This window comes from Zeus faber (assembly GCF_960531495.2).
Source record: "Zeus faber genome assembly, chromosome: 18".
NCBI classification, from domain to species: domain Eukaryota; kingdom Metazoa; phylum Chordata; class Actinopteri; order Zeiformes; family Zeidae; genus Zeus; species Zeus faber.
The window spans coordinates 11,022,643-11,093,965 of record NC_137210.1 but is presented as its reverse complement, the minus strand read 5'-3'; the positions used below and the strand labels follow the sequence as shown (position 1 = coordinate 11,093,965).

The window sequence follows — 71,323 nt, the reverse complement described above, 5'->3', positions numbered from 1 at the left end:
GCCTCCTGCGGCCCTGTCACATGACATGGACCTGAGCTACACTTGACATATGATAAGAATGTCATTACGGGGGTGCCAATGCTTTCTGTACCAACCTGCACTTCCAGTACACTGTCAGTGATGCAACCAGATCAGAGCAGTTAACTTCACAGACCCTCCAGTAACAGGAGGCTGGCTACTGCCCTCTCCCACAAGGCTCAAATGACTTCACCCAAAGAACATCCCCGCGAGCTACGAGTTAAAACAAACCCTCTGACACCTCATGAGACGAGCATTACCTTAGATGTCTTCGCATCAGACGGACGATATCCAAAAACAGACTGGGGACTACGGTACAAGGAGGCCTTCGCCATCAGAGTACCTTACGAGAATGCCCTCCCTGAGGAGCTCCGGCTCAGAAAAGAATGTTTTCTCCTTTGTAGAAAATCATTCTTAAATGGTCTTAATATATGTGCGATGTTTCATGGTTTGAGCACATTTATTTGAAAGTTTGTTTGTATATTAGTTTGCTGGCATGACCTTCTTTGGAACCAAATACTGTAGATTTTGTATCCTGGGTTTCTCATCCTACCCCCCAGCCTTACTGTTTGGCAATGAATTTGTTTTTGTCTCTATTTACTTCATAAACCACTTGTTTTCATAGCAGGCTATACAAACAAAGCTATTATTATTGGCAGTAGCTAATATAATTCATATAAGCTCATGTCATATTGTCCTATGCAATGTATTGAACAGTTTCCTTTAGTGGCCAGGATAAATTAGACCTATTTTTGATGCTGTTGACCACTGGGTGACTTTGTCTAAGTTCTATGGTGACTACGATAACTTTGATGTTAAATGATAACTTTGTGGTCACTCATTCAACCATTAACGGTACACAGGCTGCAAGGTTAAATGCAGCCCCATCTATTCAACCCATCTACTTTATCACCTAATTGAATTAATGAGTGGCATTCTAGGCTTACTCTAAGCGACACACTGTAAACCCTCTCTAAGATGCCAGAGTGTACATTAAGGGGTTGGCTAACCGGCCACACAAGATATACCGGCCCAAGGCCCCTATGGACAGGACGAACTCAAAGCTCTTTCCAAAAAGAGAGATCGCTTCAAAGAAACGTAGTGTTGTGTCGATGGAACACTGACTGGTCACACCACTGGGAGGCCTGGCGTGGCAGTTTGTGACAGTTTGGTGTGACAAGTGACCAGTTCGGAGGACAGTAGTCTATGCCTGGATGTTATAGACACTCTAACAGTTTTGCAGATTCTTCTAAATTCTGCTCTTCCCATTACTGAAAAGCAGTGACGATGGAGCCATTCACCCATCTACTGTGAGTAGTTTGCTTTCTGCACAGAAGCAAATTAGATTCTGTAATTGGTTGCAGGGCAATTCACATTTGGGGCAATAAATCTTTACTCAAACAAACAAGGGAATATACATCTAAATACGCTCAGCACGTACCTACATGCGTGCACATCAACACAAAAACATGCATACATATTGAGTTCTAACAAACTGTTAACTGCCAAATGTATTATACTGCCAGGTAAATATTATCCCACACAAGGCAAACAGAAAGTGTCAGACGACGAAAAAAGCCATTATTAGACCTTTATTCTGGAACGTGTGCAGCACGCTAAAAGTTTGGTGCGTAGAGAGATTAATTTAACCATCTCATGTTTAACCACACGTTCAACTCTGTCTGTTGTTTCGATACGCCGGAAATTGAATGTTCCTCTGTTCTCTCAGTTACGATGCATTACTAAAAATACAGTCCCTCTGAGCCGGAACGTTACATCCAATCTCGGCATCCGTTGCTCGGGCCGAGCCGGCACCGTGTTGGAAACGCTTCCCTCTGTCTCACCCTCAACTGATGAGAGGGCCACACAGCGCCAGCTGTGCCTCACTACTACACACACACAACACAACAATCACTTTGTTAAATTGTCCCAAGAACAGTGCGGTTAAATCTGCTACAAGTGATATTCATTTAATATATTGATATAACATATAAAAATTATTTTGTGTAACCCGTTGATCTAGTCTGGCTCTTTTGGCCTACTTCCTATCCTAAAAAAATATGCTGCTTCAGCAAAAAATCCTGATGATGCAAAAATCTGCAGTTCAAGACGTGGTCTATTCCTATGATGAACATCCAATGTTTTGCCTCTGGCAGTGATTCTGTCTGCACGGCATTGGGTCTGTCCCTGGAGCAACTGGGGAAAGTTGGTCGCTGCCGCACAAAAATCTTTATCCTGAGCAGCAGGATTGGTCACTACTTTACTCATTGTTTATTGTCAAGCGAGAAAAAGCGTGCATTGGCATCCTCACATCACGGCGGCGCCCTGACAGATCCCAAGCGCCGTAGATAACGTGTTTTCATCTGTTCTTTCTTGCCGTATCAGCATGGAAACTAGCTCCAGTGTGATGATCTACTATACTGCAGTGGCAATATCCAAGAAAGAAACGCTACATCAACTTCAAACATGTAACACGAGCAACAGTCATCCAGGGCTGCATGCTGGACATGCTGCGTGCTTATCATTATTATCATTATCCTCATAAATATTATTATTATTGTTTTTATTAATTATTATTATTATTATTATTATTCATTCAACAGCTATTTGAAATAAACATTGTTTGCTTACTGCAAGTGGAAATACAGTGAGTAGTTTACAAGCTCTTATTTGTTATCTATAAGCTTGTAAACTAGTCAATGTCAGTGATATCCTGAATTGCATCAAAAATACCACAATCTAAATTACACTGAAGTGGGCATTTGTATCAGTGCAACAGTCTAAATAATTCCTCAATGCATCAATTCTTTGATATCAGGCCCTGTTGTATCGGCAAAGTGAACCTAAAACCCTGCTGCTTCGGGTATACGCATGATGAACGTGGTCTTGTTATGGCATATTTAGAGCGAGACATGAAAGAATAGACTGCCTCTTGCAGCTGGCTCGCTGGGAAACATAGCAGCCTGTCTCACAGAGAAGTGTTGCAGAGGGGGGGGATGCTGCTGCTGCAGTGAAGCCCGGTTGCAAACCTGGTTATAGGGGGTTTGGCACGTTTGGCAGACAGATCACTCCATGAGCCTCGTCCCTCTCGCCACTGGAGGTATTCAAATCACCATCCAGCCATCCATTTAAAAAGTTGGGGATGTAGCCTCTTTTTGGCCATCACAGATAGTAGCTGCACGGGAGAAGTTGTCCCCCCCTCTTCCCTCCCTCCCTCCCTCCCTCCCCACCGCCTCTGCATCCACACGCTGCATAAATATGATTGCAGATCTATCACCATTACAACAAAACAAACCAATAACACTGATCCCGAGACCGAAATTGTGAGTTACGCATGCATTGAGGGATGAGGGTGATCTTACCACTTGGATTCTTGTTTTTCTTAAGACTCTTGCCACAAAGACACTGCAGCATATGCGTTCCTTTGCTGAAAATGTTCCAAAGAAACCACATTGATTTGGGCGAAGAGCAATCCAGTGGCTTAAACACCCAGATGTAGATGAGATCCTTGCGGTTGCATAATAACAAGAACAACACCACAATTGGATCAGTTCTCCAGGACAGGGCTGCCAAGTGTATCATAGAAAGGAAAAAAAAAAAAATAGGTATATATAAATAGCAAGTCCTACCCAAAAAAAAAAATAGTCACTAGATCTGTCGGACTTGGCAATCAAGGTGTTTTTTTTCTTCTTCTTTTGGAGTATAAAGGAGGACAGCTCAACTACTGGAGAATAGAAAATATACTCTGTCAATTGCATGTGTGGAGGAGCAGACGCGCAGCCCGGTAAACAAACGGAACTACCGCGGAAACAGTGAGACACGGCGGGTTTCCGAGGAGAAAAGCATTGCCCGTGAGTTGATCGGCGCGAGGAGAGAGGAGGAGGAGGAGGAGGGTGGATCTGCTCGGCATCCAGAGCCAGGGGAGGATGCTGCAATGAGAGACCCGGCAAGACCCGCACCACATCCACGGAGCGGGATCCGCGACTCCACTTGCTTTCTGTCGTGGGGGCTGGGGGGGGGGGGGGGGGGGTGGTGGGGTGGGGGTGGGGTGGGGAGGGGGGAGATAGGAAGAAAAAAAAAAAACAACCCAAAAAAAACAAAAAACCGGTTAGATCCCCACGAGCTCAGTTCTCATCTCCTCCTCCCTCCCCCCCCTCAACCTGGTTTAGGGTTCTTGGTTTCTGGTCTGGTGGTGGTGGCGGTGTGTGAGATGATGTGGTGTGTGTGCGTGTGTGTGTGTGTGTGTGTGTGTGTGTGTGTGTGTGTGTGTAGGGGGGTGGGGGTGTCGGGGCGGGGAGGAGGAGGAGGAGGGGTTGGGGGGTCTCTCGCCGTGGTGCGCTCGTTTAAAAAAATATATTTTGCGTGGATCTTCTCCGCTCCGCATCGGACCTCTGTTAGAAATAAGAGTGTGGTGGAGGAGGAGGGCTTACATTGGAAGATTGGGGCTTTTCATTACGTAAACACGTGGTTTGTGCGCCGTCATATCACTGATGCGGCCAGAAATGATGATGATCTCATTTGAGACTGTGTTATGTGTCTATAAAGCCCATTCCACAGGATGTTTCACGAGTATGAAGCGCTGAGGTCTATACTTTTATATGTATTTGTATATATGTTCATTAACGTTATTGTTATTATTTTATTACATTTTTCATTTATGCCCTTTAATTTTTTTTATTATTTATTTATTTAACTTTAAATAAATAATTCTCCTCCGGCCAAAATATCTAGTCTGTAGACGTTAGGTTCCTGATCGAGACGCACATTGTACACTGTGTTCTCTTTTTGTTAAAAATAAATAAATAAAAATAGGTACGATACCTTGTCAAAACACCTTCTGTAACAACTGTGCTTCATTATTTGACTTGACCATTTTTCTTCCTGTCTTGAGACTTTCCGCTGTTTCTCATCAACACACATATGAAGTGATTTTGTCAATTTCAACACAAGAAGTCACAGGTTCTCCACCCTTCACGCGTGTGATCGGTGGATGCAGTGTCAGTGGTCTAAGTACAGTAGAATGAAGGAAATAAGTATATGATATATATAATATATATATATACTGTATATATACATACATACATACATACATACACACACATATATACATACATACATACATACACACACACACACACACACACACACACACACACACATATATATATATATATAAAAACAGTATATACACGGCAAAAAATGAGAACTTCACATTACATACAATATTACCCGCACTTTGACCTCAAGCCCATTTGGCAGCATCATTTCTTCTACTCTAAACAGGCACTTATAGCATGGCGACCATGAGTTGATGGTGTGTGTGTGTGTGTGTGTGTGTGTGTGAGTGTGTAGCCTGGCTTTAGTCATTGCCTGCCCTTTTGGAACAAATCAATGTGATGTGGTCAATTAATTACATAGAGGGAGGTCCTTACAGTATGTCGTCCCAGCACCACATATTCCTGTCAACTTACGCGACTACCAATTCAATTCTACAGTAGGCCTATAGTCGAAATGTGAAATGGCTTAGCCAGGGAATGGATAAAATTCAAGCATTGTTATTCAAGCGATATACTTTATATCCTGTATCACCAACCTCAGCACTGCTTTGGAGCATCATCTCAGGGGAGTGGAGGCCAGTCAGTGTGTTGCTCATGGCGACTGTTCCGCTGGAAGAAAACGTTTCTCTGAGGATTTGATGTTTTTTCCATCACAGACTAATGAAGAAGTAAACAGTTTTATTTTTGTTATGTCTCACTTGTGTAGTGGTAGTGTGTGTGTGTGTGTGTGTGTGTGTGTGGGGGGGGGGGGGGGGGGTTGTTCATACATAAACGTTCTTACGTCAAACTTATATTACATCATCTCCCAAGCAGAAAGTATTAACTGTGTGTTTCCCAACCAGACTAATGGCAAAATAATCTGAATTAGTCTGAGTGTCTCTTATTACATTCATTCATGGCAAGCCATTCTTCAAATCTGAGAAGATTAATCCCATGCCTGTCAGACTGTGTGGAACTCACCAGACGAGACTTTCTTAGGCCACAAATGGCAGATGCCAGCGCTGCTGTCAGCATCTGAGGATGACGTTCGATCAATAGTTTGGTACGGAGCTTCATTTCCGTGTGCTGCGCTACAGTGCACAGAAAATGGCCAAAGATGAGGTCAAAACTAGCTTGAGCAGAGTTGATTTTCCGTAATTTAGCATTCAGTCCCGAGTAATGTTTCCCTATGAATGTACTGTTTCTCTTTATCAGCCATTTATAGCGATGAAGCAGTACAGTCTCCCCTATTAGGAAACAGACCCTGATCAACTCTCAGCGATCTGTAGCTTGGGAAATGTCACCGAAAATAAGATTGGGGATCATTCATCACTATGCACAGAATGCCATACATTTGAATTCATATTGACAACACGTTAGTAACCTCAGAAGCTCTCCCTGCTTGCGTATAATTGATGACTTAACGTCCTTGATATCGTTATGTAATCCCCCCCCTCTGGCATAATCTAAGATGCGCTCTAATCTAACGGAACACTACAATGTACTTGAAACCGCCATCACAACTCTTAATTGAAGACCGATCACCGCGGCCCGCGCACGTGATGTAATGCGGGGCGAGGCCGAGGTGAAGACGATTCCGAAGTCCGATTTAAACAAATATTATCCACAGAGCGGAAGGCGTGATGAGAGACGGAAGGGGTTCATTAGCTGGGGTGGTGTTGTGTGTTCCTCCTTTCCAAATAATGGAATAATGTGCATTAATCCATTTTAACGACCTCGTTTTTGTCGGTTGTCTGTCATAAGCGGCTTCCTCGGGGGACGTGGGCCACTTAGAAACAAAATGTTTCCCACGTTGAATTTCTTTACACAGCGTAATTATTAACACTGTGTCACCGTTTAAAGGCTTACTGTAAATGCATTGTTATTGATGTGGGGGGGGGGGTAAGGACAATTCCTAAATTATTGATGAGCGGATATAACGGAAAGACACACACACACACAAACACATACACACACACAAGCACTGTCCTATGAGTTCGGAATGAATTGGACTGGCTGGGGGATCGGCTCAGACGCTGCGGAGGTTTTCCCCGCAGACTCCCCGGCGTTCCCTCCCCGCGCACAGGCCTCAGGTGTCAACCTCCCCATCGATCCGTCGACTAAAATGTAAAGTATCATTGCACCCCGGAGGATATCGGCTGACAATTTTGTCAGGCGTCATTAGAATACCTCATTTTGATTGGCCGGGGGCCGCTCCGGGGCGGACGGAGGATCCCCGGCGAGTTTTAACGGCCTCCTTTTTTTTCCCCCCCTGTTGGTTTGAGGAGGATGGAGATGGACACAGGCAAATGCGTGGATCTGTAGTTTGACCGTACAATCATCAAATGCTCACGTGCGGAGTATATGGTCCCGAACGTCTTTCAGTGCAGAAGATTTTTGTTTTTCGGACTGTCCCAGAACCTGAAGCAAAGTATGAAAATGTATGATGTATGAAAGATGTATGGAAGCACCAATTAAGCACTTATGTAATTTACATACAAAGCGTGGGAAACTAAAAACCTGAGTGTTAAGAGCTTAGTGTTTAGCAAAAACACAGCTGCTTTGAGGATGTGTTGAGGTGATGAAGGCTGAAGAGCAGTTGCTGAGAGGATTCTCATTGAAATATATTCACTATTTAGTGAATCGATTCAAACAAGACGTCACCCAAACTGTGGTGAATTAAGGTGGGTTTTGTTTCACATTTATGTCACTTTTGTGAATTTGTGCGGCGGCTTGAGGTGTGCGCAGCGTCACATCCTCCCAACTGGGCTCAAGGACTTTCTCCAATGATCACGATGTTCTAACACATATACATGTACATAGAACATGGGTTTACTTCTAACTTGAGCATCTCCCCAAGCCGAGAGCGTGAGAACCATGGCAAAATCATCACAATTGCTCTGAGCGGAACGCTTTACTGGGCCCGTGTCCATGTCAGTGTCCGCTGGCTGTGTTCTACGGTAGCATCCGCTCCTCTCCACCCAACGACTTAGACAGAACGCCTGTGGCCAAGCTCTCCACCAATCAGAGGAGGAGAACGCCCCGTGTTTGGCAACACCGAGAGAAAGGGCGGACTGGTAAATAGACAGCTGCTCTAGATCAAATTCAGTCATGGGCAAGATATACACACACACACACACACATACAGGAAAACTATCTTCTTGAACAAGTTTTAATAAACTTATTTTCCAAGCGACAGGACTCTTGCCTACTTTAAGTCCATGTGCAGACTAGAGAGCCTCAGAACACTTTGCACTTTAAGCCCAAACTGGCGAAACAATGATACACTTTTTATACTGATAATAGTTTGTTGAAAGGACTGGCTGAGCAGTCAGTACATTCAGTCTATATTACCGTCGGCCATTGAGTTATTGTTAGAGTCACTCGCTAGGTATTGGCTGAATTGTATGATATGCGGCGTTCGGAGAAGAGAGTTCCAACCTCTCCAGTGCACCCACATTGTGACTAATATGGCCAAAGATCAATTAAAACAAATTGACGAATCCCACACACATAATTTGCAGCCTCTCTTTAAAATCCATTTTGATTACCAATTTTCCAATAGTCCTAATTTCAGAGCGATAGGGGAAATGACGCCACCTAATCTGTGTAGAGTGGTCGTCATATAGTTAAGGCAGATTTGTTGTGTGGCTCTGTGGTGTGCCATATTTTAAAAAAATGACCGTAGGCCCAGTTTTACTAACCTAGCACCACCCAATAATTATAGGTATACTGAGATTCTATTCTGAAGTTATGCGACGTATGGTTTGTAAAGTCATTCTACCGTTTGTTGAAGCAATGTTCATTTATGCGAGATTTCCCACGGCGTAATTATTTGTTCAGTCCTTAGCCTTCCCCTCCCGACTTCGAGGTCCATTTCCCGGGCACTCGATACCACCGATGGAGCCTCAGAAATATAATGAGCACTTGAACATGTAACTAACTTTCCATTGATTTCGTGTTTGAATGAGTGCCCGGGTTCATCTTTGCCACACGGGGATTTGCACCTGCGCTCTCTCCTCTGCTCCGAAGAGGAAGAGTTTCTGTTTGAAACCTGATGGATGCACACGTAAATTACCGAAGAATGGTCCTCATTTTGGTTTGGAGAGGGACAGGGGAGAGTCGTCAGCCCTTGCCGACGGCTTTGAGAGGAGGAGAGGGGCGTCAGACGGAACAGTGAGTGGGCAGATGTCTATGAATGCTACAGTGGTCACTGGGATGTCAAACATCTTCGGGCGCTGGCATCGCCCTTCCGTCTATGGACTCCCAAAACCACCCCAAAACACTGGCCTCTTTGACCCAACCCTCCTATTAAAAATGTCTTTAAATGTAAACACAGACACACACACACAGACACACACAGACACACACACACACACACACACACAGACACACACACACACACACACACACACACACACACACACACACACACACACACACACACACACACACACACTATCTTAATGATGCACTGGGACCAAAATAAGGCCTTCTCTAATGACGCTCTTTCATAATGATCTCTGAGGGAGTTTGTGTCCGGTCAGTATCGTCAGAGCCGGTATGTTCTTTTCCTCATCACGAGAACACTTTCCATTTTTAGACTTGACCTGAACTGTGTTCTGCCCTTTTGTGGGCCTTGTGACAGCCCTGGTCAGTTGAGATACAATGAAATCCCGAAATGCTCCGCGGATCTAATGTGGGTTCATGAATGGCCGACCAGAGGCGTTTGACTGTATTAAGGCAGTTGCACAGTGGTACGGTCACAGGACCATGTACCGTCATCTGATTGATCTGTTCCTGCTCTGCCAGCAAATAATCAATACTCCAGCGATGTCCCCCTTTCTGTGGCGACTGATCTTCCATGTGGCCAACTGTTTGCAGCTCATGCCCTCTACCAGGGCCGCTTTCCGAACAGCGTATTTTTTCCTGCGCCCAACAAGGACAAATATCATCTCATAACATAGGTGTTCTCTAATGGCCAAATGATTTCCAGGGGAACAGGGGCCGGTGTGATTACGCTGTCCGCCGGAGGAAGTTTGATTTAGAGGAGCTGAGGATTCTTTTGTTGGAGAGTACAGGTTTATTGGACTGGATGCTACTGGCTGAGGAATACAAACCGTTTACATAGAAATAGTGAATGTAATTCCGTGGGGCTAACAGGGTGCTGCTCTCCTGGAGGCCGGCCAGGTCCAGGAGACATAAAGATATCAGTAGGTGCTAACGATTGACTTTAGTCGTATAAGTGAGGTCACAGCTCTCTGAGGATATGTTAAATAACATAATAATTACTTAATAAGTAATCGCTACGCACAAATGCAATCTCTGACTCTGTTGCACACACACACACACACACACACACATACACACACACACACGCACGCACGCACGCACGCACGCACGCACGCACACACACCACCCAAGGAGAAAGCAGTCACCGAAATGGAGTATTATCACAAATATTTTCCCAAAAAAACACACTGGTACACATACACGTACAGCACAGCACACCTGCCACAATCCAACGAAAAATTGTTCACAGAATTGTTAACTGGGGCGGGGGGGGGGGGGGGGGTGAAAAGAAAAACACTCTCCAAAAGCATGATCGCCTGTTTCTTACATGTTTAAGTGGAAACACGTGAGCAGCACAGTAAATGTGTCACCACCTGGCCAATGTTGGTGTCAGGGGAAGAGGCTGCTGTACCCTACTGAACCACTTTTCCTCCACGCTGGAGGGCAGGACGGCATTTTTACACAACCTTCATTGCGAGGGCCACTGTGCACGGTCGGCTGTCCGTGGCATTTTATATGCTAATTCAAATTCAAGGACTGTTTTGTCCTAATAATAATGATAATAATAGAAATAAAAATGAATAAATTAAATTCAATGAATAAATACAACATATTAATAAATAAATGAATGAATAAAGAAATAAAGAAATGAATACATTATTAATTTATTAATTCATTAAAATATGAATAAATAATAACAATAAATTATTTTTACAATGCTTTTCATTTTGTTAAAGTGCTACAGGGGAGAAATGTTGAGCCACAGACCTTTAGTCTCAAAGGCACACACTTATAAGTGTCTCATGTGAATAGGTATGTAGGCGCGTCCGCTGTTTCTCGTTACTTCAGCCGACTTTCTACATTTGTGCTCCCACACTGCAGTTGATAGATTCAGTATGTTTCTTTACCTGGCCCCATCCCTGCTAGTTTATTATCCTCTTCACTCATACCCCGGTTATGTAACCGCCCTAGACTAAGTGTTTCATCATGCTTTGCAATAGGAATGCGACTCCCGATCATAAGGACTGCACGTTTCATTATTGATGCCCTCGCTGAGTACAAATATATCACAGATATGACCTTCTATGGATGGAGTATTAAAAGGGGGCGAACTTCCTGCATCCAGGGGGAAGTGCAGTGGGTGCCTTACTGTCATCTAAAGAGACGCTTTTAGATGAAAAAAGTCTGTTTCCGAGTCAAAGCCTCCGTCCCAACGTGCCGTAGCTCGGCCGCTCTTTGGAAGCAGCGAGACTGGAGGCGTAGTGCCTCGGTGTCTCCCAGTCCTCTTCAGGTCCATTAGTCGGAAATTGTTGTTGCCTTTTAAATTGCATACGTCAAATTTTGTGTATGATGGAATGCTTTTTCTGTTTTAATGTTGACTCTCTCCTATCAATGTGAAAACAATGTAAATTAAAAGGGCAAAACACCTGAATACCTGTAAAGCTATTTTGAAAGTATTTATAAGTCATTTACAAATAATTTATCTAAATTGATTAATAATTCCTAATTTAGTCTCTTGATTACAAATGTGTGTTCGTGTGTGTGTGTATCCGTGTGTGTGTGTGTGTGTGTGTGTACGCGTGCGCGTGTGTGTGTGTGTTAGAGAGAAAGAAAATTGTATACTTACTCTTACTTATAATTAGGTATGACCTGATGCTATGATCAGTGTCTCTAATTTGTAGAAGGCCAGGACAGGAGTATGGTTTATGCTTTAACACCGGGCTCATTAACCAGTTGGGAAGAAGTCAATAACTCCTGATAAATAATCTTGTGCTCTATCTCTCCCTCTCTCTCTCTCTCTTTCTATAAATGCATATATGGATATGACATCGAGGGTATATATAGATACTGAGATGGATAAAGTCATCCATCCACCCATTGGAAGGAACAGTGTAATGGCAGCCATCTGGCTGGAGATTCCAGCAGGCACTCGGTGTCCGGGCCAGGATGCAGGATGCAGGATGTGGTGCGGGCCAGCCACCTCTTAACGGGATCCTCCCCAGAGACCTGTTACCCTAGTCACTTTCCATCACACACACCGAAAAAAAACACCCCTCCTAACCTTGGGGGATCGACAGCCATCCTCCCGCTGAGGCCTCTGTCAGAGATGGCCACGGGCAGCGCCGCCGCGGCAGCCCGCCCGGAACTCTTGGTGTTTGTCTCCATCAGGGAGGGGAGTGAGGCTTAACGCCGGGCTTAGTGCTTTTGGTGCCCCGTGGTGGGATAAACAGACGAGCGGTTTCGGTAGATGCACAGATGCAACCGCACTCCACACTTTTCCCCGTGAATTATTTAGGCCTTTTTGGTCACTTGAAGTCAGGGTGAACGTGTTTAAAACGGCTCTTCTATTTCAAAAACACCATCATCATCCCTCACCCAAAATTCATCACTCACCTGGAAGAAAAGACGATGCTGCAGTGATGATAGTATAGCCAAATTAGTCTATGAAATGACAAAAATGAAACGCACACACACTAAACCTTACTGCATAACTCTTGAGTTGTAAACCGCGTATCTGACCTTAATGTACTTTGTCGCACTCTGTGCCTCTTATTGCTTATTCCTGAGAGGATGCAACAGAATATCCAGTGATGACATGAAAACACACATCATCGTCACCTTAGATATAAGTAACACAGCCGCCCCTCCCTTTTCACCGGAGGACTCTCTCACAAGGTATATGGAAATCTTTTTCCATATGTATGAAACTCCAAATGAACACAGCATAGTATTTATTATATATGTATTTGTGCCCTTGGCTGGATTCCCCTCTGCCCGCATAAAATGCCCATTGTAGTGTTTGTAACGTTGGTAATGAGACATATGGATGGAGGAAATTCATAAATTAAAATAAAGTGAGAGAGAAAGCAAGAGAGAGAGAGAGAGAGAGAGAGAGAGAGAGAGAGAGAGAGAGAGAGAAGTACCTAACTCCCCATTTCTATTTTATCACTCTGATATTTTCCGTCTGTCCAATCAACACCTGTCTCGCCTTGTAAAACTACGTAACAAATTAGACTGGAAATTTTTTACTGCCCATAATTCATTCATGAGGGCTCTTCCAACACAGTGAGATGTGCGGTGGGGGGGATAATTAACTGGCCTCGGAGGAGGAGGAGGTGGAGGAGGAGGAGGAGGGGATGAGGTGGTGGTGGTGGTGGTGGTGGAGGGGATGAGGTGGTGGTGGTGGTGGTGGTGGAGAAAAGGAGAATCAGCCCTTGCCAGGACAGACGCATCCCTGCAAAACCACACTGTTGTACAATATGACTGTGTTGGTATCTGATGCATCCAGTCCAAGCAGCAGGACTGTTAACGGTTCCAAGACTAAAGATTTTTTTTTTCTCCTGGAATGGCCACTTTAATGCAATTTAAAGTACTTATTTTCATTTTGCAGATTATTTTATATGCATATGCCATCGAGCACCATTTCCGATTTTTAGTGTGAATTTTTTTGATACGGTTTATAGTTTATTGTAAAAATACGTACATTGTCAATTTTTTATTTTTATATGATCTATACATCAATATTTTCAGGGGCCCATCTTTTTTTTATATAAATATTGCAACATAGCAATCTAGGATGCTAAAATGTAATTTGTTACATTTTATTACATGTTGGGTTTGTTTTTTTTTAATGTTTTTTTCGATGTTTGATGGAAAAACTGAAAGAAAGGAGATTGTGCAAATACAAGAAATAAGGGTAATCCCTCATTCGTTACTGTCTCATTCTTTAATTTTGAAGAAAATTAGCAGCTGGATATGGCACTATACGTTGCTCCATTGGCGTGTGGTTATTTTACATTGTCTCGAAGTTTATAATATCAGCCCAATATTCATGGTCAGAATAATGAACTGGAACAATTTAAGTGAGACATCGTTGGGTTTTTTTACCAATAGGGGGCAGTATTGTAAAGAAAATGTCCATTCATGAAGAACGGCATCAACGGGATTCATTCAACAGGCCCTGAATACTGCAGAATGCCTGCACAGCTCTTAAAGTGTATTTCATAAATAAAATGATGAAAACTTAATGGAGTTCAAATATCTTAATGTAAATCTTGGTACAAAAAAAACACTGGATTTCATATATAATCAAAAGTTTAAATACTGTGCTTTATGACAGTAGGATTAAGACAGGATTGCAAGATTAAGCTGTATCTATAATAACTGAATGTCAATATTTTTTTATTAAAATATTCATTAAAATATTATTAAATATTTATTTGTTTGTTTCCTTGTTTCTTTCTTATTTTTCACCAAATTTTCGCTCGGGCCCCAATCCGGCCCGCAGGCCATATGCTTGACACCCTGCCTGGATTTTCAAACTTTCCGCTTCCACGACGATTGAAACCCTGTATGATGGAGCAGTGCAGCTTGTTTGGCCATCAATTATCTCCACGCCAGTATGCAGAACTAGTTCAACAAGCAGACTGTTTGCAACTATTCATTCGTCTCACCTCGCGCCCGCTGCTGTCATGGCAACCTGTCCGTGGCTGGCAGAAAACAGGCCGCAGCACCGTCGCTGCATGCAGCCCGACTGGACCAGGGGATAATCTAGGAGTGCAACAGACGACAAGGTAAATCACAGGGACCTGGCGATCGATTACAAGTGATGCAATGCAATTAACTAAATCACTCACATCTTCAACTCTAAGTAATCTGGGGGCAAATGACCGATCATTGTCTTTTTCGAGACAACATACTAAGTAGGCCTATGTTTCTTATTTCCTGTTAAACTACTACTTAAAATAATATACAATACACTGCTCTTATAATTAATATCTTCTAATCATGTTCTATTACATTTTTTAGATATGCTGTAAATTACAGTCTTAGACGGTGTGACATGCAGGTAGGGCACACTTGCTTGCGCCCAAGAAAGCCGGTGTTGAGTTGACACAACAGCGGTTTCAGAAAGAATTGCACTCGGTGCTGATAGAGCTGGATGCTGATCGGAATGTGAAGTTTACTGCTTAATCTCTTGGGAATATGTTGCCGCAGGACTGGTTTAATGCACTGGCAAAGCTTTCAAATGAAAAACATCTCATTTGGGATGCACTGTAATAAGTAAGGGATCCAGACAATTGAAAGACAAAGTTTCTTTACTAGTAGCGGACTGAGAAATAGAAGAGGGACTTGCACACACTGGTGTTTACTGAGTGTGCTGAAATTAAACTGGATACATGCTGTAATTTAGGAAAAAACCACACACTATCTTGGCTGAGTCCGAATGTTCTGGTTGGTTTTGAGGCCATACGTCTGTCACCCGTGTCTAATTTTAAGAGACATCAAGGGTTTTGGTGCATTTATTTCTTGTGTGTTTTAGATTGTCATCATTTGTATTATCTCTGTTGATTGCAAAGTTACTGTTTTGGTATAATTAAGTCATAACTTGACTGGCTTAGTTTGGACTGGCTTCCATTTCAAGAGAGTAATACTACTACTACTACTACTACTACTACTACTACTACTACTACTACTACTACTACTACTACTTCTACTAACTAATAATAATGATAATAATAATAAATATAGCTGCAGTCAGCCATACACGGGGTCCACTTTATTCCTTGTAGGTACATATTACAGTTTTTGGGTTTCTGTGAAATGCATCCCAAGTTACAAAAGTTACAAAAATTGTTGAATTACGTCTGGACCAATCAACACGGGCTTACGTCTGCATGTTTCTCTTCAGGTGTTCAGTTAAAATACTCCTGAACAACTGTGTTTTTCAGAATTATGATCATTCCTGGCTGACACAGTGCGCCAGGACACAGCGCGCGACACTGCGTAACCCAGGAATTGTAGTGGTCACTTGTTTCCTTGAATTACATTTTCAATAAGTTACGTTTCCATGAAATACGAAAAATATTGTCGTATTTCTGTGAGTATTTACGATATCACAGCTTCTATTTTTCTGACAGCTCGCTGGATCTGAAGGCAACATTTATGGAACTTTAACCTTAATTAGAGTATTAGAATCATTATGGATGAACTTGTCAATAATGAACACTTTCTGCCTTTTCATTTTAGTTTGCTATCTTTAGTTTTTGGAACTGTATATACGTTACGTTTCTTTAAAACAACCGTTGAATTTTTACTTTCAACCAAACCTTGTCATTGTTATAACTTACCTTGTGTGTAAGTACATGTGCAGTCTCAGTGACGGCAGGTGACGTTGGGTTTCGTGCGCATCAATTATGACGTGTTTACGCAGGTTCACATAGTTCGAGTTTTACGATAGCAGTCGAACTTATGTCATTTTAGTGGTGACTTCTTTCCTTGATTTCAATTTCAATAAGTTACATTTCCATGAAAAACGTTGTGGTACTTCTGAGACTGTTTACGGTATTACAGCTTCTATTTTTCTAACACCTCGCTGGATTTGGAACGCATCACTCACTTGTGCATTCGAGTGGACATGACATGGTCACGAGTGTTTGGACTACTGGTTTTCATATTTTTAATTAACCCGGCAAAGTAATGGAAACCAAAGATATAAAATATCAATCGAACGGATCTACAGACATCTACCAGGTAAGAAGGTACATAAACACATGCCTAGTTTGTAATCTCTAACAATTACAGGGCAAGGGAGTCTATACTGCAAACTTGACATGGTGCAAATGTACATTCTGAATCAGAGCCTGCACATTTATATTAAATAGTATTATGGCATCATAAAGCATCTTACTGTAAATCTCATGAACTTATGAACAGTGGCATGTCGGTCAAGCACAACCAACTGGATACCTGGGGTCAACTTTGATCGTTTTTTTGCTAAGTTCTGCTCCATATGTGGATTGATTTGGATGAAATTGAAACCACGAGATGTTTGTGACATACCAGTTCAAATAACACCTCAACCGTGTTCGTAGCTTATGTCATTGTTGTGTTCCAGATAGTTTTAGCCCTGTTGCAAATATTTTGGTGTTCGATGAATTAGAAACTGTCTGTGATTTGGATAAAATTTGGCGGTTTTTTAAGAAATTTCTGTTCCATATGTGGATCGATTTGGATGAATATTAAACCATGAGATGTGTGGCAGATTCGAAACCACAGGCCACCCAAGTGGCATGTTCAGGGACCTCCGGCACAGAGACACAGACGACGGATGGTTTTGAACACCAGTTTATTGTAGAGCTGAGGCTAGGTGGAATTAGCCAGGAGCAGATGGAACATGCCGTGACACAGGGCTCCCCTCTTGACTCTTAGAAAACTCAACCAAATACAGTTGGTGGATAAGAAGAATGAGGAGAAGAAGGCCAACAAAGCAGGCAATGTTCTTCTTGTCACCCATGATGTATATTTAATACAACACAGACAATTAACCTATTATATAATTATAGAACCCAGAACCGCGATTGTGGCGCCGCCCCTTGCGGCCGCCTGCGCGAGCACCGCGTGCCGATTACGCACATTTGAGTATTCTTCGAGCGTATAGAGCTTGTGCGTAATCACCGGGTGTCATGACAATTCACTGCATATATGTACGACCGTATGTGTATGTATGTGACAAATAATCTCTTGAACTTGAACTTGAACTTGACTGAGTGTGTGGACGGGGTTTTAAAAAAACCTGATGCTCATTAGCCCAGCCAACGAGCATCATGTGTGGCTATTTAAACCACCCCATCCACCACAGATGTTTGTGATATACCGATTCTAATGAGACATAACCGTCTTTGTAGCTTCTGCCGTTCTTCTCTTTCAAATTGTTTTAGCTTTAAAAATGTTCAGCCCTGGGGGCTGGACCTGGAGCTTCACATGGAACGCAGTGTGGACGTTCTGCCAATTGTTTCTTTATTGTCTTAGACTTTCGACTTCTCTTTGGCATCTGGAACATGAAAACACACAAGCAATACACAACAAATAATACAATTACTTCTAAACTCAGAAAAACATATCTTGAAATAAATAAAAAAATCTGGTGGAAAACAACACAAATAACAGTTATTCATTGAGAGTTCCATTGAATGCAGCATTACTTCCGAGTTTTCAGAGTTCCATGTTGCATGCTCTCTTGGACAGCTAAAAAAATAAAAAAATATTTATTTATTATAATTATTTTTCACTCATCATGTTTCAGGCAGTCTTTTGCGATGTGTTTTTCCCACATGTTCATATCGAGATGACGATTAAAATACAATTGATCGTGCAGCCCTACACCGCGGACCTTGCCAGGTGTGAATGATCATCCAGAGATGAAACCTGGACATATATGACAAATTGGATGATGATGTCACAAAGTACGCGCTCCAAAATGAATCAATGTATGCCAAAGTTCTGGTAGTTTCAGTAAATTTCCACCGTTTTTTTTACTAATTCCTGCTCCAAATGTAGATCGATATGGATCAAACTTGAACCATAATATGTCTGACAAGTCCTAGTTCTAATGAAACCATGTCAACCATGTCTGTCTGTGGGTTCAGCGATTGTCGTGTTACAGACACTTTTATCCTGAAAAATACCAAGGATCCAAGTAATAAAATCCCAGCAATAACAGCCCTGCGGGCTGGATCAATAATAGTAATAACAATAATAATAATAATAATGATAATTATTTTAAATATAGCTGCAGGATGCAATGCACAGGGTCCAGTTTAGTCGCAGCAATAAATTCTCTTCATAAAAGGTACACAGTATAATCAGATTAATTATCAGTAATTGAATACACCCTTATGTTATAATGGCAACACATGCAAATCTTGCATGAAGCAACCACTACACACCAATGGAGTATATACCGCGCAACTCCCCCCATGTAAATGCCTCCCCAGAGACACATCCTGCATATAGAACAAATTGGATGATGATGACCACGCTTCCCGCTCCACAAACGAATCGCATTATGCCAATGTTCTGTGACTTCCGGTAATTTTGCAACGGTTTTTCACTCATTTCTGCTCCAAATATACAAACATAGATGAATGTGGATCAAACTTGAACTACAAGATATCTCAAACGCCCCTGTTCCAACGAGACCTCAACCATGTCTGTTGGTTTGGCGGTTGCTGTGCACCAGACACTTTTAGCCCGAAATATGCCAAGGAGAATAATAATAAAATTCTGAACAAAAACAATAATTAAAAAAATTATAGTTAAAAAAAAAAGAATTAATAAACCAAAGGCAATTACAGTGGCAATAATAAAAACATGAATGCCGTATACTATACTGTATGAAATAAATAATAAAACACATTTATAAAGTAGAATGATCTGTAGTAACTACTAGTGTCACGTTGTTGTAATTATTTTGTGGATCTGTCGTCATGGAAACACAACAACATATTTAGGGAACTCCCAATTAGCATGTGATGTCTTTGTGACATAACAACTCTGCCCCTATAAAGTTCAAGTGTTGGAGTGCATGAGCTCCAGCTGAGTGTCCTCAACAAGAGTGTGTGGGCCATAAAACACACACCCACACTCAAACACACACGCTCACACACACACACACACACATGCTCACACACGGTCACACGCAGACACACACAGAAACATAAACACACATTTGCACACACTCGCACACGCTCACATACACACACACACACACACACACACACACGATCAAAATGCAGAAGCAGTGGGAAGAGCTAAAGGAAAGGAGGAGGGCGACGATGGAACTATACAACCTGCAAACCGAACAACAAGGCAAGCCATTAGAAGGAGAAGGAGGAGCAGCAGAAGGAGGGAAAGAAGGGGAAGAAGGAGAAGGGAAACCAGAAGGAGGGGAACAAGGAGAACAAGAAGGTGAGGAAAAACAAGAAGATGTGGAAGAAGAAGATGAAGAAGAAGATGAAGAACAAGAGGAAGAAGATGAAGAACAAGAAGAAGAAGAAGATGAAGAACACGAACAAGATGAAGAAGAAGAAGAGGAAGAACAAGAACAAGACGAGGAAGAAGAACTAGAACAAGAAGAACAAGAAGACACCAGTGGTGGAAGAAGTACTCCGACCTTTTACTTAAGTAAAAGTGCAAATACCCTGACACAATTACTCTTGTAAAAGTCAAAATGTGCCAATGTGGTCATTGCCATTTCTACTTAAGTAAAAGCAAACAAGTACTTGCTCTTAAATCTACTTAAAGCAAGTAAAAGTACCCTGTTAGTACCCTAACAGACTATAATACTTCATGAAGTGCATCGACTACTGTACCTGTTATTCTGATGAGAACCCATGCATATCCTGCTTACAATTCCCAATAAAATAGTGGAGGTGGTGTCATAGTCATTTACAAGGAGATGGACCTGCTCAATGATGAGCTGTTTTGTAGAACCCAGTCCCCGATCTATCCTCTTGCTTTGGTATATAAATATTAATGATTGAATGATTATTTTTGTAATAATTAAACTAACACAACAGTTAGCAATGTCGTAAACTACAAAGTATAGATATTTCCGTCTAAATGTGTTGGAGTAAGAGTTAAAAGCCAAAGCCAAAGCCAAAATTCAATATACTTACAGTGTAAGTGCAGATATTTGAAGAAAGTATTTAATCACAGATAAGTAACAAAGTACTTGTACTTTGTCACGTTCCACCACTGGAAGGCATGTACATACACATAGACGCAAGTACACTCACACAGGGCCACACTTTTATAATATCACCAGACATTGTTGAATTATTAGAAAAGCTGCCGGAACGTCATACAATGGGAACTCTTGACGGGTTAAGACCACTTGTAACCTTTCCCAAACCCTGCTGAAGATTGGAGTAGTTACCTAGGTTAGCGAAGCTGAAAAAATACTCTATTCTACTCCTTAACATAGGACCAAATTCGTGTCACTTCGATTTTTTAGTCAGTTCGCACTGACTAAAAACACTTGATAAAATGGGCACTGGTTATTATCTCAGGTGTAATGCAGAGGACTGGAGGAGAGGGGGGAGTAGAGGAGAGTGACGGGGAAGCAGAGGAGCCTGGAGAGCCTTCCTCCACTCTACAAGAGGTAAAATATATATTCTATCATATGCTAAGCACATGCTTTAAAATTGGCATTTATGGACAGTGGAAAGATGCGAAATCTCCCGTACCCACTCCTTTGCATGGGATGAAAAAAGTATCTCTATCTATCCATCCATCTATCCATCCATCCATCCATCCATCCACCCATCTACCTAATACCACAGTTTAAAAATTAAAATGGTCAAAACTATACCTCATTATGTGGTCCATAGAACCAATTCCTACAGAGCGATCGGGCAGTTTGAGAGGCTGTGACCTAGTACAGATGTACTTTTTGGCCACGCCCCCTAGAGAGCCTCCTGGAGATGAATGGACAATCACAACTCATGAAGATAAAATTTCAGCTTGTTTGAGCCTTTCCAGGCAAATGAGCTGCATCCGACACAATTCTTATGTATTTTACAACATAAAATATAATCAAATGCTATCATTAACCATCTAGATTTACTGACCAAGCGACTTTTTGTCCTTGCTTCACCTGTCATCCATTACTCATCCATTGAAAGGTGATGGAGGCCCTACCTTGTGAGGCGTCCATCACCTTCCATCACCACACTGTGATATACACCAATCAGTCACAACATTAAAACCACTAATAACCACTAATCCTTCCTTGGACCACTTTTGGTAGGTACTAACCACTGCATACCAGGAACACATCAACTTCAACAACTTATTGTTCACTTGCTGCCTAATATATCCCACCCATTGAAAGGTGCCATTGGCACAAAATGAGCAGTGTTATTCACTTCACCTGTCAATGGTTTAAATGTTGTGGCTGATTGGTGTATACGGCCTGAATTGGAGTTCCATCTTCCCTGGCTCAGTTCACTGGTCTTTCTTTACAAACGTCACACACATTTCGATACAGAGAAGTGTAGGAATTGGTTCTATGGGGCAGCTCGGGGGGTATAGTTTTGGCCATTTTAATGCTGACTATTGATAATATTCACTTTTAACCCATTTGGCATTTCCCAGGCTGCAATCTAGTTTCTCAAGCTACCAAGTGATAGATGGTGCTGTCAATGCCCTAGCGGGAGTATGTCATTTCAAATGCAAAATTTGCCTAAAATGTTTCATATGTCTGTCCTCAACGGTGGTTCACTGTAGAAGTCTGAGCGAGAGGAGCCATGCTCAGCAACGAACCAGCAGGCATCCCATTCCAGCATTGTCCAGAGGGAAGCTGCCAGCCCGTCTGAATTCTCAAGTCAGTCACAAACGCACTCTGCTGTGGACACTTTACAGACCGGGGCTTAACTTTGTTCTCCCGTTACACTCAAAGACCAGACTTGGTACAGGACTTGATACAATATTTATCACTCCTGTGTACTAATGAATTAACATTTGCAAAGTATGTTTGCCATCGACAGCAGCATGCAAAACCTGAAATATCTTGACACAATAACACATTGTAAAGCAGTTGCTAACACATACAAGGTAAAAGAGACAAGATAAGTGTGATTGTGATGATGCTTCCCAAGTCGTTGACTTGTTTTGTTTTTGTTTGAAGCCATGGTGCAATGGGCATACCATCCACTGCACCCTATGGGGAACAACTACCTCCAGCAGAAATGGGATAAAGCTTCGTATGATCGTCACAGAGCCCAGGTGAGACAGAAAATGTGTGTTATTGTAAAGACACCACCGTTCAAAATGACCTTTACAGTTAAACTGGTAATCAGGAAGATTATTTTGTGAAACAATCCAATTCCTGTTTACTTTATCTAAAGATGAGAAATACTATAAGAAATACATTCAATGTATTTTTGTTAGGCATGTGCTCGTCTGTATCCTGTTTTCACTGTGGCGGACCCCACCATGACCAAAAACAATGCAGTTTCTTTGTTTTCAATGCAGTTGTTTTGTAGTGTTGCACCCAACACAGACAATCTCATCGATTACTTTTTTACCAAAGTAATCAAGTTACAAAGGGATTTATAGTTTTACCCAAGCTGTGGTGGTTTTGAGAGTGCTGTTTTAATGTTGTTGTTTTTTTTGCCAAGGTGGTATCGGCCAAACCAACAATAAACATAACTCCACCTAGAATTTATCATCATCTGGCTCCTGAGACCAAGCGGCAGAAGGTGCTTAATATTGCAGCTCGAGTTCGAGATATTCCGCATTAAGGTCCACAAGTTAGGGTGACTGAGTAAAAATTCAAGGATGAAAATAACACGCCATGGATTGTCTCTTCTCTTTGTAAATGTACTGTATATACCACTTTCAAAGCAAGAGCAGAGGATTATGCAGATTGAGAAGGAAAACAATATGCTTGACGCGAGAATAGCACACATAATGAAGACGCCTGGACAGACTGACCACCAGAATGACTATAAAAAGAAGAGGTGAGTTATGAGGCTTATGGTTTCCAACTTGAAACCACATCAAAACAAGTGATGACTGCCATTCACAGTGTGACTCTGTCATTTACAAATAATAATAATTTTTTAAAAATGCTCTGCGAAACTCAACACCCGCTGCCGGAATGGACGCCCTTCCCTCCCTTCCCAAAGTCTTAACAGTGAGAAGCGAAGGCAGGAGCTGCTTCGTATTGACAGGGAAAACGAGGCCAACCTGTACCGCCTGGGTCAGTGCAAGAGCCATTACAGTGTGAAGACCTTCCATAAGGAATGGCTCAATAATCTCAAAATGATGGACAGAATCAGGCGCTTTCCCTACGCGACTGCGAGCGAGAAGAAGGTGAGGGGGCGTCACCCATGCTGATGTTTACTTCTACCTTTCAGAGTACATTCGTTGTGCTTGACACGACCCGGCATTCCATGAAGGTAACAATCGTTGTGCCGTCCGCAGGAACGCAAATGTACCGGTCGCAGGCCCTGCGGATGCGAACCCCAGGACCCGTCTTGTGCTGATGCTTGTGCCTCACCAGAGCCTGTGGAGGAGGAGATGGAAAAATAAACAAACAAATGCCAAGGGACAAGGCCCGCGGTGTCGTGCCATGTTTTGTTTCATTTTTGGAGGGGGGTGACAATGAATGTTGACAATGAAACTCGCAAAACAACACAGAGCCTAAAATAACAGCGTTATCAGACTCACCATACTAGGAAAACAGTCGTGGTGGTGTTGGGGGTCTTTTTACACAGGCAGACACTGTCCCGGCCGTGGCAGGATGCTTGGAAATGATATGTGTTGGGATTCTACAGTCATTGAGGGAGACAGGACTTGCCATAATTGTGCAATCAACTACTGTCACTTTTTTTCAAGTTAAAAACATTTATTACTTCACAATATTCATCAAAATAAAAACACTGATTTGGCTATTGCGGACGTGAAGCTCACGTCACATTGCTGGAGCGAGCCGCCATCTTCGAGGGATCGCTCGCACTGCCTGCGGATGTCGGTCGGGCATTTTTGAGTGAGGAAAAAAAAGTCTTGTTCAGGTGAAGAACTGCCGCGGGAACTCTTGCAGCCATCTTTGTGCGAAACCCCCACCTTTCTTTTTCCTCCCTCCCTTTCTCCGTTTTTGTACAGCTCTTGTATTCGGGCTGTTTCGCCTTGCAATTGAATGGAAGCCATCGACCAACAATGGAGTCCATAGCAACCGTCAAAAATTCCCTATTCGTGAAATATTCTTTTTAAAGCTGTCCGATTAAAGATGAAGTGAACTGGTCCTAACAATATGATGTCTTATATTAAAAAAGGGCAGGATAGTATTAAGTCAGTAACTCTAATGACCAATTACAAAGAGTGTTAAATTAATGAGGTGGTATAATATGAATTGGGCAACCTGTTTAATACAGGTAAATATAATAAAAACAAATACATAAAATAATAATGAAAAAAAAAAAACATATATTCAACTTCATTACCTTACACCGAAATGTGACAGAGTGTATACTGTATAGGAGCTTCCACCAACCCGAGTGTGCGGGTAAAAATCCGTTGGTCCGTTGTTACCAGGCGGATTTTAAAGAAAACAACTCAAAATCTCTTGCATATTCGCTTCCCCTGGATCTGGTACGCTACGCACGAAGGCTACATTATCTAGTATGAATAAAGGTTGACTAGCACTGCAGACGATTCGAATTTGAAGTGAAATACGTACTTTGAAGAGAGAAATACATGGAGACGTCTTCATTCATTCATTCAAACCAGTGAATTGTTTGGCTGGAGCCGCCTCGTCAACCTGCCGTTTGTCACTACGTGGATATCTTTTTTTTGTCGTTTTTTGTTGGTTGTTTTTTTTTTACAGTAAACTTGAGAGTCAACCTAAAGTTGTGGTGTCCGTGTCCATCTGTTGGGTGGTGGTGTGGAATCAGTTACCTGTTGTAAACTGTATTTAGTGACCAACTCCTTCACCGCGGAACCATCTCTTCGGTCCGCGTTTCCCTCCGTCACAATTGAGTGGAGCACCCGTCGCAGAAAGAAGCCGCCGATTTGATTCACCGCTGCTAGTCAGTTAGCAGCAGCGTACGCAGTGGATGAGACGGGTTAAATAACCCAAACGGCACTCGTCGAAGACAAAATGAACGTCGAGAAACTTCGAATTCGTGTACGACAGTACATCGATCAAGTAAGAGAAAACAATGTCCTCCTTGTTTCCTGTGCGGTTAGCTGAGGCTAGCTAACTGGCACTGAACACTGATTCAGACAGCGACCCAGTGGGAGACTTTCCTCTGCTAACTAACCCGTCAAGGGTTCTCAGGTTGATTTCTGTGAAAGATCGAGTGCTTGTTTGCGTGAGCATGTCTTGTCTCTGTCTTTCCAGCAACAGTATCAAAGTGCTCTGTTTTGGGCCGACAAGGTAGCATCACTGTCCCACGGTGAGTAAACTGTTCTTTCCCTGGCCAGTGTTACAGACATACTGTAGTTGATGGAGGTAGGTTATAGGATAAGATACTTTGATCGATAGAATTAAAAAAAAAAAAAATAGCACAGTAATCTACAGCCATATGTACAATAGGGTGCAACGGTACTATTAACGTTAATAGTGCATGCATATTTACAAGTTATACATTGAATATATAGGTTTGTTTTCCCTTTGATTTGTCACTAGCCTTACAGTTCCGTTAAAAAAATACAAACCTTGGGATCGCTGCTGACGACACCATTATTGTTATTGTTATTTTAACCGCTGCCTGCGGTTGTGTTTGAAACGGCCCTCTTCCTCTTTGTGTATACAGAGGATCCACAGGACATCTACTGGCTAGCTCAGTGCCTTTATCTGACTTCTCAGTACCACAGAGCCTCTCACGCCCTCCGCTCACGAAAACTTGACAAGGTAACAACTTGCTTTGGATAACTGGGGTTGTTTGCAACGTAGCAATATATATTATTGTGGTGCGTTCATTTTACTAAAATGTGTTGCTTTCTCACAAACAGCTATATGGCGCTTGTCAATATCTGGCTGCTAGGTGCCATGTAAGTCAACTAATTTTTACTCCAGGAAAAATACAGAATTGTGCTTTTCAAATATTTACCATTTCGCATTTTCACCATTAAATTTTCTTTGTTTCCAGTATGCTGCCAAAGAGTTCCAGCAGGCATTGGATATCCTCGATATGGAGGAGCCGGCCATGAAAAAGCTTCTTGACAGGAGTGGGAAGGAGGACAAAGGCACTCCAGAGCCTGCCAAGGACTGGGGCATGTCCCCCGCCTCAGTAAGTAGGGAAAGAGCGGAAAGATCCCAACATTGTGTTATGTCTGAATTTAGATCTTGCATACTCCATCTGCTCTGAATGGAAATTTTATTCAGTATCATTTATTATTTTTATTATTATTATTATTGTCGTCTTTTCCACTCTGTGTTAATTCCTTGTCAGTAGCACATGGAGCTATCAGGGTTGTTGGAAAATATTGATGCAGTCTAGAGTTGTTTCATTATTTCTCTTTACTGTATCAATTTTCAATTAATATCAGTAGTTAAGGGATTATAATCATAGTGGGTAAAGTTGTCTTGTTTTTTTTTTTCTAGTGTTCAACCCCTCCCGACTGCTAGTTGTAATACTGTACTGTAGCAGTGGCATAGGAGTTAGACCAGGTCGTCGTAATCAGAAGATTGCCGGTTCCATCCCTGGCTCCTCCTGGTAGCATGCTGAAGTGTCCTTGAGCTAGGCACTTAACCCACCAACTGCATGCTGGGTGCCATTATATGACAGCCCACTGCTCTTACTAAATACGTCAGTTACTAGGATGGGTAAAATGCAGAGAAATGCATTTTGTTGCCCCAGTTCTACAATTAGTAGAATCTAATCTAATATAATACTCTAATGTAATAGAACACTTCCTACTATTAAGCTTATTACACAAACTTGGCGACTATAGGCGGACGCACTAAAGTAATATTGTAACGATTTTATTTGATCTGTCCATCCATCTGCTCACTCTGCCGTCCTCTTTAGATCAGCAGCTCCATCTGCCTCCTGCGGGGTAAGATCTATGATGCCATGGACAACCGGCCACTGGCCACCTCCAGCTACAAAGAGGCCTTGAAACTGGATGTGTACTGCTTTGAAGCCTTTGACCTTTTAACGTCCCATCACATGCTAACTGCGCATGAGGGTGAGGCAGAATTGTATTTGATTTTTAATTTTGTTATGTTAAAGTATCTGCACAGATACTTTGTTTGTTTTTATTTTGGGCAGTTTTTATGATGGCCACGGTTGATGTCTCAGAACGATGTTCTGTGTCCCTGTAGAAAAAGACTTCCTGGATTCCCTTCCTCTGGGTCAACAATGCACTGAGGAAGAAGAGGAGTTGCTGCACTTCCTGTTTGAGATGAAGTTAAAAAAGGTACAGGATTTTTATTTATTTATTTCTGTAGCAGACAACATCGTTCCCACGGTGAAAGTTCGTTTATTTCTGATCCAGAAAACATGGGTCGATAAATCCATCCGCGGCACTCTGAATTCTCACGGCCGCATACAACGACAGTCTTGTATCCAGCAACACTGACAATTTCAAGGTGGCGTTGTACAAACTGCGGTCCAGCTCCAACACCATCATCCAAGTTTGCTGACGACACCGTTGTGGTGGGACTGATCAACAACAACGACGAGAAGGCCTACCGTGAGGAGCTGGCACACCTGTCACTCTGGTGCAGGGACAACAGCCTCCTCCTGAATGTCAGAAAAACGAAGGAGCTGATTGTGGACTTTAGGAGAGGATTACCACCGAGGACGCATGCGCCGCTGGTAATAAATGGGACTTCTTGTGGACAGGATGAGCAGCTTCAAATACCTGGGAGTCCACATCACGGAGGACTGAACATGGACTATACACACACTCTGGTGAGAAAGTTAGCATCTTTACCACCTCAGGCAGTTGAAGAAATTCAGGGTCTCGATGAGGATCCTCAAGTCCTTCTACTCTGGAGCAGTGGAGAGCATCCTGACAGGCAACATCACGGCCTGGTTTGAGAACTGTACTGCTCAGGACAGGCGGGCCCTGCAGAGGGTGGTGCATTCAGCCGAACGTACCACTGGAACTACCTGTAGGACTTATACACTAGGAGGTGTAATACCAGAGCCCGCAGAATCATGAAGGATCCTCCCACCTCAACAACATCAGTATCCTCATCCTCCTGGACCTCTCCGCTGCTTTTGACACGGTTTTCCACACAATCCTCCTCAAACGCCTATACGACCTCCTTGGCATCACCGGTACAGCTCTCTCATGGTTTCAATCATATCAATCAAACAGAACTCAATTTGTCAACATCAACGGCTCCTCCTCCCCTCATGCCCCAGTCAACCATGGCGTCCCTCAAGGCTCTGTTCTTGGTCCAACACTCTTTATCATCTACCTGCTCCCCCTTGGCCAGATCATTCGTCACCATGGTCTCAACTTCCACTGCTACGCTGATGAAACACAGCTTTATCTCAGCACCTCACCATCCACTCTGTTCCCCCCACAGTCTCTGGTCAACTGTCTCCATGCCATAAAAACCTGGATGACAACTAACCTACTCAAACTCAACAGCAAAATGTCAGAGCTCATGGTTGTAGCCCCAAAGCCGCTGCTCCGGAAGGTTGGAGATCTCCTCCTCGTCAACGGCTGTTCGATCAAAACATCTCCCGAGGTCCGCAACCTGGGTGTTATCCTGGACTCTACCCTCTCCTTTCAGTCTCACATCAGATCCATCACCAAGTCCGCCTTCTATCACTTCAAAAACATCTCCTGTCTCCGTCCCTCACTCTCAGACTCAGTGGCAGAAATCCTCACCTCCCGGTTGGACTACTGTAACGGAGTCCTGTCCGGAGTTTCCAGCAAAGCCCTGGAAAGGCTCCAGTATGTGCAGAACTCAGCTGCCAGGGTTCTCACTCGCACCAAGCCATGGCAGCGCATCACCCCCACCCTCATCTACCTCCACTGGCTCCCGGTCAAGTTCCGCATCTCCTAAAAACTCTTCCTCCTCACATACAAATCCCCACGCACTCGCCCCTCAATACCTGTCCGACCTCCTCCACCGGCATACTCCATCCCGGAACTTGCGGTCCTCAGACATGGGTCTGCTGTTCATCCCCCGTACCAGACTACTAACTAACTTTCGGGGACAGAGCTTTCAGCGTGGCAGCCCCCACTCTCTGGAACTCTCTCCTTCCCGTAATCCGTAACGCCCCGACCCCGGACCCTTTCAAAACAATCCTCAAGACCCACCTTTTCACCATGGCCTTTGCCCATTCGTTAGTTTTAGTTAGTTTAGCTATCCCTTTGTTTTGTTGTGTTCCTGCACCTCGCTCCCTTAATATGCCCCCCCCCCCCGTAAAGTGACGTTGGGTTTTTTGAAAGGCACTATACAAATTTAAGTTGTCATCATTATTATTATTATTATAATTATTGTTAACAACGAACTGTTCCAGCTGCTAAGGTCGGGGAAGCGCCTTAGCAGTCACACAGTGAGAACGGAGGGACAGAGTCTTTTCCCGCAGCCATAAGGACTGTCAATGCTGCATACTGTATCACTGCACTGGGTTGCTGCATACTGCGCTGTATTGCTGTTCTGTTCGGTATTACTGTATTGCTGTGCCTTACTGTTGTATACTGCACTGTATATTCACATCCCACTTTACTGCGCATATCTGTATATACAAAATAGCCTATTCCATATACATAAGTCTATTCCCCTTATTTATATTTTGTACCCCCACTCAGTATATTACGTTTTGACTCTTATTTTATTTATATTCTATTTACTAACTGCATTATGTTTTAGGAATCAGTTAGTTTAGTTAGGTAGTGATTGGGTTAGCTGTTGTGTTAAGTTTAGTGCATATTGTGCGTAATCTCTGGGTGTGGTGAATCTTGAAAAAGATGTTCAGATGTTACCTGACATATTTCATAATTGTGCCAAATTAAAGTCAGTAGCTATGGCAGCATAGGTTCTCTGACTTTACAGGTATTCACCATTTGGTTGTTTTTTCACTCCTTCTTTTTGACCCTCTTCATCCCTTTCTCCTGCTTCTCCCAGTATAACAAGCCTAAAGACTTGGTGGTGCCAGAGATGGTCTATGGGCTCCAGGACAACTTGGATGTGGTGGTCTCCCTCGCAGAGAGGCATTATTACAACTGTGACTTCAAGATGTGCTACAAACTTACATCTATGTAGGTGGTTTATTTCTCTTTGCCATAGCATTTGCGGGTGACATCTCCAATTTGAACTGTTCTACACTCATACTAAGATGAAACCACATTTATATAGCGAATCAAAATCATTGGCCAGACTCAACAACAAATATAAGAAACAACAAATATAAGTGATTTCTTTATTGTTTTTTTGTTTATTTTAGGGTGATGGTGGACGACCCATTCCATGCCAACTGTTTACCTGTGCACATTGGAACGTTGGTGGAGCTAAGCAAAGCAAATGGTAAAGAATTCTGTTATATGTAATAGATTGATGCATCAGTGAAGTGTAGCCTTTTGCCGGTTTAATTAAATACATTTCTATACTACTGAAATATTTTTTAATCACTTAATCTATTGATTGACCCATATGATTACTTTTCACCCAAAATTTGAACATTGAGAATTTAACATCAGTCTTATTTTGAGTAACCATAACTGTTGCTTGTTCATTTCAGAATAAAAATATTGTACATAATTGAGAGCCATATTAACAAAAGGCAACTGTCATTAACCTCACTTTATGGAAGGCAATACGGTAGTACCTCGACTTACAGTTGTAAGTCAACTGGTCACTTGGCACTCACGCCGGGTGGGGCGCCTGGTCGGCTGCGGTGCGGGGGGTGGGGGGTCTTGCCGGCCCGCCCATGGGGCGGGTTGCTCAGGCAGGGTGTCGGTCTGTCACCGTGGGGCCGTGATCCGGGCCCGCGGTCCGTGCCTTGCGCCCGTGGCCCGGGTTCTGTGCCGGCGGCTGCATCTTGTGCCTGCGCCCCTGGGGCGCAGGGTCTCCTCATGCTCCTCGGGCGGGGAGTGGGAGTTGCGCCACGGCCCTCTGGCTTCTCTGGGGGCCCGGGGGTCTTATGTGGCCGCAGGCCGGGGTACCCGGGGATCTCCTGCAGCTGGGGGTTGTCCGCGGGGCTGTGGAGTTCGGGGGGCTTCGGGGCCCATTGCACTGCTTGGAGGCGCTGCGACATAATACCGACCTTCTACACCAGTACCAATGGGTATAAGTCATGTACACTCACCAGTGGACATCCTACGCACGCACGCACGCACGCACGCACGGACGCACACCTGCTTGGAGTGCACCCCAGCAGCCTGGGGTGCTTTCCTCTCTTTTCCTCCCTCATTTACTGCCATAACTTTGACAGAAAGAGGCCACGTGACCAGTTGTAGTTCCAGTTTTCCTGGACCTAATTCAGTTTTTCAATACATGTTGTCATCCAATGTTCATGTTTTTGTGTAAATGTTGTTTGTTTCTATGTTTATTTGTCTCACCGTGGTGATTCTCCCCCTCTTGGAGTAGTGATCAGTTGTTTATAGACCCAAACATGATAAATAAATAGTTCTCCAAAGAGGGGGGTTGGTGGTGGCTCTCCATAACCAAAACTGTGCTCGTCATTCTACAGCTCGTCCACAGGACAGAGTTATTGCAGCAGTTCTTGATGATTTAAGAATTAATAACGAGTTGCATTGACATACATTGCATTGTATTTCGAAGCAATTTTTCCCATATTAATTATGAAATCATGAAGGGTGAAAATAAACAAAATGTCCATACACGACAAACTACGTGCACACACGATGTAGGTCACCCGCTGACTGACTGCTGACTGACTGCTGACTGGCCGCCAACGCACTAACTGCAAATGTCCACGGTCCTAACTTGGAGCAGTCGGTCGCAAGTCGATTCAAATTTTTGCGACTATCGCTACTCGTATCTTGGATTAGTCGTAAGTAGATGCAGTCGTAAGTCGAGGTACCACTTTATAGCCAATCAGGGGGCAAATCAAATATGATCAATAGAATAAAATCCATACTATGTTACACACACTGCCATATCAAAACGAACACACCCACTCACAAGAATAAGCACAGAATAACAACTCGATGAAGTTAATACATTTACAGACACGCTTTCTGGCTTTGCTCATACATATTCCAAATAAGCAACGTCTGGCAGCCTATTGGTGAGAATTACGACAAGGCGGCACTTTGCCCTTAATAGGGCGGCTAAAGAGCGAGAGTTTGTTGTTTATTCCAGTTACATTTTGAGACAGTCCTTCAAATAAATGTTCCTGAATCACATATAGCTGTAGCGTGCAATACCATGGAATCCTTTATGTAGTCGAGTCTTGGAAAGCTGAGCAAAAAACCAAGTGTATTGGTAAAGCAGCAGTGCTCCGTACCCTGGAGTCGCTGGCAAATGTGCATCTGTGAAATGCTATTGGAAGTCCTCACAGAGAACAGAACACTTTGTTTAGTTTGACATTTCTCAACACTTCGGCCAATGGCGGACTCAAATTTCTCCACTGAACTTTTGCCGTAAGGCTGTAGCATCTGCTGTGGGCAGCTGCTGTGATCTTTCAGAACAATATCACACGTGCACAGAGGATCATCACAGCAACGATTTCTGAGTGCAGAGATCTTAGTATTATATAAAATAAAATATTATGATGCTGTCTCCAAAAATATTTTTTTTTTTACTTTTTTCTTCACACATTCAAATTTTTTTTTTTTTTTTTTTTTTTCTTTCACAGAGCTTTTTTACCTCTCGCACAAGCTCGTAGACTTGTATCCCAACAATCCAGTAAGTATAACTTCTACATTGCGTTCAAGTGTTTACACCAATCTCACTCTTTTGCTAACCAATGAAAAAAAAAAAAAAAAAAAAAACTTACCCAGGTGTCTTGGTTTGCTGTCGGATGCTACTACCTCATGGTTGGCCACAAGAACGAACATGCCCGGCGATACCTTAGGTATGTGTTCACACTCATCGCTAGAAACATTTCCTGTGTCAAAACACCTGTCACACACACATTTTTTCTTTTTTTATACAGTTTGCGTGTTGTGCTCATCACTTCTTGGTGTTTCTCCTGCAGCAAAGCAACCACACTAGAGAGGACATATGGGCCGGCATGGATTGCATATGGTCATTCGTTTGCTGTAGAGAGTGAGCACGACCAAGCCATGGCTGCCTACTTCACTGCTGCCCAGCTGATGAAAGGGTATTGTGTTTTAAAAAATAAATAAATAAATAGTTACACTTTATTTTGCGACCGACCACCCCTTTGATTATAGACCCTGCCTTCATGGAGCTGTTCTCTCTGCTACAGGTGTCACCTGCCCATGCTCTACATCGGCCTCGAGTACGGTCTGACCAACAACTCTAAGCTTGCCGAGCGTTTCTTCAGCCAGGCCCTCAGTATTGCACCAGAGGACCCTTTTGTCATGCATGAAGTTGCTGTAGTTGCCTTTCAAAATGGAGAGTGAGTCTTACACACACGCGCACACACACACACGTGCATAGCTAAACTGGCAAGGTATGCAAGTATATGGATAAACGCGTCAACATGTAAATCATAGCTTGATTAACACAAATCATCAGACAGAAGGATGGTCTTGTACAGAACTGAGAAATTCAGACCATTGGTGTGATTATTTACTCTTATCAAAATAGCAATTTCACTGTCATAAGGCTATGTAATTGCAAAAAAAAAGTCTTAAACTAAAACCTTGTCTTGACTTCCGGTAACACCAAATGAGCGATGGCAGCTTTCTAGGTGAGCTCTGTTCCATGACTGTAAATTTGTCTCTATTTAATAGCTTTCTGAACCCAAGAGTAAAAAAAAATGTTTTATTTATTTTTTAATTAAAACAAAAATAATAATACAATTTTTAAAAAAAGGACTTGTCATGACTAGCAGAAAACAGAAACAAAAATTTGAATGCAAAATGAACACTGGAAGAAGCAGGGCGAACGCAGACGAAGCCTTTCATCATGCTCTGATGTTGATGAGAGGCCGCCATATTGCAGTAACATGTCTGGAAAAGCCAGCCCTGAGCCTAACATGATACTTGAGGTTATTTCCCAAGTTTCAGGAAGAAGTGAACAAGTTACTCGGAAAGATGTCCAACTCTATTGATGAGATTACACAAAAAAATGTCAGGGCTTGACAAACGCATGGCTGAGGCGGAAGGCAGAATCAACAAAACAGAAAACAGCCGCCCATAATGGCAGGCTACGAGGGTACATGCTGCAAAGGGGAAAGCAACTGGAAGAGCGGTGCCAAATGCTGGAATCCTTTTTTTAAAAAGAATAACTTCAGAATCTATTACATACCTAAGGACTCAAGAGAACGGGCGGGCCATGAAATTTTTCACTGAATTTCTAAAGCAACTCTGCCATCTGATGTCAACCTGCAACTTGATAGAGCGCACGGTCACTGAAACCTGACCCGCGCGCCCCAGCTAGATCGCTCGTAGTGAAATTCCTTCACTATCAAACCAAGCAAATGGTGCTGTCTTCTGCCTGGCACAAGAGAGACCTGTGCTACCGGGGGGAAGAGCATCTTGCTTGAAAGGAACACACCGACATACAGAGACGATTGAAAGAGAAAGAAAGTAAAAGTTTCAACCTCCCTACCCGGCCATGCTGCGGGTACACCTGGAGGATGGAGTGAAAACCTTTCATGTCGCCGTTGGAGGCAACAGAAGGACTGAAATCCACTGGTATCAAGATCACCCTGTTTGAGTGGGGAAACGCTGAACCGAAAGAAGCACCGCGCCATGGTACACCACGGGCAGAATGGAGCCGCAGAGAGAGAGCGAGAGAGAGAGACGCACTGTACTATTAGACGCAGCCCAGCTCCTTGCTTAACCGAGAGACAGCTAGCAACGATGAGTCTGCCTATTGGGTGAGAATTACTTCATACCTCGAATGAAGCTGGATTTCTAGCCTAATGTTACAGGGTTCAGAAGTAAAGACTATAAATGTTTGGACTGTGCTGCAGTCACTATTTTGAACCTTGTTTGACAGCTACAGCAACGCGACTGCATAGACTGCATTTCTTTTTGTGACTATATTCTGTTAATAGTGCATAGTCGAACTGATAAGCAAAGCAAGAGACGACGATCGGTTGGGGTACAATTGTTTTGGAGATGCAGTGAGCACGCATAAAGCCTTTACTTGTACGGTTTACAAAGGCTGCTTATTGTCGTTTTCCTTTTCTTTTCCCAAACCAACAAAGGCTCATGCATCCTGTAGCTTAGCCTGGCAGCACTTTTTTTTCTTACCTCTCAAACACAGTTTAGTTAGAAAGAACTGTCGGCAGAGGGAGACCTGCTCAATGTGTTGGTGCATTCGCAAGACTGTTGTTTCGTCTGATCGTTTTTTCTTTTGTTTGTTTTGTTTTTCCTTGCTCTGTGTTTTTTTTTTTTGTTTTGTTTTTGTTTTTTTTTCTACACTGCCCTCCCCTCTCCCTTGGTCACTGGACACTTCTAATTGCTATGGAGTACTGCAATGGACTTTCAGCCTCTTTGTCTACACCTAAGATTATAAGCTATATAGCAAAAGTGTTGAATAGACCTGTTAAGAGGAAGACTTGTTTAATACAGTTTAAGCACCTACATTGCCAAGTGAACTTCTTTTGGGAAACACACTTATCAGATGCAGAACATGCCAAGCTGGTCATGTAATAACCAAGTGTTTTTCTCCTCCCATCGCACACGTAAAAAATGTGGGGGGGCTACCTTGATACATAGAGCTCTTCAGTTTTATCTTACATTACAGTACAAGGATTAGGATGGGAGGTATATTTTGATCAACAGCTCCATAGCACGGACAAATATTTCCTTACTCAATGCTCAAGTTGACGGTAAACCATAATTCATTAAAACAATTTTTTTAATGAAAATGTAGACACAACAGGGATCTGATGGATGTCACATTCCCTCGACAAGCTCCCCAAGAGCAATACTAGGCTTTCCAAAATGAGCAAAGCACTCTGAAGCAGAGGCACTATAACCACGTCTATAGAATAAGTGTGTGTGAAATACTACCCGTTAAACTATCTGCCCACATCCCGGTAACCCCTCAATGGGGAATTGGTGGAAATCAAACATCAAAAAGATGGCAACTGAACACTGGATTGCTTAACAATAGGGAGTTTCGTAACATTTTCTGAGTCAGAGATTGAGTTGTACCTTGACACCAATGTTTCCCCTGAAATATCACCTGTGACCCTGTGGGAGTGCGCCATCGCTTACTTGAAAGGTTGAATAATTGCATTTGCTTCTGTAAAAAAGACAAGGTGTGAGAAGAGCAGAATTTCCCCTGAGCTAAAATAAGCGTACTAGAACAACAGTAGTATTCTCAGGACGTCCGGAGGGGACTTAAACCGGCAAGGTGTGATCATAATAAGTTGATCTCAGAAAAGATAGAGCGCAATCTGGGATTCTTGAAACAAAAATGTAAGGAACATGGGAATAAGACGGGTCATCTGTTGACATACCAGCTGAGAAAGCAACAGGCGTCATCCACTGTACGGAAAATTAAACAGACCTGCTGCAAGACCTAAGCATATTTGTGAAGCATTTGTTGGCTTCTGCAAAACCCTTTATGAGAAGGGTGAATGCAACGACACAGATCAGATTAAGGACTTTGAGCGTATCAACCTACCCTTCGCAGACGTAGATGCACCTGTTGGAAAGATAGAAATTAGGGAAGTGAAAAATACTAAACTTGAAAAACAATAAGAAACCAGCACCAGATGGATTCTACTATCCCCTCTGTTATTAGATTAGTTATGCTCGTTCTTTTGACATTGCCCACCACGCGGGGTGATTCATCGCGCATGGTTATCCACAACGAAGGCAAAGATCGCACAGAGTGTGGCGCTTATAGCCCCATATCAATCTTTAATTACATCCTAGCTAGCATACTGTCTCGCAGACTGAATAGAGTCGTAGGCTTCATCATACACCCAGGCCAGACAGGATTTATGGGAGGGTGTTACTCAGAGAACAATATAAGACATCTCTGTGTAATGGCACACTCCCAGAGGGGCAGGCCAACAAGCCATGGTCTTGTCCTCAGACACTGAAAAGGCCTTTGACAGTGTCCTGGGAATATCTGCCTTAGACTCTGGCTGTGTTTGGCTTTGGGCCTAATTTTTTTTCAAATTGGATAAGCATACTGTACTTAAACCCGAGGGCAGCCGTTAAGGCAAATGGTATTATATCTGATTCCTTCACCCTAGAACGTGGTACCAGGCAGGTAACAGGAAAGGCTACTATTCAATCTGTGCATCAAAATAATGGCACAGATGATAAGAGTGGACAAACGACAATTGTTGGAGAGGAACATAAGCTGTCTCTGTATGCTAACGATGTTCTACTGTTCCTAAGCCCTGGACATCGGTCGACCATTTCAAATGACCTGTAGTAGTGTCAAGCTTATCCTCCGTTGCTCACCTTCGGGGTTTACTCTCCACTTTTGTTGTAAGAGATGGGCTAATTATGTGTTTTATGTATACCACCTTCTCAAAGATGACAAGCCTACGTCATTCCAGGAGTTGGAAGAGGAATTTGGAATTCCAAGGACTAATCCGCATCGATTTTTATAAGGAACTTTCTAATGAAACCCAAAGCCTGGAATGCCATTCGAGCACCCAGAGCTATGGAAGAATTGTTTTTGAACAATAAACGGTCACCAACAGCATTTCTTACCTTGTTGGAATGCAGGATAATTACTCTCTTTACTTGAAAAGTGAATGGGAGTCCGAGACTATCACAGAGCAAGAATGGAGTGGGCTTAGTGAAAGGCATGACGTAACCAATTCCAATTCTTGGAGAGAATTCAAATGGAAAATTGTAGATTCTTTAAAACACCTGAGCTGACTGCTAAAGCTGGCACCACAGCGACCAGTGCATGCTGGCGACAATGCTGTGCCCAAGTAGCTGACCATCACCACATACAGTATTCTGGAAATGTCCAAAACTAAAAAGCTTTTGGGACTTAATATTTAGTGATTTTTGTAAAACGTTTGAGCGAGTGATCCCACAAGATTTTAAGGCCGCTGTGTTGGGTATTGTGCGCATAGACGTCATTGGGTGCAAAAGCATGTACTTACTGCAAATATTGTTAACTGTGGCCCTGGAAAACAGAACTTTGAATTGGCTCCAACCTAACTCTCCAACACATGATCAGTTGGTATCCAACTTAAAAGAAATACACAAAATTGAGAGAATCACTCATCTATGTAGACTACAACATATTACATTAATAGACAAATGGTACCAATTATAATTTACTTCTCTGATCCAGCGCAGTGACCCTCCAAGCCCTTTCCCTGAGCCTGCCTCCTCACTCTGTTACTTCTCATTTTTACTTTACTTGTTTTATTTTTGTTGAAACCAGGCTTCCGTTGTATCATTTATTATGTAAAGTGTGTCTTGTGATAATAAAAAAATAAAAATAAAATACATTATACACAAATACACATTTGTGATATACATATAGTAACTGCTGTCCAAATCTGAATTTCCTTATGTCCGTCCAACAATAAAATAAAAAAAAAAAAAAATAAGTATGAAATATTTGTCAGACTACTCGGAGTTAGTATGTTGAAAGAAAAAAAGAAAGATTGCTTTACATTAAGTTGCAGTAGACTAACAGATGCAATACTGTATTACTGCATTGCAATTTAGTTTTAGAGCGCCGAATACAGCTTAGTCTTATACAATTTACCAAATTAACTTTTATTTGTCTTTCGTCATGCGTAAAGGTAGTATTCATACTGAATCGATAGTGTTGGAAATTGCGTGTTTGATATATATATATATTTTTTTTTATTGTGTTTCAGCTGGAAAACAGCAGAGAAGTTGTTTCTTGACGCAATGGAAAAGATCAAAGCCATTGGAAATGAGGTAGCTGGATTTTGCTTTACAAGGAGTTGCCTGAAGCCCCCAATTACCTTAAGCAAGTTTTAACACCAGCTTCCCCTCTTGTTTTATTTATCCAATTTTATTTAATTTTTTTAATTTTTTATTTTTTTTCTCCCCTCCAGGTTACAGTAGACAAATGGGAGCCTTTGTTGAACAACCTTGGTCATGTTTGTCGAAAACTGAAGTAAGTGATTTCCTTACGGGACTGGGCGGCCATAGCAGCCACACGAGCCTCGTGTTGTTGTTTTTTTGTATTGTTTTTCAGATTTTTGTTTTCTACATTAACGTTGGTAGTTAGGCCCTCTCTCTCAGGTAACAGGGCACTACCAAAAGATACGTTTATCCTGAGTGGGTGCTTGGAGAGCAAGGTGTGGAGAGCACTCTCTCTCCTCATTTGTCCCTCCTTTACCTTTTCCGTCCTTCCTGCCTGCTTGCACTAGATCATATTCAGTGACGTACACACTTGGGCTGCCCCGGTCATCCTGCATAAGTAGGGCCCTCATTGAGAATTCATGCAAAGATCCTTTAATGAATTATGCATCGCCTCTTGGCACATGTAAGAGGGGCTTGCAGAATGTGCATTATACAAGAGGCTGATTTGAAACGTTTGGCAAATTTTATGCACAATGGCTTCAGGATATTGTCCAAACAAGGTGGATTTGTCACTGTTGTCGTAGGGTCTAATCAGGGGCTTCTGGGTTTGTTTTCTGGTACAGTTTGGATGGGTGGCGGCTTTCTTGTGTAAACCGCGGGACAAAAACGGGAAGTTAATGACTGTTTAAGGCCCTTTTTAAACTAGCTTTGTTTGGTCTGAGAAGTCCTGACACTGCCGGCCAACCCACGTCTTACACTTTCTGTTGGAGTAAGCTGAGTGTTTTCTTGCGCTTGCCCCGGCAGGAAGTACGACCAGGCTCTGGAGTACCACCGTCAGGCCCTGGTGCTGATCCCCCAGCACGCCTCCACCTACGCTGCCATAGGATACGTACACAGCCTCATGGGCGACTTTGAGAGTGCAATCGACTACTTTCATACGGTAAGCCGTGTTTCTATGCATGGAAGTATTGTATACGTTCACACGACCGAGCTCTTAATGTTGTCGTTTGGCTTATGTTGCACCTCCTATACAGTTTTCCAACAAGATGTCGTGGCGGTTGCTTTGCTGGTTCTGGGGTAATTGTTATCGAAACGAAGACTTCCGCTCGCATTAGTCAATCGCTAATTGATGGAGCTGGATCTCTCCTTTCCTATCCATGTCCAGCTGCACTAGAAAAAGAATGTATTAGAGATTTCACCTGTTGGTTTCTGGGGGGACAATTTGAAGTTGTGAGTTTATACTCAAACAGAGCCAGACCATTTTAAATCTGGGCAGAAGGAAACTGGATGTGCTTAGGTGTGTCTTTTAGCTTTTTAGCTCATCTTTAGTTGTCTCACACAGTTCAGCGGCCCACACACACACACACTTGGTATTAAGGTTTGTTAATCTGTTGCTTGAGTTTGATTTGATCCCTCTCTTTCTTACAGGCGCTTGGACTTAAAAGGGATGACACTTTTTCTGTAACGATGCTTGGCCACTGTATCGAGATGTACATCGGTGACACTGATGCCTACATCGGTAAGAAAGGGAAAAAGATGAAAGAATAGTTCAGCGTTGTCTTTGTATTCCACCACTGACTTGACTTTCTTAGCTTTTTCACCAAATTTAAAATGAAAGTTTATTTGTTTTGCCCCCCTATGCAGGCACAGACCTCAAAGACAAGGTGCGAGGGAACATGAACGCACCGGCGCTTATCAAGGTTCTCAATACCTCGTCATCAGACCCGGCAGAGCCGCGACCCAACTCCCAGTTGGCGGACGACAACAACATGGCCTTGGAGACGCAAAGTCAGGACAAAGCACCGTTTGAGACCCCGCTGCGGCGCTCACTAGAGTGGGATATGTATGAAAGTGACATGATGCTAGAGACCTCCATGTCAGACACCAGCACGTGATTTCCACCTCCCGAGGGGCGGAACTGACACAACAACGGATGTCGGATACTCGCGCCCAAACCCCAGGGACCCAATCCCAAACCCAAACTTCTATCCTCGCGTTGGTCCTCTAACGGAGGTTATTTGTGAAGACCCCCTTGTGCATCTGATATTATTGCGCAGCTGGACTTAATAAAGAGCGTGTCATTGTGAACATTAACCAACGCATTACAAGTCGTGATACAGAAACGATTCATCTGATTTATTGTCAGTAATGTTGTTTTTACAGGGGGAGACTTGTGCCTTAGGGTTGAGGGCTGGGTTTGTTGTTATTGGACCTAGGGAAAGTGGGAAAGTGTTCCACTGAATGGTTGATGCAGCACTTCTCAAACCACTCACGAAAGACTAGTCACCTATTGCTGCCCATGGCAGAATCCTTTGTTTTGCTTATATTGGTGATCCTTGCAATAAACCATGTCTTTATCTTTTTAAAGTACTTTTGGGATCTGTGTGTGACGTGAACATATATTGGTTTATGTAAATACTCGATTTTTTTTATTTTTTATTCCAAAAGATAGCTTATCACAGTGTGAGCACATTTTGTACGACACACACATATTTTTTTTTTTCATAGTATCCTCTGCTACATGCTTGATTATATTTGCATCCAATTCTAACTTGATTGTTCAATAGTGCCATCCCATTTGGTTTGCGGTGCTGATATGGTCAATTCACCCAAAAAAATAAACCTGCTTTAATTTAATGTTAGTCCAACTTCCTATACCCGTTTAATTATGTAATCCTCATCCCTCCCCAACCAGGGAGCACACATCCCACCCACACACATATGAGAGCAGACAGCCCCCTCGCCCTCCTCCAGTCCAGGAAAGGGTGAGAAGCAGCCTCATCTCATGACCAGAGATGGGTTGCACTCCATCCCATTCCGCAGTCACCTACACCCAGGACAGGGTGCACCGGGACCTGGACACCTGCTCCACCTTCGTCCCCAGCCCAAAGAGTGCCGTTTCCACCCCAGACAGACCCTCACCGCGGAGGCTCTGTGTGTTGGAGAGCAGTGGCCAGCAGACCTTCCTCAGCGGTAAGTCAATGTGCTGTATAGCCTATTTATAAAACCATTATGTTTGCTTGACACCGTTACAATGTTGAGTTCTTTGTGTTCCCAGTCCCTTGCCGAGATATCTACGGGCAATCAGTGAGTCAGCCCCAAAGCCCCGATGCGTGGAGCGCCTCAGCAAGTCTTTTAGCCTTAAAAAGTCGGAAGTCCAACTGCATGGACGGTGTGGGAGACAAAGAGACTCCTGAGCCAAGTCCAGTCTCTGGCAAGAGGTGACATCTGCGCGTTTTTTTTTTTCAGGATTTCCGCATGAACTGTCTTGGAATTATTCATCGGTCAAACCAAAGACTCATTTCACATTTTGAGTACCGTCCAATAGCATCCCTGAAAACTATTGAGACTCAATATATTTGCTGAGCTTAGCTGAATCTGTTAAATTTGTTTGAAAATACATTTTTATTCTCTTGCATATACAAGCAATTGACCCACCTCATCTAGTGTTAAGTTTATTATATACCCATCGCCTATCTGATGGCACTTTGTACATATTCTGTTTTTAATATGTGTATGTGTGGCTTGCCTTTTGGAAGAAGCCATGTTTCTTTTTTTAATCTAGTTTCTTTCTATTTTCAGTTTGTCTCTTTTGCCCTCTGTAAATAACTTTAGGGCCCAAGTTATTTTCTTCTTTCTTTAAAGTGCTTTATAAATTACGTTTATTTTTAAAGTCGATTTATTTTATTCTTCCTGTGTACAGGGTGATATATATATATATATATATACATACATACATACAATGTCGTTGTTACTGTCGGATTAATTTGTCTATTACAAATCTTGCATTTTATTTTCATTCTTAATGTAAACTGTAAATACCATCAATTTCGAATATTATGCAACGAGTCTGTAACCTCAATTGTCGATTAAAATTAATTAATATAGCAACTTGAATTCCCTGTCTGGCAACCTGTTTTTGTTTGTTTGTTAGTTAGTTAGTTTGTTTGTTTGTTCGTTTTATGTGATCTCCGATGCATTTCGTGTGTGATGTTGTCTGCCTTGGACAGCCTGGCCACACGCCCTCCGCGCCAGCGTGCGTCGTTGGGTTGGTACCTTTAGATTAGATAAGCGCGCCGTCCGCTCTCGCGAGAAGGGCGGCCGCGGCGCCCGAGCGGGAGGACAGCGCGGGCCCGGGCTCTCGCGAGAGCGACGACGGAGCGGCCGCCAGCCTGCGGGGAGGGAGATGTGGGCGACATGCGGTCTGAGAAGGAGCAAATGACCGCAGGCAGGGAGAAAGGCGTCGTCGAAATACAGTTCAGAGACATCCAGCGCGACCCGGAGGGCAACCTCGGCAGCTCGAAGCAGAAGGACGAGAAGAAAGAGGTCTTCTCGAAGGTGGGTGCGTTGTTTACGCCGTGCGGACATGGAGGCGGTGGGGACCGTTTTCAGCACCGCGGACAGCGACGGCAGGAGCACGTAGGCGGGGGGAGGGCTTCCATTCATCTCACCTGTTATTTTACGAATTACCCACGTTTCAAGCAATTCCGATAACTTTATTCCATGCGGTGGATTATCTCGTTATGTGAACACGCCTAGGCACATAACTCATGGGCTAAATCACTGGTGCTCAACATGGGGTCCGGGGACCTGCCAGTGGTCCTTGAAGAGGTTCCGGGGGTCCCAGCAAAATGAGTAATAGTTCACCGTCACCATTAGAGAATATGTGATGGCGACTGTTTTGAACCCCATCCGACCCTGACCCTAACTATGATATTAATGATGACGATAATAATAATAGGGGCTAGCACCTTTTATACAGGAAATGCAGGCCAAAGTGCTTCACGTTAAAAAAAAAAAAAGGATTAAAGGAAAAAGAACAGATGAGGGCAAATGCATTCAAAGGGGGGCATCTTAAATGTGCTCCAAATTTCAATAGTGACCAGAAAACCTAAGCCATAAAAAAGGGCAAGATAATGCAAATAAAGAATATATTAAATAAAAATATTGCTTATTCTATGCAAGGTTTAATAAATATGTTTTCATCTGTCGTCTAAATACGTCCGTTGAGCCAGCCTCTCTAGTATCTATTCATACTGGTCTATGTAGTAGAGTCTTGGAGTAGAGATATAAAGCAGTATTAGTAATATAGTATTATAGTATAAATGCTTCTGACTCAGCCTTGCAGAGATGACCACTCAGGATAATACGTGTTTGGTTACAGGTGGTAATTCGAAGGCTTCCACCTAACCTTTCAAAGGATCAGCTAGAAGAGCAGCTCAGCCCGCTTCCACCGTACGACTATTTTGAGTTCTTCCCAGCGGACCAGAGGTAATAATGATCTATAGTAAATTATCTGATACCCTAAAAGGCTCAACGTTTTTTATTTATTTGATGCTTTGAATCAAAGCCTGATGTTGATGTCAGTGCCTTAATGTGTTCTTTTCCGCCCCCCCCCCCCCCCCACCACCCCCTCTCTCTCTTTAGCTTACATCCCCATTTATTCTCCAGAGCATATATCAATTTCAAAAACAATGAGGATATCCTCCTCTTCAGGGACCGTTTTGATGGATATGTCTTTATTGACAACAAAGGTAAGTCCTGCTGATGAATGCCTTAAAGGTCATAAAGGTTAACGAAATACAGTAGTGGCATTTCATTTATATGCTTTCAATTTCAAAATCACAGTAATCTCCATAAGTAGTTACTGTATGAGTCTTATACTCACTTGGGAAGAATATGAAATTATATTTTGCTACACACAACACTGATCCCTGACAAGGGTGAAGATGAAGTAATCTATGATGAGTTTTATATCTCTAGATCTAGGTTATACCGCCTTGCACTTTAACAGATTGCATCCAAGTAGGGCTCTTTGCGTGCGTGTGTCCGTGCATTTACCTGTATGTTTTTATCTAGCTAAATTGTATTTACACAGGCCGCTCTTGTAAACATAGAGATATAGTGTCAGCTTTTGTTACCATGGTGAGTATTTGATTGCGTGACTGTTGGTTGATTGCCTCCAATTCCTTCCAATATTTGCACAGGCCAGGAGTACCCGGCGGTGGTAGAGTTCGCCCCCTTCCAGAAGATCTCCAAAAAGAAGCTGAAAAAGAAAGATGCCAAAGCAGGAAGCATTGAAGAAGGTGCTGGACCATCACTGTGGATCTATAGAAATATCATAATGAAGTGGTTGTTTTTTTTTCCAATCCTAGCATATTATTCTATATTACAACACCTGTCATTCACAAATTTGTATTTATCCTGAATCTACAACTCCCTTTAGACCCAGAGTACAAGCGGTTCTTGGAGAACTATTCCTGCGATGAGGAGAAGTCTATGGCCAACCCCGAGACCCTGCTGGGAGAGATCGAGGCCAAGACCAGAGAGCTCATAGGTACAGTTTGACACTCCACATAGTATAGGTTATCTCCCCTATTTGGGGGGGATAAAAATGGAAGAGCTGTACACATAACAATAACTAAATAATAACTTTATTTACAAACCACTTTTCAAAACAGAGTTATCAAATAAAAACAAACGTAATTAGTTAATTTAAAGGGAAATGGTACAAATATGATGTTTTAATATGTAAAAAATTTTTTCCGTACTTTGACTCCCTTCAGCCAAAAGAACGACACCACTGCTGGAATACATCAAGAATAAGAAGCTAGAGAAACAGGTTGGCGAAAATTTAGGAGGAAAAAAAACGTGAAAAAATAATTTCCCACAAATGTGAAGTAGCTTTGGTAACGGGTCGTTTTCTACCCCTCGCAGAGGATGAGAGAGGAAAAGCGAGAGGAGCGGAGGCGCCGGGAGCTAGAAAAGAAACGACAGCGGGAGGAGGAGAAGAGGAAGCGCAGAGAGGAAGAGAGGCGTAAGCGCAAGGAGGCCGAAAAGCAGAAGAAGTTGTCTGAGAAAGAAGTCAAAATCAAGGTGTCCCTCTATTTTAACGAAATCCCTTTGAAACCCCTATGTTTAATCCAACTCTCTAACGCTATCTGGTTCCTTGTGGTTTGCCACTGGCTCAGCGTACAGGCGTCAAACAGCTCTAATTCTACTTTGTGCGTTTTCTGCTCACGTAAGCTCTTGAAAAAGAGCGACAGGGAAGATGATGTGGACTCGGACCGGCTGAAGGACAAAGGCGACCTCGGGGAGACAGAAAGGTGCAAATGGGAGAAAACCGGCGGACAGATTAAGTCTAAGGAAGCCAAGGAAAGGTAAGGAGCAGTGAAACAAATAGCTGGGGAATGCGGAATGTTTCACCAGGAGTCCAAAAGAAAGCAGCTGTAGTTGTGGATGTACAGTACGTATCTGTTGAAACCACCTGGTGTCCGTGCATCGTCTGCGGCGGCCGCTAGGGGGCAGACTGAGAGTGACAAGGAGCAGAGGGAGCTGCACGGCCGGCGGCAGCGAGAGAAGGAGCACCGTGGGAAGGACGAGGAGAGGAAGCGCCAGCGGCACCACTACGACTTCGACAAATTCATGCGGCGCAAAGACGAGACCAAGTGGGGCAAGGGCTACTGCCAGGACCGAGCCAAGAAGGAGGGCCACCACCACGGCTACTCGTACTGCCCCGACAGCGGGGACAAGTTGGGGAAGGAGGACAGGGAAGACCCGAGTAGCCGGAAGGAGCGCCTCCGAAACAAGGTGAGCGAGAAGGTGAGCATGAGGCGGAGAATATTACAAACGACTCTTTTCCTATTTTTCTTGTACCATATCTCTCTACCATTCCATTTACAGATCATACCCGTAACTCATAACATCAGTTTAGAGCTAGTGTGCTTCAGAGGTAGCAGTGGTTCTCAACTGGTGGGTCCCGATCCAGAACCGGATCGCGGGTCCATTTCGAGTGGACCGCGGTGTATGCTTCCACCTTGTCATCGTATAGCAGTTATTATCCTGACTTTCCTGTTATCATTAGGCCTTTTTGCATTTTTTATAACAATATTTTGGATTTCATTGTTTATTCAAAGTAAAGTAGATAAAGTAGATTGGTTCAAATCTGGAATCATATTTGGGACCGATCTGGATCCCGAGAACCCCTGTCCTAATCATCAACCCATTGGTCACAAGTCCACACAGCCTCCCCAATTTTTCACAGATCGCGTGTCACCCGAATACACGGGATCCGGTCAGCCCGATCCGACCCGATCCGATGTGTTCCTGGGGGTCTGCGTGTCACCGTCACCTCTATCCCGTCATGGTTTACTGGAGCGGTAGCATCCTCTCTCCCATGTCTCCGCTCTTCTTGTCTTCCCTGCAGGACCGCCCGGCCATGCAGCTCTACCAGCCCGGCGCGCGCAACCGCAAGCGCATGAGCTCAACGGGCAAAGGCTACGACTGCGGCCCCGTCGGCCGCTCACCCGAGCCCGGGGCGGATCACTGCTACGAAGTTGTCGCTACGGGTGCGGTGCTGGAGAAGAGTATCGACGAGTGAACCACGATCGATGCTTACGAGCCCAGTCGGCGAGCTTTTCAAGCAGCTTGCCGCGTAGCCAGTGAAAAAGTGACTCCACCCGAAAAACAAACAGTTTCCTTCACTGAAAGGAATATTCACCAGCACTTGTACTAGCAGTGATATATTTGTATGTTGGGAAGGGATTTTATTTTTATTTTTTGCTTTGTTTTCATGCTCCAACAGTTGTAATTGATCCCCAAAATGGTTTTGACTCCTCACGCGGTTCTCCCTTGTTGTTTTTAACCTCATTTTTAAAAGTGAATAATTGTAAGAGACAACTACTCGGCTGCATCGAGATAAGATCACCTCATTTCCTATTAGACATCCTTTTTCTCAGACATCGAAAGATTCTATTAAGCTTGGATGTTGTTTAATTAAGATAATTATTTATCATAGAAAACTCATATTATACATAAAGTATAACACTTATAAGACAGAGACCCAAAATATTTAAAGAAAAAGAACATTTGGGTGGGTGAGAAGTTATTGAGGACACAATTTGAGGTGTCAGTGCTCATTAAAATGTATTTTACCACCATTTGTCCATTGTCTTGTCATAAATTGGAAATAAAAAGCGTTCCATTTCTATCATGAAAGCTGTACAGACTCGGAGGAACGCAGCTCTTAATGTTCTAATGTCGCTGTAACTTGCCTTAGATCATTTTTGCACATGGCTCCCATTTGTTCCTCATACCTTCTGTGTCGTTTGGCTCCTTTTGTTCTTTAATATGTGAAAATATGTAATAAAACTATTCAGCCACTATTCACTCCGCATCATTTGTGTGTGTGTGTGTGTCAGCTCCGTAGACAAGTCACCGTTTTGGCGAGGTGCGACACCGAAGTACAGATTTTCTAAATGACAGGTGTGAATCATTTGTGACGTTAAATTTTCCACATGAGAAGGCTAAGGTGTCTCATTTTGAGTGGGCGCTGGTGTTAGCGGTAGGGGTGTGATGTGATTTCCCCGTCCTGGATTTTGTCAGCAACAGAGAAGACACGCTACAGTGAGATGGTTCACAAGTAACGCCCATAGTTTCAGCTATGTTATGGTAGAACACAGTACATTTACATTTATTTACCTTTATTCATTCAGCACATGCTTTTGTCCAAAGCGACTTACATGAGAGGATAGAAACAATCAAAGTGTGTGAGCCTCCTGTTTCTAAATTCAACCAGATAAAAGTGCAAGATGCTGTAGGGAATCAGAATAAAGTAAAAGTAAGTGTTGTTAGTAAGATTTATATGTTTTTATTTTATTATTTTTGTTTTGTTTATATTAGAACAATATGATAGTACTCATGCTGTTGATGCATTAAAATAACAATTTATAATATGGTCATCATCATCAACAACTCACATCAACAACTCATCAACAACAGCTTAAAACTAGTCGACGTCAACAAAATCAAGAAGTCACAGCTAGAATCAGGTTTTCGGGGGGTTCCCGAAAGAAAAAAAAGTATATTGCAGTTCTTCACTCTAATTGAGATGAAGTAACGTGTGAAAGTGTGTCGTGTATTGTGCTGTGCTGCACGTGGTGATGTCACACACCGTTAAAGCAGAACTCCACAGGAACAACAGGAAGGCAACGGCGTACGCAGACATCTCGTGCTTCTCGCGGGCATCACCAGATACCGGGGCTCGGGGCTCACACTGCACATGAGGGCAGGGAAGGTCTATTGACTAATAACCATAGACCCCTACATCCACCTCCTCCACCTTTCTATTACAATGTCACTCTCCCTCCTTTGTCCGGGCCTTTGATGAGACATGATCTCCATGGCGTGTCTTGGTTTGTAAGGTGAGAATTCCATGCAAAAAGTTCTTATTCAGACAGCTACTAATTGGTCCCACCAACACCGCTCTCCATCTGTGTTGCTTTCAAGGGTGTTGAAATATGTCACTACGGTTTGATCCCACCGAGACCAAAGGACGCTCAGGAAATGCATCCGCTGGGTTGGACGCTGCAGTCGATTGGATGAAGACACACGCATGACTTACTTCCTTCTTCTCAGCCTCGCCGTAATGTAACGTCCCCAAACCCACTTTCCTCAGTCGTGAGCTTATCTCTGCATCCATTATTAACTGTCTCTCACATGTGTGTCAGGCCCCGCACCTCCTCGGTCGCTCAAAGGTTTCTCAAAGGTAAGAGCGAATTTTACTTGGGGTCCCCCGGGAAAAGGAATATAATATATTCCTTTTCCAGGGGGACCACAAGTAAACTTATGAAATTGAGTTAATACATATATTAAATACAAGTTAAATACATACACTATATATGTACATGTATATCCTTTATTTATTGGTTTATTGATTTATTAATTCATTTATTTATTTATGTATTTATTTATTTTCCCAAAATGTGTGTGATAAATTTCATATTAGTGCAAATGTCATTATAATCATTTTCCATATGTAAAGCCATATGTAAAACTCTTTTATCATTTGTTCAGTGATGTAACTGTTGTCTCAGTTTAGTTTGTGGTCATTTTGGCACAAGTTAAAAGTGATTGCATTCACCACATGCAGGGGAAACTGGTCTTGTTAGTGAGGTAAAGCCAAGATTATAAGGAAGTTGGTTTTAATTCCACAATTTCATTTTGCGTCAATGATTAAATACGCTAAATAATTTTACTAGCACTTTTATTTTTACACTATCTTTACACACATTATACTTAAGTGTTGAATTATACTTTTATTTTTAACAACAATCACAAAGGACAGGGTACAGTAAGTGCAGCCATGTGGAGCAAGACAGAGTGGCAGTTGGTTAGACTTACCGCAAGTCAAGCCCAACCTTTTCCTGTGTGGATTCTATAACTGACAGGTTTCAGACTCAGCGCACACAACTTTAACCAGTTGACAACATTTCCCAAAAACATTCTGAGATGAGATCCAGGCACATACCAATCTCAATCAGTTATAGCATACAGCAAAAACATCTTTCATTGGTGTAGCTTTTGCCCTCATCATGTCAACATGGAACTGTTCAATTATCTATGTTTAGTCCAATGCAAATATTTAAGTGCCTTAGTGTCACCTATGATAAAAACTCAACTGACCCCAATCCTCACTGAAGCTGTTGTTTCTGATTTTTCCCAACACAGGTACACAGGAAGTAAGGCGCCATGGCGTGGAGTTCCAACAGCACCAAACTGGACAATGCCACCCTGTCGCTATTTCAGAACAGGAGCACCAGCTTCATCACCTCTGTTATCTACATCATCATCACCGCCGCCAATCTGGCAGGAAACGGCCTCTCCTTGTGGCTGCTGATCTTCCGCACTGCCCCCAAGACTACCACCATCATCTTCATGATCAACCTGACTCTCACAGACCTGGCCTTGGGCACTGCCCTGCCCTTCCAGATTGTATATCAGCTCCAGGGGTACAACTGGACCCTCGGGCCGAGCATGTGCGGGTATGTCCCGTTTAAAGGTTGAATATGAGAAATTACTGAGCTGAACAGACCTCCGCAGACGTTGAGGATAATGATAACCGACTAAAGTCCACCTCACGCAAAAAGAAAGTCTTTGGGGTGTCGAGACTGAGGCCAAACTTATGTAAGGTTGTGCGTCCAACTTAAGGTCAATCAGGCGGAAACTTTAACAAATACTAACTAACTAAATACTAACACCACAACAGCACAAGGTAAAATGAACAAGTCACACAGGAGGTCTTTGTACAACCTGGCAAACTTACATTTTTATTTTTGATTTCAGAGACAAAAATAATGAAATGTAGATTATATTGCTCTTCAAAATATGGACTTAAGACCATCCTTGCTTTTGCAGCCCTGGCGATTATGATCAGTTCAGTTTGATTTTTGATTGTGAGCCCATGGAGAAAATGGTTCGCAGACGTGTGAAATGTGTGAAATGAAAAGAGGTGTGAAAAAATAATCTCAAAAGAAAACAACAGCCTCTTACCTGCATGGGAAAAAAAAATTTTTTTTTTAAGCATATAAAAATACTGTCTCCGTCCTCCTCTCTGTCCCCCCCAGGTTCCTGACCCTCACTTTCTTCTCCAATATGTACTGCTCCATCCTGACGATGATGGCCATCGGGATCGACCGCTACCTAGGCATCACCAAGCCCTTACTGTTCAGAGCGATCCGAGAGAGAAAGTACATCGCCGTGCTCATCTGCATCTCCATGTGGTCCGTGGTGCTGTTGGTTCTCTCCCCGCTGATGACTACGGACCTCACCTTCCGCATCCCAGAGTTGGGCATCACCACCTGCTTTGACGTGCTGAAGAGGGACATGCTCCCGTCGATGGGAGCCTGGGCGGCCTTCCTCTTCATCATGATCTTCGTGCTCTTCTTCGCCCCTTTCTGCGTCACAACGTTCTGCTACGTCAGCGTCATATGCAAGCTGGCCAAGGAGTGCAAAACTCTCCAGAAGGACAGGGCCATGCGTCTCACGGCCACCGTTCTCCTGGTCTTCACCCTCTGCTTCGCCCCCAACAACATGCTCCTCCTGGCTCACACGGTGCGGAGGCTCTTCTATCACGACTCGCTCTACATGGCCTACAAGCTGTCCCTGTCGCTCAGCTGCGTAAACAGCTGCCTGGATCCCTTCATCTACTACTTTGCCTCCAAAGAATTCCGGCAAAAGCTGAGGCAGATGCTGAGGCTGAGGAGCTTGAGCAGCGGTGACATGACGAGGATGGAGAAGGAGGGTCTCTTCCAAACCCATCGCTCCTCTGACGTACATACCGGGGACCTGCACCATGTGTCTTTGGCCATTCATCACAGCAACTTGTAGAGAGAAAAGGAGTGTGGAGAAATTGAACTTTGGTGACGGTGATTCACTAGCCAACCAGGATTTTGAAATTTTGCAGTATCCTTTATTGCATTAATGTCCAAAAGTATTTTTCTACATTTAAGTAAAACAACAAAAGTACAGTTAAAAAAGATCATACGGCATCCACATCATATACTGTATATATATAGTCATCTTGATTTTTACTACACTGAATTCCCATTACTTGTTCTGCTTCTTTGACCTGATCAGAAAATGTAAATAAATGTGTATATACTGCACAATGATACACTAGATACATATATACACTAGACTATATGTATATGTCATAAAGACAATTCAGTTAAATTATATTTCACCCTTTTTTAAACTTTTAACTTTATTGATGCATTAATGAAACACCACCAGAAAAGGTGGAGACAATATTGTTGTTACAAGAAGATCAAACCTTTTTTGGGTTCGGACTGTGCCCCATGGGACTGCATTCCAGTTAAAAAAAGAGCGAACCAGTCTATTCTTCATGCACGTCCTTTTCAGGATGGTCGGACAAGCTACTGTTTCAAAGCCATAGCACAAGTCGACTAAACGATGTGTTTTTTTTGATGATTTTATATGTGTACGCTATGTATTATATGTACAAAATAAAGAATTACAGTGTAAAAAAAACATCAATCAACCCTCGGCTTGATAAGTGGAGGGGAGACCTTTTTCTGCACTTATCCTTGTCTGACGGATGTAGAGACTGGTTACTCTATTCATGAACAAAAGAGATGATTTGAACTGTGAATACGATGGAAATGCCAAATTAGCGCCGCTCTGTCGTGCGCCCGAAACTCAAGAGGCGAGTGTCGGCCACGCGATCGGTGGCGCTCAGAGCGAGGCTACCCGTGCCGTTCGTTTGCGTGTGTGTGTGTGTGTGTGTGTGTGTGTGTGTGTGTGTGTGTGTGTGTGTGTGTGTGTGTGTGTGTGTGTGTGTGTGTGTGTGTGTGTGTGTGTGTGTGTGTGTGTGCGTGTGTGTGCGTGTGCTGCTTTATTGCGTACCAAGCAGCACAACAAGCAACAATCTTGCAACATCTGAACCTCGTAGAGGGGAAGAAAATAGACAACAACAGGAGACGCTGCACTAAAAACGATTATCTAAAATATGAATACACATAATCATAAGGCCTTATTAATATATTCATAACAATATTGACAACCAATAATAATAATAATAATAATAATAATAATAATAATGTACGTTTCAATTCCACTCCGAAATAGGCGATTGGTGGGAATCCCTTTCCGGTGCGGTGACGTCATCGCGCGTCACCGTGTCCGCAGCAAAACCAGCGCCGTCGGACGCGGACTTCCCCGGACCCCTCTGCAGGTAAGGTCGTGTCGTTCCACTCGTGCGGATTCGTCCGAGCACCCGAGCGACGGTTCCGCGGCCACGTCGTGTCCGTCTGGCGTGCCCCAAATCGCCGAGTCACCCCCGGCTCCGCTCCCGAAGTGGGCTTTGGAACGGTCGTTGCGCTGATCCCACATTTGTTGTCGTACAAGTTGTCCAGTGATAAATACATGCGGTCTTATATACACTCACTCAGTAAAGTACTGTCTAATCTTATCGAATCTTAAACGAACGTTTCACCGGTGCATGCTGTCCCACCGTCACTTTAGACATTGTTTGTACTTATTCGAGTTAAGCTGTGTTGCATATTCCGAACCCCAAACTACAATGCGGTTGAGGAGCTTGCGTGGGCTGTTTGGAAAGCCGCCCGCAGTTATACACAGCGAGCGCCTTCCTTGCAACGCAGCTCGTTATGTCACGGAGCTGCAAGTCGCTACAGCTTTGAGATCTCGCGCTTTTTTTTTTTTTTTTTTTGTATTGCAAAATTTGTAACCAAACCCCCGTCGCCACGTCATTTATTCTCAAGGCCGCGCTGATCTGAGGTTTAACCAAACGTAGCCTTAACTGTCCCGTCCCGTCAAGGCCAGCGACGAGCCCAAGATGGTGCTGAACCCTGTGATTTCCAAGCTGACGGGGAAGCTGGTGGTGCTGGCCAGCGCCTCACCAAGGAGACTGGAGATCCTCACCAACGTGGTAAGATCTCCGGTTCGAAGGATCGCCCGCGTCCACAGAACCGCCTCCGTCGCTCCGGGAAACCCGTGAAAGTTCCTCGGCTGTGATATTGAGACGTCTGTGTTGTTTCAGAGGCTGTTTTTGTTTTCCGCGCTTCTGTGTTCGGTTGGGTTACCGTGTGGGTGTTTGCCTTGTGATCTTCCGCACCACGCAGGGTTTGCGGTTTGAGGTGGTGCCGTCGTGGTTCAAGGAAACCCTGGACAAGACGCTTTTCAAGACACCTCACGAGTACGCCGTGGAGACGGCCAAGCAAAAGGCCCTGGAGGTTGCCAAGAGGATGCCCTTTGTGAGTGGACTGCTTCGTAATGTCATCGTTTCAAGACGTTTTTTTGGGACCTCTTGTGTTTAACCAATGACGTATTGTTTCTGCCCCCGGTTTTAGAAACACCTTAAAACTCCAAACATGGTGATCGGAGCGGACACCATTGTGGTGAGATGGAAAACGGCATGACGTGACGCGATTTGCCTCTCGTATCGCGGAGTTGTCGTCCGACTGTGTCGTTGTCATTTCCTCAGGCTGTGGACGATCTGATCCTTGAGAAGCCAGTGGACAAGCACGACGCGTACAGGATGTTGTCGAAGTAGGTGTCGGCCCACACACGTGTTGGTGAAGATGAACACCCCGAATCTCGCCAAGAATAGCTCTCTCTTTCTCTCTCTCTCTCTCTCTCTCTCTCTCGCTCGCTCTCCTTTTCTTTCCCCCCTTTTTTTTGCCAGATTGAGTGGCAGAGAGCACAGTGTTTTCACCGGAGTAGCCATCGTCCTCTGCCACGACAAGGAAGGCGAGTCAAAAAAAGTTCCGTGACAAAATAGCGATCGTAGACGTCAAAGATGGTTTCACACGAAAACAAAATAGGACGGTTTTATTTCGGCGCTATCCGAAACAAAAAGATTGAGACTTGCGACGATTGTCCCCTTGCCCGCAGGCGAGGAGATCGACTACCAGGTGATCGACTTCTATGAAGAAACAAAGGTGAAGTTTGCTGATCTGTCAGAAGATATGCTGTGGGAGTACATCAACAGCGGCGAACCCATGTGAGTTTGAAAACCCAACTGAACTTGGAATATACGTAATCGTCATTGATTTTTCTTTTTTATTTATTTTTTTCCTGGCCCCTGGTTTATCCATCTGCCATTACGTTTTGTGGCCACCACTTCACTGTGTTTGTACCTTGTGAACCTTGCCGCTATTTGGACTTTGAGGCTACCTACCTTTTTAGCTGTCCCATTTTTGTTTGCATTTTCCTATTAAGCAAGCGTCCAAAATAATTGGTCTTGAGCTTGTTGCGGTTGGACTGCGTTGGTGCTGTAGTGTTTGTTCTTGTGTGTTTTGTCTTCATTTTGAATAGAAGGATGCATCGAAACCCACCTTTATCATTTTTCTGTGTATAATGTTTTTCCTGTCTCTATGTATGTTTTTTGTTTCTCCTTTTGTTTATTTTTCTTTAAGGGACAAGGCCGGTGGCTATGGAATCCAAGCTCTGGGCGGCATGTTGGTGGAGTACGTCCACGGGGACTTCCTAAATGTGGTCGGCTTTCCCCTCAACCACTTCTGCAAGCAACTGGACCTCATTTATAACCAGTCTCCTTCCTCCTTGGATGTCGACACCTCCTCTGCGAGCTTGAGCCACAGCAGCCCCTCCCAGACGCACCAGTCGGTCACCAACTCCCCGGCCAACATGGCCGCAAGCTACAACTCTACAACTTCCGACAACCACTTCCAAAAGAGTCCCACAGGCAGTCCTGACCACAAGGTCGGTATTAATCATGAAACGACCTTGAATCCGACTTAAGTTGTGGTGTGATTTGCCCTTTCTTTTAATGAGAATCAACCTCTGGATCTAGATCAAGAGGAAGGGCAGTGAAAGTACACTGGGTCACAGTTCCTGGACGTTGGTCAACAGCCTCTCTCAATGTTCATGGGATAAAGAGGATGTGTGCCAAAACGTCCATGCACTTCCACCCATGACCAGTAGGGGGACCGTGAATGGGCTTAATGTGATTGAAAGCAAGCCCAGCAACCAAGATAACAAAGAGGACTTGAAGCGAATTATAGAGCTCATGGACGGATTCAAAGCCTCCAAGGTATTCTATGGATTCAAAACGTCTATAGTGAATTTGCTGAAAGACACAACCTGCAAAATCAGTACAAACGAGACAATGCTTTGCTTCAGATCTTCTTTTTTTCTTTTTCTGTTTGTTCTCACTGACACAGGCGTTGTTTACAGCATCCAAGTTGCGTGTGTTTGACCTGCTCCAGAGCAAACCGGGCCTGGACGCCTCTGAGGTCGCACAGGAGATCAAAGCCTCTGTGAAGGGAACCCAGTGCTTGCTGGAGGCCTGCGTGCCCCTGGGACTGCTGGAAAGCCAGAAGAGAGGTGGGTCTTTCATCTACAGTCTGTCATAACTGTGTTGGTTCTATCATCTGTATTGGTAAATGTGAGCGATTCTAACTTTTAATTTTTATTTTTTTTTTCCGCGGATCTCTTCACGTCCGTCTTGCTGCCTTCCTTCCCCCAGGCTTCGAGAAAACGACATATGAGAATGCGGACCTGGCGAAGCGCTTCCTGCGGTCGGACTCTCCGTTTTCTCTCCAGGGTTACATCGAGCACTGCAACGAGCTGGTTTGGCCCCTCTTCTCTCACCTGGAGAGCGGCGTCAGGGAGGGAACCCACCAGCACGAGAAGGTCACTGGCAAGAACACCGGCAACCTGTTCCAGGTACGTGTCCGCGAGCTCCGATTCTCACGGATGCGGTGTTCGGCCGACGACCGTCGCGTGGTTGTCACCGTCTCTCTTTTCTTAAATCTCGCCGTAGGACGCCTACTTCAACAGACACGAAGTCAAGCTGAGATTCATGAACGCCATGCATAGCATCGCCAAGGTGGCAGGACCGGCCGTGGCAACAGCCTTTGACCTCTCCCAGTTTAAAACGGCTTGTGACCTTGGAGGTGGGCCGCAAACGGGAGACGAATGAACTCCCATCTTAACGTAACGGACTCGTACGTTGACAGCGACATGACTGTGCTCGCATCGCTGTTGCAGGGTGCACTGGTGCCATGGCCCACGAGTTCACCAAAGCTCACCCCGGTTTATCCGTGACTGTGTTTGACTTGCCAAGTGTCGTTGAGATGAGCGGCAGCTTCCGCCCCCTGGACGCGGGCAACCAGGTTTCATTTGTGGCGGGTGAGTTTCCCCTTCAGCGTTCAGTAACACGTTGTTATACTGCAGTCGTAAGCACCTGATACAATACATACTTCCTTATTAATTATTACATTTCTTATTGACTTCTATTTATTAGTGACGTCATGTTAATCGTCCAGGCTCTACTTTTCTCCCTCGAACATTCTTTATTTTTATTTTTATTTTTTTGTGAACAGGAGACTTTTTTAAAGATGAGCTGCCCACTGCAGACTTGTACATCCTAGCGAGGATTCTCCACGACTGGGCGGATGAGAATGTTCACACCCTGCTGAGTAGAATTTCAGAGTCGTGCACACCAGGTAAGTTCTGTCATGTTTTTTGGAATATATATATATATATATATATATATGCGCTTTGACCTCTAAAGTCTGTTCCAGTTAGTTTTCACCGATCTTAAAGCCTCTTGGCATTCTCACAATAATTGCCAATTGGTGAGATGTTAAAAGAAAAGCTAATTCTGGTCAAACTGAGATTAAAAATAATGATTATATTGAAATAAAATAAATGCTAATTTGGGAGAAGAAATCAGATAGCGACCACCACGCCATTCTACTAAATGTGTTTGTACAAACATCCCATGGCCCTGCACCCTGCCTGCTGCCAGGCTGTGGACTCCTGGTGAGTGAGATCTTTCTGGACAAAGACCGCCGGGGCCCAAGCGGCGGGCTGCTCCAGGCCCTCAGCATGAGCGAGGGAAGGCAGCGGAGCACCACCGAGTACAGTGCCCTCCTTAAGAGACACGGCTTCACCACCACGCACGTCAAACACACTGATAACCTCCTGGACGTCATGCTCGCCATCAAATATTGACAAAGAAAGCCCCGGCCCCAGAGAATACAGTAGAGTCTGTGAGGTAATGCATATCTGACAAACTAAAAGAAATAATAATAATAATAATAATAATAATAATAATAATAATAATAATAATAATAAAGTAAAAATAAAAAAACAATTGTAGAAATTGGGACTGGGGTGACTTTGACTGAGCTATACAAGCCTGTGTCAGTGTTGGCTGCTGCTTCCAAGTACTACCTCATATACTGGTTAACATTGATCCCAAAAAATACAGGAGAAATTATGTTTCTTTCTTTTTTGTTTGGTAGTGTGTGCAAATGAAAATCGCATCTGACGACACAGGTTTTGAACATAGTAACTTCCCCTATCTATGACTTCACTAAAAAATATTTTTTCTGCTAAAAAAGCCATATCACTGGCGTAATTTAAACTGCACTGTTGTGCAATAAAAGGATGAATATTTTACCGACCGTGTCTAACATTTTTTTACATGTTTTATGACAGTGTTTGTTGCGGGCTCCAGTCCGTTCTGCAAAATGTTACCGCACTTAACACCCCCTGCAGTAGGCCTATATAGTCAGTATGAAATAAAAAAAACTTTTACCTTTTAGTTTGACACCACTTCAGTATGACGCAACGGCCTCATTTATGTGACTGACCCCATTTGTTTCAAGAAAACATCATTTTGGTATCAACGGCAAGTCTATGTCTTACATACTCTCTACATAAAATGTTGTGTTCATAGTTGCAATGAACATGCAATAACAACAATTATAACTAATTCATTGTGGGATATGCGCACATGCAATAGATGTTCTGTAAAGGTTTAATTTTTTTTCTTTCGTATTGTTCGTTAAACATTCGTAAAAATAGACTTTTTTTTTTTTTTGGGCCCCAGGCTGTGCAGTGCTCATAGCCGAGGCCCTGCTGGATGGAACAACACCCTACCCTGCTCTCCAGTCCCTGAACATGCTGGTCCAGGCCCTGGGGAAGGAAAGGACCGAGAGCCAGTATGCACAGCTACTGAGAGAACATGGCTTTGGGAACATTCGAGTGGCCCGCACCCTCAACTTTCTGGATGTGGTCTTTGCCATCAAAATGTAGCACAAGAAGGGGTTTGTTTTTTGTTTTTTTTCACAACATCTATTGCAGAAGTTTAGAAGATTAAGCTGTGGGGGGGGGGGGGGTATTTTTTTTTTTTTGTATCTGCACATTTTTCAGTTTGTTCCAGGGAAGTGTACATTTGTCAAGATGTTAGAAATGTTTTAATAAAATAATTATACAATGATCCATTATTATTTTAATAATACATTTTATAATAACAAAGCGGTGAATGCGTTTTTTTTTTTTTTTATTCTAGTTATAATACAGTTATTATTATGTCATAGTACAACAGGAGAAACGGTTTTGCTTCGTGATCATCAGTATATCGAGCGCGTGTGGGACGTCTGCGACGCAACCGTCGCGATACTTCGCGAGCGCTTCTTGTTGCCTCGTCACCGTCGCGGATGCTGCGCCGCTGCCCCTCGAACGCCTGGAAGTCACCGTCCCACCGCCGTCCCACCGCCGTCCCACCGCCGTCCCACCGCCGTCCCACCGCCGTCCCACCGCCGTCCCACCACCGCCGCGGCTCCGCTTCTCTCCCTCTCGGCATTTTGGGCACAGACGCTTCGCAGTCATGGCCGACGCAGCCGTCTCGTTCGCGAAGGACTTCCTGGCGGGGGGGGTCGCCGCAGCCATCTCTAAAACGGCGGTGGCTCCGATCGAGCGGGTGAAGCTGCTCCTGCAGGTAAGGGAGCGCGGAGGCACGGCCCCGACCACCCGCCGGGGCCCCGGGCGGATGCTGTCGCGGTGTCGGGGCGAGCGCCGCTTAGTCGCGTAAGCGGAGGTGTTGGATGCAGCCGAGGGGGGTTGTGTCGCGGCGGCTGCATGAGGCCGAGCATCCCTGGGACGTCCTCCTTGGGAGCCATTTTTCAACTCCCCTGCACCCGCCGCAGCTGCCTTCTGCAGCGATGGAGGGCAGGCTGCTGGCAAAGCCTCCGCACGCAGCCAGTGCAGCGGCTTTAATCAACTGAGCGGTTGCACAGGTTGCATAAATAATCATAAGCACAACAATGCAATGATTTATGTGGACCTTTCATTCGTGCTTTGCATCCAAAGGGGAATCAAATGAATGCAACCAAATGAAAATAATTCCATGCAAAGTGGATAAAAGGCAGATTACAATTGCTGTATAATATAAACACAAGAATAAAAAAGATCAGAAGAAATCAAGGAAGAAGACGATAGGCAGGATAATGCAAATAAAATAATTATATATATATATATATATATATATATATATATATTTATTTATTTATTTTTATTTATTTATTTATTTATTTTATTTTTATTTTTTTAATAAAAATAAAAAGTGCTCCTGTCTAAATGCAGTCCCATATCACCTGCCCTGTGTGTGGTGCAGTGACAATTGTGTCATTTAGTCTATAGGAAAAAAAAAAAAAATGTGATTATCCCATTAGAAGCAAGAAAAAAAGATAAATCAAAGTTGCATATTTAGGTTACACTATATCTTAGCCTGGCGCAGCGCATATAATAAAACTCATAGGATAGATTAAATGAGCATTTTAAATGAAAAGTCACTGTTACCGGTAAATCCACTCCTCTTCTCGTCACTTTCCCGTCCCAGGTCCAGCACGTGAGCAAACAGATCAGCGCTGACAAGCAGTACAAGGGCATCGTGGACTGTATCGTGCGCATCCCCAAAGAGCAAGGCTTTGTCTCCTTTTGGCGCGGAAATCTGGCCAACGTCATCCGCTACTTCCCCACCCAGGCGCTCAACTTCGCTTTCAAAGACAAATACAAGCAGATCTTCCTGGGTGGCGTGGACAGGCACACGCAGTTCTTGCGCTACTTCGCCGGGAACCTGGCGTCCGGCGGCGCCGCCGGAGCCACGTCCCTCTGCTTCGTCTACCCGCTGGATTTCGCCCGTACCCGCCTGGCAGCCGATGTGGGCAAGGCCGGGGCCACCAGGGAGTTCTCGGGGCTGGCGGACTGCCTGAGGAAGATCTCCAGATCAGACGGCATCAAGGGCCTGTACCAGGGGTTCAGCGTCTCCGTGCAGGGCATCATCATCTACAGGGCCGCCTACTTTGGCGTCTATGACACCGCGAAAGGTAGAGCGACACCTTGACATGAGCTGTCACACACCTGGTGTCTGTCTGGGAGGCATAATAGACAATGTTTTGTGATCCAAACCACACTGTCATGGATTGTTTGTTGTCCAGGAATGCTTCCCGATCCCAAGAATACCCACATTATGGTCAGCTGGATGATTGCCCAGTCGGTGACGGCCGTGGCTGGAATAGTGTCGTACCCCTTCGACACCGTGAGGCGTCGCATGATGATGCAGTCGGGACGCAAGGGAGGTAAAGATCCTTCTCATTTATATTTGTATCTAATTTACATTTGTATTTAGGAACTTTTTCGTTCCTGATTTGACACACGTGTGACCCCCTCAGCGGACATCATGTACACCTCGACGCTGGACTGCTGGAGGAAGATCGTCCGCGACGAGGGGGGCAAGGCCTTCTTCAAGGGGGCCCTGTCCAACGTGCTGCGCGGCATGGGCGGAGCCTTCGTCCTGGTCCTGTACGACGAGTTCAAGAAATACGCCTAACTCGTCCGGAACCTCTCCTGCCCTCCTCTTCCGACGTGTAACGAGATTGACCAAGTAGAAATAGGTGTAAACACTGGTGTCATTTAAGGCTTTAACCGCATTCCGGTCATCTCAGTGCAGTTCCGCACGGTGTTTAAATGGGGAGAACGTGTTCTGATTTCTTAATATAGAGAATTCCCTCCGACCACTGACTATTTAAACACAGTATGTTATCGACGCCTTGGATCTGGTTGACCGTGACTGTTCTTTTTTTGCACAGGAGGTTATTTAAGCAAGGTAGTAGCGTTTGTCACTTTATTGCTGTGATGTTTGTCAGAGGTCATTTATTTTATGTCACTAATGCTCTCCAAATGTTTATTTTGCTAGAGAATTATATATGTATTTAACATGTTGCTATGTCATATAACCTCCTCAAGATGGCGCCACACATTTATATTTCTCCCCCATCTTTTGAGATCATTTTAAGAGGCCGACGGCGTCCGGGAGGATTTTAGTGTCCAGGATCCGACTACAATGCATCTCTATAGTTATAATTTGACAATAATATGAATGGGTGTTATCAAGAATTAAGATTTATTTTGCCAAGTTTGAGGTTCTTAAAGTGCAAAAATCCATTTGGTGGTGTCTTTTAAATACATGGAAATGTACAATAGGAGCCCTTAATTCCTTGCAGATATCGTCCTTGTCAGTCAGCTTTGAGGCATTGGCTGCACAAGCCAAACAGCTTATGGGAATCAGGGAATATCTCTTGCCAGAGTAAATAGCTCTTATTTTTTGTGACGCTGAAAGTATATCCTGATCACTCTTCATTCTGGATCGCTCTCTAAGTATTTTCCTAGCAGGGTAATGAGGGTGGTCATATTATTCGCGGCTATTTTCTTGTCAGTCTGGGCTTGAGATGTCTGTGACATCAAGCAGATTTCCATTGCCCAGGCATAATAATTCCTTATATTGGAGGGAGACAGACAGAGGGGAGGGTGGGTGGAAGTTAAAATATGGAGCTGTGTGTAAAGCACATGAGGTTATTCCCAACACACATGCTGTACACATTGGAAGGCAATATCCGTAATACGTCTGCCCTGAACCGACTGAATAGTCTGAACGTCTGTATTGATTCAATAAAACTCAATACCTCACACACGTAACACTGCTGAAGTCTTTTCTTTTCGGAGAACAAACCAAAACCAAAAACATGAAAAAAAAAATGCAGAATAAGGGAAATTAAAGGGAAGAGCATCCTTCGCCCGTCGCCTTTCTACTGTTCTGGTTGCACCCGCTCACCCTGGGAAGGCCTGGGGGCTTTGTTTACTGGCAACAACAGCGGAGGCCTCCGGGAGGATTGGTAATGAAAACCATTCGAGTCGATCAAGTTCACGAGAGACCAAAGGCCAGCGTCATTTGGGAAAATTGCTAAAACTCCCAAACGTAATCTTGTGTAACGTGATCTCGCCCGCTGAAACATGGGGCCTTACTGTACGTGTCGGATAAGGGCTCAGTCATTTCCTTCGACTGCAAACTTGACAAGCAGCATGGATATCCACCTGCAAGCAATCATCATTCTGGTGTTAAGTGCTTTGATATTGAAATGACTTATTTTGGGGGTCTGTTTCGCTGCTCGTAGACAGCGAGAGATTTGTGACCGCTTCCATATGTTGATATCAAAGATAAGCTTGAGTCTGGCCTGTGTTCTCCTTCTCACTAGTCTGTATCTCATACCTGCCAAGGGGAAAAAAATATGTCGTCAAACTGAAGTCAAGTCTTTGATCATTTGCGTCATGCTTGATAAGGAACTAAGCGGACCACCATTTAATCTGTAATGATGTAATCAAACACTGTTATAACTCAATGGCTTCAGAATTTAGACACTTTTGTCTAAATACGTGTATGGTGTAATACGTCTGGTGACCACTCGGGGGCAGTATTGTCTAAGTCAACTGTAAGCAGACTGCGAATCAGCCGGTTTGTTTTGACTGTAAAACTTGGCATGTTTGATTGATTTTTTTTGGATGTCATATTCCAATCTCGCAGTTATTACATTTGCGTTCGCTCCAGGTTCGGAATGTAAAAGTCCACTCCGTGTTTTCCAGTCAACCATTACGACGACCCAGAGGCCCAACTGGGACGGAATCGGCTGATCAGTGCATGGCTTGAGCAAAAACATGGGAGGACAATTACTTTCTGGACCTGGGCTTTTCCTCTTCTGCGGCGTTCCAGCCTATTAAGCCTATTTACAAGGCACATTGTTGATCAGTATTCCTCTGCTTTCGACGGACGAACCCAGATGATGCCGAACTCCTCGAAGGCCCGACAACATCTGGTTACAGCGAATGTTCCAATTGTTCAAAGTAAGATCCGCCGCATTGATTTGTTTCAAGGCAGAGGGAAAATAACCTGAGGGCTTCTACCCGTTAGAAAGAACAATAGAGTCCTTTCTCTGGTGTTGTTTTTTTTTTTTAGTCCTTCTGTCTTTTAAGGCCTGACAGCAGAGAAACATGGAAGGAATTTTTACTGCATTTTCTTCTGGTGAAGAGGGCTTTGATGGGGGCACTGTTCCCTATCTCCATCCAAAAATAACATCTATCTATCTATCTATCTATCTATCTATCTATCTATCTATCTATCTATCTATCTATCTATCTATCTATCTATCTATCTATCTATCTATCTATCTATCTATTCATCCATCCATCCATCTATCTATCTATCTATCTTTTTTGTAACCTGTGCTGTCAGCATGCTGGGCATACAACACAGAGTATTTGTGCCGTTGCATTTAGGAAAGAGTTAGTCTGCAAGTGGAGTTCAACTTCTCAACATGCAATAGCACTTTGTATTCATTCTTTAATCATCAAGGACTGCTGCAACAACTCTGTCCTGTGGACGACCTGTAGGATGACAGGAGCACAGTTTTTTGTTACACAGGACTGCCACCAATCACCCTCGTTGGAGAATGATTTTACCATGTTTTGTCTTTAAACAACTAATCACTACTCCAAGAGGGGGAGAATCACCACGCGTGAGACAAATAAACATACACCCAAACAACATGTACATGGCAAAACAAACATTACATTTACATTTACATTTAGTCATTTAGCAGACGCTTTTATCCAAAGCGACTTACAAGGGAGAATAACATTCAAGCTACATTGCGACAGAGATTAGTGTAACAACAACATTAGTGTAACAATAAATACTGCTAGGTAGTGCTAAGTAATTGTAGGTTAGGACAGGAGGTACTCACTGAAGAGCTGGGTCTTCAAGTGCTTCTTAAAGACAGAGAGGGAGGTCCCTGCTCTGGTCATTTTTGGCAGCTCGTTCCACCAACGTGGAACTACAAATGAGAATAGCCTGGATTGCCGTGGCTGTATGGCCGGCAGAGCCAGGCGACCATAGAAACGTCAGACGACATATATCGACAAAAGAGAGTTAATCAAGTCCAGGAAAACTGGAACAGCAATTCGGCACGTGGCCTCTTCCTGTCATAGTTATGGCAGTAATGAGGGAGAAAAGGGGAGGGATGTAACCAGGAGGGTGTTGGGGGTGTGTGTGTGCTTGTGATAAGCTTGTTTGTGTGTGTATGTGTGTGTGTGTGTGTGTTTGTGTCCACCGGTGAGTATACAGGACTTGTCCAAATAAATTCTGGTGTATGAAGTCGAAATTATATTGTAGCGGCTCCAAGCAGTGGAAAAGGCCCCGAAGCCACCCCCGATTCCCGCAGCCGTATAGACACAGAGCACCCCACCGTGCAGCCACAGAGAAGCTGGTAGCCCGCGGAGCCACACCCACGCCCGGCCCCGAGGAGCATTAAACCAGTCCCAGAGCGTGCGAGGAGACCCTGCATCCCAGAGGCGCACACATACAACCCACCCCCATGTGCAGGCATAAGAAGCACCCGCAGGCGCAGAACCTGGGCCACGGATGCCAGGCACGGACCACAGGGACGGAGCCAGGCCCCCGCGTCGACAGCCAGAACCCCATGCCCCTCCGCCAAAGCGAGGCCCGCCATTACGCAACCAGCTAGATGCCCAGCTCAGCCACAAGCCTCCTGTGCCCGCCGACGCCCGCAGACGGTCAGTGGGCCCTCCAGTGGGCCCTCCTCCACCCGGGGCACCCGCCGCAGAGGGAGCGCAAGTGGGAGCAAGGCCGACAGCCGCCTTCCGCACTGCAGCCCACACCCACAACAACAAGGGGCCTCCAAGGGGCCCTGGAAAGCACTTGGCGGCACTCCACCCGCAAACCATCTATCTGTATCTGTATCTATCTGTATGTCTACTGTACTTATTTATCTATCTATCTATCTATCTATCTATCTATCTATCTATCTATCTATCTATCTATCTATCTATCTATCTATCTATCTATCTATCTATCTATCTATCTATCTATCTATCTATCTATTGATAGTAATGATACATTTGAGGGCCACCTTATTGATTGCCTGTATATAACTCACTTTTAAAAGAGTGATATTTTGAAACCTGTATGCAAGTGTGAGCTAAGAAAACTAATTGGACCTCGATAATGTCATTAACATATGGAAATATTCATTGCGAGCAAAAAAAATAAATAAAAATCGAAGGCTTGTCGGTGGCTCTGGTGTCTTGGTATTATGTGTGTTAGATACAGTAGGGGAGGGGACGTCTCTGGCTGTTTCCGTGCCGAAATGGTTGGTGACGGAGCTTTCATCAGACCCACTGAGGGCCTCTTTGTTGTTATTTTGGGATCTCTCGCGGGTGCAATCTGAGAGAGCAGCAGACAGACTGGGTCTCATCTCTGCACGAGCACAAGCGCGCGCGTGCGCACACGCACACACACACACACACACACACACACACACACACACACACACACACACACATACACACAAAATATGCACACATAACTGGCAACAGAATATACTAAAATGACACTTTCACTGTCATGTCAGTCAAATTGACTTGTTTTTTTGAAAGTGTGTGTGTGTGTGTGTGTGTGTGTGTGTGTGTGTGTGTGCGTGTGTGTGTGCAGAAGAGATTTTCAGAGGTAAACTCCTTAGTAATTAATTAGGACAATAGCAGAGCATTGCGAGGGAGTCGGGGGATGTTGTTTGTTGTATTATTTTTGCATTGTTAGATTGTTTTGTATGTTATTGTTTATTTGTTTTTATTATGATGACTTGTTCACAGCGCACTATTTATATTTCGGAACGAGATCGTAATAAAAGAAGGCTCTCTCTCGTTCTCCCCCTCCTTTCGCGTGTGATGGTTAAGGCTTGTTTCCATACTTCTCGGTGTGGAACTCAAACACCCTCTTCTTCTGTGGCTGAAATTTGCGGCGGACGCCCGTGACGCCGGTGCGCCGGCGGCCTCGGCCTCGTCTCTAAATGAAAAACAACGACGACGACACTCCCGGCGTCGCTGCGCAACACCCGTTTGAAATCCGTACTGCGTGAAGGAGACGCCCCCTACTTTTTAACCCCCGCCCCCCATTTCACTTCAGACAATTTCAAACAGCGGCGGCGATGACAAAAACCTGTCAGCGTTAAATGTAAAAAAAAAAAAAAAAAAAAGGAAGAAAATGTTTAGCCTATCATTGTTTGTGCCAATAAGATATTTAAGGGCGTAACAAAGTTGTTTTTCATGTCTGTTTTTGTTCGAGGTTCTTCGGCGGCGGCCCCTGACACGCATCACAGGCGGCTGACGGTTAAAAACCAACAGTGAGCCGTCCTCCCTCCCCGCGTGAGATGACGACCCTCGCTCTTAACCCCCTCCAGTGGCGGTTCATTTCTCCAAACAATAGCAATCAATTCCCATCCACATCTGACAGAGCCGGAGAGCAACTTATAAATGATATGCATCTCCTGCTGGTCCCATGGCAACGGCGCCGACTTTTATTGTTGCGTCTCTTTGATCCCCGTCACGCTTTGATTCATTTTCTCTTTCACCCTTTTAGCTAAACATATCATGTGAATTTGGAGCTTTGTTCCTGACAGGCCCCGTCTTACCTCGCTCCCTCCGCAGGCTCCTGACGCCTCCCGGAGGAGCCGCGGAGGAGGAGAGGAATTCCGCTGGATTCAAAAGGGCTTCTTCGAGGTTCTTCGGCTCCCTCGTCTCCTTTTGCCCTAGCTCTCCCTCCCCCCGCTCCTCCGCCTCACCCGCCCGCCGCCATCCAGGTTGACCTGTTCGTCACCTGATCGCCCGCCGAACAATCCCGAGGCCGGCGCCTGAAAGTCCGTATGTATCGTATATGCATGCATTACCTCCAACCCCCCCCCAATCAGATATATTTTAATTATAACGGATATTATATCATTTATGAGTAATTGATTGGGCCTATTAACTGCTGTGGGTGTGTATGTGTGACACCCATCCCACAGTCATGCTGCAAACCGAATTCCACCGCAAAGTATCATGTAATAGGTTGAGCCGAAGCTGATCAAGTCTCCCCCGGGTAAAGCTGGTTTTATGGAATCCCTGCAAAGCTGCAAATTGGCCCAAGGTACATGTCAAAGTGATCTAGACCCACTGACCTACAGTATAAAAGCAGTGGATGCAGCCGGTCTATAGAAACCTATTTCACAAGTCGGTCGGTAAAATTGCATACAGGCAGCTGATTTAAGCAAATGGGATCTTGCGATGTTCCACACCAAATCCCACAAATGACAAGAACAAAACCGAAGTCCATTCATTCCTATGGAGTGTGGGATTCCTATGGAGTGTGGGATTCCACACGCGAAAAGCTATTATTTTTTCAATTTCCTGTTCAGCTTCCAGCGCGTTGCTTGTCTGTCAGTAGGCCACGTCACATGCTTTGCTAATTTTCTTAACTTTCTATAAATTCACTTGGTCAGCGGACAGTTTGGAAAGGTGCAAGGAAGAAAATGTTGTTTAAGTTGTAATTATGTTAAAATATTTATGATTTTCCATCGCTCTTCTAGGGGGTAAAGTCTCACTGCAACACTTCGAGCATAAGTGCAAGTGCTCTAAAAATACCAGATTCCATCGAAGACAACAAACTGACCTTTTGAGCCAACTTTCATGGGGCGCATGCCGAATGTCAGTCAAGGCTTTTTTTCCATAACAAACTCAGGGGATTGAGCGTGAATCAGCCCGCCCGCATTCTACACCTGCTCCATTGTGTTGGTACTGACCTTCAGTTTAAGAGCTTGGTGCTGCTCCCTCACCAACATCTGGAAGATTAAGCTGGAGGGGGCAACATTGTGAAATCATTGGATAACAGCGAAGGACCACGTGAGTTATGAGGAGCGCACAACCAAGAAAGGAGTTTTCCAATTGCATAATTGAACAACACGTCCCCTCAACGATCGCTTCGAGACTCAGCTGGTTTTACCCTTGAAAACTAAAATGTCCCTAAACAGGTTGGTGCTGACGTGTGGGGTAAGTAAATGACACAGCAAAGAGCTATGAAAATACACTTGCCTCTCTATTGAAGTTATGCGTGAAAATGTAAAGTTATTATATATTTTTATTTTCTACTCTATTCAATTAATAATAATAATAATAATAATAATAATGATAATATTGCTATTATTATTATTATTATTATTATTATTATTATTATTATTATTATTATTATTATTATTCTACCATATAATATTTATCTAATTATATTACATAATATAATATAATATAATATAATATATTATATAATATTATATAATATAATATTATATTATATTATATCATAGAGCCAGTTGAGAGCTCACTGAGTTTTTTCCACACATTTCTGAGTACTTTTCCACACATTTCTAAAATATTCTGAAAAGACATAATAAAAAAAAGAAAAAAACACGCACACAATGTCGTATTTGTAATGGAGCATAACACTCCAGTCACTGGAAAATGGAAAGAGCGGAGGTTTCCATACCACATTGTTTGAACCAATAGCTGCCATATCCTAAACATCAGCAGTTTCTTGACTTTTTTGTTATTTACTTCCACGCTGTCGTCTGGACAACAGGGTTTAAGGCCACTGACTCTAATCAGGATTCAGACCTTTCAACCTGTTTACCTCCAGCTCATCCATCTTTTTTGTAATCCCACCACTCTTTTTTTCCTCAGTTGTAGCCCTATTACTTCATCTTTCTGTGTATTTTTCATGTTTGTTTTTCACTATAGTTGTTTCTTTTTTTTAATAAAAGGTCACATGAACGAATTCAGTCATCTATGGATATTGCATTAACAGTCAGGTAAACATTTACATTTTAATTATTATTTTACCATTATTTATCTATCTGTTTATGTGTTTTATACAACATTTTGTACACCATTCGAAAACGATTCCACAGACCTTAATACATATTTTTCTGTTGAAAATGTCATATATACAGAAATGTCTGATGAACTATACAAATAAATATTCCGCTATCCTTTAACAAAGTAAAAAAAAGAAATCTATATAATAAGTAATCATATCAGATGTGTATGCTCGTCCCCCTGTGGGTTCGCAAGATGTATTTCCCTCTTTGCAGATTAGTCTGGATTGAGCGACCCTGTGGCAGGTGCCAACAATGTATAGCAGAGAATAAAAAACTCAAAATGTTAGTAGAAGTAATTGTTGATGTGGTTACATGTGCACAGCGTACAAAGGGAGACACAATAACAGGTGAGTGTTCTGCAGTAAAGGGATGAATACTGTAATAGAG

The 71,323-nt window shown here is 43.6% G+C and overlaps 6 protein-coding genes across 6 annotated transcripts in view; 5 read left to right on the top strand and 1 right to left on the bottom strand.

Moving 5' to 3' along the window:
- The window catches only part of fgf14 (fibroblast growth factor 14), a gene marked incomplete at both ends in the record, with an annotated part of 87,672 nt that extends 84,072 nt beyond the window's left edge, over positions 1 to 3,600 (bottom strand). Inside the window, one exon of the mRNA XM_080019406.1 lies at positions 3,381 to 3,600. Coding sequence (XP_079875532.1) covers positions 3,381 to 3,600 — 220 coding nt within the window. The remainder of the gene's footprint in view (positions 1 to 3,380) is intronic.
- Positions 3,601 to 25,713: 22,113 nt separating this feature from the next.
- On the top strand, positions 25,714 to 42,344 carry cdc16 (cell division cycle 16 homolog). The gene is made up of 18 exons (XM_080019464.1): positions 25,714 to 25,842; positions 26,038 to 26,092; positions 26,453 to 26,550; positions 26,652 to 26,690; positions 26,789 to 26,929; positions 27,671 to 27,830; positions 27,967 to 28,061; positions 30,739 to 30,872; positions 31,058 to 31,137; positions 33,434 to 33,483; positions 33,579 to 33,652; positions 33,776 to 33,901; positions 34,010 to 34,162; positions 39,539 to 39,602; positions 39,743 to 39,804; positions 40,518 to 40,653; positions 41,142 to 41,232; positions 41,358 to 42,344. The coding sequence occupies exons 1-18, from the start codon at positions 25,795 to 25,797 to the stop codon at positions 41,606 to 41,608; spliced, it is 1,857 nt and encodes a 618-aa protein (XP_079875590.1). The 5' UTR covers positions 25,714 to 25,794; the 3' UTR covers positions 41,609 to 42,344.
- Positions 42,345 to 43,910: 1,566 nt separating this feature from the next.
- Positions 43,911 to 48,093, top strand: upf3a (UPF3A regulator of nonsense mediated mRNA decay; the record flags this gene model as incomplete). Its single annotated transcript, XM_080018695.1, has 10 exons — positions 43,911 to 44,051; positions 44,878 to 44,984; positions 45,141 to 45,247; positions 45,701 to 45,799; positions 45,940 to 46,050; positions 46,280 to 46,335; positions 46,431 to 46,589; positions 46,740 to 46,873; positions 47,015 to 47,315; positions 47,920 to 48,093. The coding sequence occupies 10 exons, from the start codon at positions 43,911 to 43,913 to the stop codon at positions 48,091 to 48,093; spliced, it is 1,389 nt and encodes a 462-aa protein (XP_079874821.1).
- Positions 48,094 to 50,192: 2,099 nt separating this feature from the next.
- On the top strand, positions 50,193 to 52,880 carry p2ry8 (P2Y receptor family member 8; the record flags this gene model as incomplete). Its single annotated transcript, XM_080019549.1, has 3 exons — positions 50,193 to 50,259; positions 51,222 to 51,535; positions 52,118 to 52,880. Exons 2-3 carry the CDS (start codon positions 51,243 to 51,245, stop codon positions 52,878 to 52,880), a joined length of 1,056 nt encoding a protein of 351 aa, XP_079875675.1. The 5' UTR covers positions 50,193 to 50,259; positions 51,222 to 51,242.
- Positions 52,881 to 54,177: 1,297 nt separating this feature from the next.
- On the top strand, positions 54,178 to 60,132 carry asmtl (acetylserotonin O-methyltransferase-like). Its single transcript, XM_080018591.1, has 15 exons — positions 54,178 to 54,246; positions 54,850 to 54,960; positions 55,154 to 55,285; positions 55,382 to 55,429; positions 55,516 to 55,580; positions 55,717 to 55,781; positions 55,926 to 56,034; positions 56,450 to 56,753; positions 56,845 to 57,084; positions 57,215 to 57,377; positions 57,520 to 57,719; positions 57,817 to 57,949; positions 58,044 to 58,184; positions 58,379 to 58,501; positions 59,896 to 60,132. The coding sequence occupies exons 2-15, from the start codon at positions 54,868 to 54,870 to the stop codon at positions 60,099 to 60,101; spliced, it is 2,022 nt and encodes a 673-aa protein (XP_079874717.1). The 5' UTR covers positions 54,178 to 54,246; positions 54,850 to 54,867; the 3' UTR covers positions 60,102 to 60,132.
- A 446-nt stretch (positions 60,133 to 60,578) lies between these two features.
- Positions 60,579 to 63,776, top strand: slc25a6 (solute carrier family 25 member 6). Its single transcript, XM_080018589.1, has 4 exons — positions 60,579 to 60,786; positions 61,687 to 62,173; positions 62,285 to 62,425; positions 62,519 to 63,776. The coding sequence occupies exons 1-4, from the start codon at positions 60,676 to 60,678 to the stop codon at positions 62,674 to 62,676; spliced, it is 897 nt and encodes a 298-aa protein (XP_079874715.1). The 5' UTR covers positions 60,579 to 60,675; the 3' UTR covers positions 62,677 to 63,776.
- Positions 63,777 to 71,323: the final 7,547 nt, after the last annotated feature.

Bases quoted from the DNA above. Each gene is read 5' to 3' on its own strand.
- cdc16 (XM_080019464.1), top strand. From the start codon at position 25,795: ATGAACGTCGAGAAACTTCGAATTCGTGTACGACAGTACATCGATCAA. The intron at 26,930-27,670 runs GTAAGTAGGGAA...CGTCCTCTTTAG, and splicing joins GGGGCATGTCCCCCGCCTCA to ATCAGCAGCTCCATCTGCCT. The intron at 41,233-41,357 runs GTAAGAAAGGGA...CCCCCTATGCAG, and splicing joins TGACACTGATGCCTACATCG to GCACAGACCTCAAAGACAAG.
- asmtl (XM_080018591.1), top strand. From the start codon at position 54,868: ATGGTGCTGAACCCTGTGATTTCCAAGCTGACGGGGAAGCTGGTGGTG. The intron at 57,950-58,043 runs GTGGGCCGCAAA...TCGCTGTTGCAG, and splicing joins AACGGCTTGTGACCTTGGAG to GGTGCACTGGTGCCATGGCC. The intron at 58,185-58,378 runs GTGAGTTTCCCC...TTTTGTGAACAG, and splicing joins CCAGGTTTCATTTGTGGCGG to GAGACTTTTTTAAAGATGAG.
- slc25a6 (XM_080018589.1), top strand. From the start codon at position 60,676: ATGGCCGACGCAGCCGTCTCGTTCGCGAAGGACTTCCTGGCGGGGGGG. The intron at 62,174-62,284 runs GTAGAGCGACAC...TTTGTTGTCCAG, and splicing joins CGTCTATGACACCGCGAAAG to GAATGCTTCCCGATCCCAAG. The intron at 62,426-62,518 runs GTAAAGATCCTT...TGACCCCCTCAG, and splicing joins GCAGTCGGGACGCAAGGGAG to CGGACATCATGTACACCTCG.